This window comes from Nicotiana tabacum, chromosome 16 (genome assembly GCF_000715075.1).
Source record: "Nicotiana tabacum cultivar K326 chromosome 16, ASM71507v2, whole genome shotgun sequence".
Lineage (NCBI taxonomy): Eukaryota > Viridiplantae > Streptophyta > Magnoliopsida > Solanales > Solanaceae > Nicotiana > Nicotiana tabacum.
In genome coordinates, this window is record NC_134095.1 from 167,073,157 (window position 1) to 167,145,245 (window position 72,089).

At 37.0% G+C, this 72,089-nt stretch overlaps 3 protein-coding genes across 3 annotated transcripts in view; 1 reads left to right on the forward strand and 2 right to left on the reverse strand.

Annotated features, from left to right (window-relative positions):
- LOC107811143 (ATP-dependent 6-phosphofructokinase 2-like) overlaps positions 1 to 641 on the reverse strand; it is a 3,280-nt gene extending 2,639 nt beyond the window's left edge. Inside the window, exon 1 of the mRNA XM_016636022.2 lies at positions 29 to 641. Coding sequence (XP_016491508.2) covers positions 29 to 574 — 546 coding nt within the window. The 5' untranslated portion in view covers positions 575 to 641. The remainder of the gene's footprint in view (positions 1 to 28) is intronic.
- An 8,897-nt stretch (positions 642 to 9,538) lies between these two features.
- Positions 9,539 to 14,857, forward strand: LOC107811142 (subtilisin-like protease SBT5.4). Its single transcript, XM_016636021.2, has 10 exons — positions 9,539 to 9,718; positions 10,185 to 10,294; positions 10,410 to 10,507; positions 10,828 to 10,992; positions 11,443 to 11,554; positions 11,810 to 12,442; positions 12,866 to 13,111; positions 13,214 to 13,328; positions 13,533 to 13,746; positions 14,123 to 14,857. Exons 1-10 carry the CDS (start codon positions 9,590 to 9,592, stop codon positions 14,701 to 14,703), a joined length of 2,403 nt encoding a protein of 800 aa, XP_016491507.2. The 5' UTR covers positions 9,539 to 9,589; the 3' UTR covers positions 14,704 to 14,857.
- A 5,748-nt stretch (positions 14,858 to 20,605) lies between these two features.
- LOC107804888 (putative late blight resistance protein homolog R1C-3) lies at positions 20,606 to 50,800 on the reverse strand. Its single transcript, XM_075233585.1, has 3 exons — positions 50,218 to 50,800; positions 43,219 to 45,460; positions 20,606 to 20,846 (listed from the first exon to the last, which is right to left on the reverse strand). The coding sequence occupies exons 1-2, from the start codon at positions 50,704 to 50,706 to the stop codon at positions 43,232 to 43,234; spliced, it is 2,718 nt and encodes a 905-aa protein (XP_075089686.1). The 5' UTR covers positions 50,707 to 50,800; the 3' UTR covers positions 20,606 to 20,846; positions 43,219 to 43,231.
- Between the last annotated feature and the right edge of the window lie 21,289 nt (positions 50,801 to 72,089).

Genomic DNA, 72,089 nt, shown 5'->3' on the forward strand with positions numbered 1-72,089 from the left:
CACATTATAGCAAGAATAAAAATTAAACCTGATTAAAGCCATGATCTTGAATAGCATTGACAATCTTATTCAAATCGAAACCACCCCTAGATGTCTCAAGCACAGTGCCACCTCTCTTATGCCAATCATCAACCATTTTAGGGTTCAGTAAAACAGGATCATAACTATAAAATCCACGATAACCCGCTTTGATACCAAAAATCTCTCTAACTCCATACATTTCCCACAACCCAACAACTAATTCCCTAATAACAGTATTCAAACCAGGACACAAACCACCACACGTTACAATAGCGACTTTTACAGTGCTAGGGTTGAACAAGATTTGCTTGCGGGGCCCAGCTCTGTGGTAAGCTAAAGATGGTGTAGGAGATTGGAAAGTTCCAGAAAGATCGATGATGTTGTTGCGTAGGACGATATCAGCTGGGGTTAGGTAAAACCCAGGGACTATATGGTAAAATGGGTTTTTGTCAAGGGGGTTAGTGTAATTTTGGAGAGTATTCAAATAATCTGTGATGTGAGTTAAGTGCTGGAGTTGAATATTTGAGATGGAAATGGAGGATGTGTTAGCCATAATCAGAGAGCTGGAATTAGCAAGATAATGGGCAGTAGAATAAAGAAGAAAGTTAGAGGAGAGGGAGATGAACGTGGCGGGATGTATAGGGAAAGAGAGAGTAGTAGAGTTACGTACGTGGTGCTTTTTGGAAGCTCTTTGCATGACACGTTTCAATAGTTGAATTTGACGTTCAAGGAGGGTTCGTTCATTTTTAAACATGTTGTTTAAAATATATCCAAGCTGGAAGCCACAAACGAGAGGATCGGGTCGAATATAACTCGGGTTGAAAATGAACGGATAAATTATCCGACCCGACTCATATTTAATACGGATAAAAAATGGGTTAACCGATGAATAATATAGGTAACCATATTATCCATACTTCTTGCATATGATCACCTTTGGGAGAATTCTTAGTCTCTCTAACTTGAGTAACTCCCAATTAAGGTTTTACAAATGTAAAAGTTAGACCCATTAGTTATCCATTGGTTATCTATTTTCTAAATGGATAATATACAGGTTCTTATCCATATTTGACCCGTTTTCAAAAAGTTTATTATCCAAGCCATTTGTAGTGAAAAATATGGTTGGTTAACTATTTTCTTTTAACCATCTTGCCACCCCTATCAATAGCTTACAATGTATTTAAAGATTAGCTAATTTCGCTCAAACTTTAGAACACAACGTCCTAGACTTTAAACCTCAAAGTTGAAACTTCAGGACATCGTGTCCTAAAATTCAAAAATTGTGTGCAGAGGTTCGAATCTTATGTCCTGAATTCTAAATTAGTAGTTCAGAAATTCAAGACACTTAGTCCTGAGTTTCAAATTAGCAGCTCAAAAGTTCAAGATACTAAGTCCTGAATTTTTAAATTCAGGATACTTAGTCCTGAAGTTTGGATGAATTGGCTAATCTTTAAATACATCATAAATTGTTGATATATTTTAAATAACGGGTTTGAAAGTGGTTATTGTTGCACTTCTCCCTGCCCTTACTTTAGGGAAATGTTCTTAATGGTTCCTATGCGTAATTAAGAGCTCTTTTATTTAATTTTTGTTAAGACTAAGATATTTAAGTTTGAATAAACATATGATGATTGAATGATTAAGACGAATTATTTCTAAGCATTTGAATGTGTATGTGATTATAGGCGATAGTAATTGTTTAATGGTGGCTGGTGGTTATGCAGTGATGGCCAGAAGTAATGGTTATACAATGATGGTTTGATTGTGAAATATCTGTTGGCAGAGGCGGTTCAGGATTTGAAACTTATGCGTTCTGCATTTGTCATAGAATACATAACTCTTGTTAGTTACTGGGTTCGTAATTATATATTAAGATATATTTAATAAATTTTCTAGGACAAATATAATGTTTAAGAAAAAAATATCGAACCGTTCCTAATAAACTAGCTCCACCTTTGGTTGTTGGTGGTGTTCAAGGGTGAAGGTGGATGGTATTGTAAGGTGGCTACTAATGGTGGAGGCTAGCAACAAGAGGTAATTGGTGATAAAAATGGCGGATGATGGTTTAGTTGATTGTGGTAATACTTAAAAGGCGTAATGTTTGCTAGTTGTCTCTTTTTTATCAGTTATTTAGTAAATTACTTTATTTTTATTTTTCTTGTAACTAGTCTTATGGTACACGCGTTGCGCGTATATCCTATCTAAGTGGATTATTTTGTTAAAAATAACTTAATCATCATGCCAAGTAAACCAAATAGTTCAAAAATATTTTATTTGGGGGGGTGATAATTCCTATATATTTTTGATTTTTTAAATATTCCCATATAGTTTTCAATTCCTGTGAAAATACTCATTTATATATGCTGCCTATTCAATTGATTTCGGTTTCTAGAAACAATTCTTCATTTTGTATTTAAAGAAATACCACCTTAATAAAATTTTAATAAGCAATCAGTGAGTAAAGACTTAATTGCATATGCTATAATTGATTTTATTGGGGAATAAATATTAGTTGATAAGTAATTCTCACCAACTATAGGTTCTCATATGATACAAACTTTTAGGAAAGTTGTTAATTAACCAAAATTCAAGGAAAAGGAATGCCAAGATTTAGCTAATATACCAAAACATAGAGTAGCAATTTTTAGTTGACTTAAAAAAAAAGTTGATCAATACTTTTATAGGAATTTGTGCTTTTAAAATAATATAGTTTAGATAGATATAAAAAATTAATAAATATAGAAAGTTTTTTGTTGATTAATTTATTTTTTAAAATACATAATTGAATTTCTAAAGAATTAATTTATTGTACATCTATAAATTTATAAAGTCTAATCATTGTTTACTTATTTATCCTCCTTTATATATCTATATTTTTTTTTTAAAAAAAGGGGTAAAAATTATCACTCATGGACATGCTCTCTCGATCTATGCAAGATAATGTACTATTTTTTCATGGATTACAATTGACCAACACCTAATATTTAATAATTCTTTTATGAAAATAAAGGACTCCTAAACCTAAAAGAAATTAAAAGTGAGAAAATTTTAATGTAATTTTCATGTGTTATTTTTTTTAAATTTTTACAAATATATTTATATTATATAGTTCAAATAAGAAAGAATTTAATCCACAAAGTTTAGTTGATATTAAGTCCAAAATATTAAAATATAATTAGATGTCTATTCCTAAATATTAGAAAAATAATTAAAAGACTATTTTGTTCGATGTGGAATCGATATTACAAGAGACAATCTAATTTATAATTTGTTTATGACGGGCAATTTGGCTGGAATTTATCAATTATACAACATAGGAAAAAAATAATATTATTTAATAAGGTTTAGATCAAATATCTAACTAATTTTCTGTTATGAACCGTAGTTGTCCAAATAACCTATATATAATTTATAAATAAATCAGATATGAAATCAACTAAATCCAAAATATGAAACAAAAATTATATGAAAATTAACATAAGTTTGTCAGATATCAAATATAAAATAAGCCAAGCTAAATCAAAAATATGAAACGAAGAATTATATAAAAATTTAAAAAGGTTTGTAAGATAAAGAACACATAAATTTAATTACATTTCAGACCAAAACCATTATCGAAAAGAAAGCTTTTCAGATGATGGCTTACAACACACTAATCTTGTAACAGATGCCTACAAACACCATATACAAATTAAAGACAGTGTATTATATTCAAGTTCTAATAAAATACGTGAATACACAATTCAACTATTAATATAATATTTACAAATGCGTAAATACAAAATTCAACTACTAATACAAATAAGTGCATGCAAAATTCAACTACTAATACAAAGTTTTCAAGTTGAATGTAAAATTTAACTATTAATATAAATACGTAATACAAAGCTTCTTGCTCTAAGAAAGAGAAAGCAAAACCATTAGTTTTGTGCTGCTCGAACAAGAATTATTTTAAGGATGAAACCTAAAAGGAGACTAAATATAGTTGGAGTTGAACAAAAATCTTTTCTAGTGTGTAATTGATTTGAACGAAAAGTTTACCTATTATGTGGTGTACGATTTTTTTTAGATTGTTAATATTAGGAAAATAATTAATTATGGAAATAATTTATGGAAATAATTAGATGACTATTCCTTAATAGTAGAGAATTAATTAAATGACTATTTTTAAATATTAAAAAAATAATAAAATGACTATTTTGTCCAGTATAAACTTATTTTTGAAGGGTAAAAAAGACGAACGACATTTCGTTAAGGGCCTTCGTGTTTTTAATATAATATAGATATAGATTGATGGACCTTTTAAAATTAAGTATGATTTAATTTTTTTTTGAGCAAACTAAAAATTTAAAAAGGGCAATTCGGTGCACTAAGCTCCCGTTATACACGGGGTTCGGAGAAAGCTTGAACCACAAAAAAGTCTATTGTATACAGTCTTACCCTGTTTTTTTTATAATAGGCTATTTGCACGGCTCGAACACGTAACCAGGGGCGAAAGTACATATCCCTAAGGGTGGTCAACTGACCACCCTTCGTCGAAAAATTACATTATATATAGGTAAAATATTAGATTTTAATAGTATATAACATATATTGAACACCCTTTATCTGAGATTTTTTTTACTTATTTCAAGTTTGAACACCCTAAATAAAATTTCTGGCTTCGCCAATGCACGTAATCTTCTGTTCACCCGACAACAACTTTACTAATTACGCCAAGGTTCTCCTTCGGCAAATTGAAAATCTAATGAAAAATTATTAGACTGCAGTCTAAAATTATGTAAGTTGTCATTTTTTGAGCAAACTAAAATATATAAGTAAACATTAGAGTCGAGTCTAAAGTTGTCCGGAAAGGATAATTTTCCAATGACTATATTTGCACAACTTTATAAATTAAGGACAAAATTTCAACGGTAGCCTAAAACAAGGGAAAATTTCAAAAATAATCAGATTTATAAGTGGTAATTGAAAAATAGTCATATTTTTAAAAATAATCGAAATATAGCCACTTTTTATGTAAAGATAAATTTGAAGAAAAACACTGTTCAAAATTCGAAAAATATCCTAGCATAATATACTAGAGTTCGAATTTTTCACATGTGAACTTTCAACTTAATATACTGGAGTTCCAACATAATATACTGGAATTCCAGCATAGTATATAATGCCGGAACTTTTCGTGTGCTGGAGTTCCAGCATAATATGTTGGAAGTTCATATACAAGTGCACCAATCTCCAGTATATTATGCTGGAACTTTCCGTGTTGTAGCAAAATAGTGGCTATTTTTCAATGACTTTGCAAACGCTGACTATTTTTCAATTACAAATCTGAAAACTGACTAGCCCGTGCTGTTTTCACCAAAAAAATATTAAAAAAAAGAACATTTGCTTAAATCGGTTAACATTAAGATGGGGGAGGTTATTTTCATAGTAGAATCTATATCTATATTTATATATTATATTAAAAGCACGAAGGCCCTTAACAAAATGTCGTTCGCCTTTTTTATCCTTAAAAGACAGAATTCGCATTAGACAAAATAATCATTTAATTATTACCCTAATATTTAGTACTTTGAAATCGACTAAAATTTTGATTATTAAATATTTACTTATTTGAACTAGGCAAGAAGTCCTAAAATTTAGGAATTAAATTAGAGTAAGATCACATTTATGTAAAAGTATCCTTACACTGTGTTTGGATGGTTGTTTCCGGTTGTATTGTATTGTATTGTTACCTCACATACAATGTTTGTTTTGATTGTTTATATAAAACTGATTGTATCGTATTGTTTAATCCATTGTTCCAAAACAATAAAAAACCCCATTTTATGAAACAACCAAATCCGTGTGGTGGGATTGTTTCGTATTTTCGTCTCCAATTATGCCCACACTTATTATTCTATATTTCAATTTTACCCTTGACCCTATTATTTATATTATATTCATCATAATAAGTACTTTGTCTCATCTTGTTTCTGTCGTGCAAGTCAACAAACGGTATCGCCTCTTTCCAGTTTCCAACCAACTTTGTACAGGTTAGGTCTCTTTCCAACGATGGTATCCTCTCTTTCATCTATTTTCGTTGAGTGGAGTCGTTGTAGTCAATTCACTTTTGTAAACATATGAAATATAAATATCAACGGCTATGAATTATAGTATTATTTCTGTTGCATCATTGCTCTTATTACGTCACTTTCCTTACATTGAACTACTTTATGTATTTGTCTGCTTGTTATCACTTTCATATCATTATGTATTTGTATAATTTACATCACTTTCATATCGTTTTATGTTGAACTACTTCAGATTGCTAATGGGGTGTATTTGTCTGCTTGTTTTTTCATGAAAGAAGCGTTAAATAGACAAGACCCGCTAAACTTCCAGAAGGTAAATATTTTATATATTTATATAGGGAAAGTTAGATGTGATGAATAAATAATTAAAGCTTTGTAATAATTTGAGAAGGGGTGCTTGTAATAATTTGAGAAAATCACGTGATAGTCCATTGATTATTGATGAGGTAGATGAACTAATTTCCATGAATGCTGCCTCTTTGGAAAATATCGAGGAACATGGACAACATGAGCAATATCAATCAACTCAGGAAGCACGTAAATCTAATGCATATTCAGAGGTACCGACTTCTAGCAGGAATAAAAAATCTAAACATGATCATCTTGAAGGCATGACTGATATGTTGAGAGGTGAGATGAATAATTTGGCTAATGCAATTGATCGTCTTTCAACTATGCCACCTATTCCTGAGAGTGAGATATGGCAAATGGTACAAGTGTTGGATTTAGAGCCTAGTATGCACATGAAAGCTTATATATTTCTTTGTAAACATGTAGACTTGTGCCGCACACTGATTGGGTGTCCATTGGAAGACCGCAAATTTCTTTTACTAACCTTGATGTCGTCACCTGGCAATTGAGTTAGACTAAATATTTTTTGTGCTTTAGCTATTGAGGATTTTATAGACTTTGACTAGATCGATATGAATTTTATATGTCATGTTGCTAGAAATTTTTATTATATTATGCACTTTAAGTTTGGAATTATTTGAGATATGGAACAATATCATTCCACTTCATGTGTTTTCTCTATATTGTGGTTGTTTAGTTATCTTCTACTTGTGTCCGTATTAGATCTGATATATCATTTTTCAAAGAATAGCATTTAGTACTACATATTTTGACAAGTACATGCCATTTAACATGTAAATAGCAAAAAATAATCATAGATATAGATGCTTCGACCCTACCATTAGTCTCAAGTGTTATACCTCTTTACAACCTTTAATAAAATAATTGAGGGTATTTTAGTAAACTTAACAGTACAGTACAGTACAATACAGTCAAGCCAAACAATAAAGATGTTATTTAACAACAGCAAACAATACAGTCTATCCAAACGTTGTATCCATCAAAACGATATAATACAGTACAATACAATACAATACGATACATTATAAAACGATGGGGAACAATGATCCAAACACAGTGTTAGTTGAATCATGTATAATAAATATAATTTTCTTCCTTAATATACAGAGTTAATATTTGAAATTTTCACTATAAAATCCGACATGAGGCAAATTGATTTTTCCTTTGAAAGAGAAATAAGAAGAAACCAGAACAGATAAATGAAAGAATAGACGAGATGGCAAGAAAACGAAAAGAAAAAAGAGATGTGCTAAACAAGTATAGCCGTTAATAAATAATAAAAGAATGAAATTATATTTGTAAAAAATATTTTGAATTTTGATATTTATTTTTTGCTTCATATTTTGAATTCAAATAACCACTTCACATTTAAAACAAGAAAAACATTTAAAAAATACAATGTCGCTCATTATACATTGTTTATCTTAATTTTTTCCATCACACATTATTGTCTTAATTTCTTTCAGTATTACGAGTATTTCATTTTCGATGTTTGGTTATAAGTAGGAGTTGGGTAAGATATTGCAGTTATTTTAAAATTTTAATGAACTAAACATTTATTAAAAACAACTTTGAATTTAACTACAAAATTATTACTTTTATTGTTATGGAATTTTGACCATCTTAATTACTATTAAAAAACTATTTCTTTATATGAGGAGGCTATATTTTTATATACTCCAGTCGAAAAACATGAATAAACTCATAGTAATAACAAATAATATAGTACTGAGTTTGCATTGAAATAGGAGATCTTGAACTTTGAGTTATTCCAATTAAATTTAAACATATTAAGCCTTCATCGGAATATGTAAAATTAGGATAGATTTCAAGTTTATTACTTATTTTAGAATACATCAAAATAAAAAAATTTACCAGTTAACAATTCTTAATTTTTTTTAATAAAAGAAGTAGCATTATGTTTGAGTAGAAATAAAAAAAAATGAACTTTGAGGTCACCTTTTTTAGTGATTGCCATTGGCTCACTTCAAAATATTGCTATAGTGAAAACAATAATTTATGATAAAACTTGGAGTCCAAAAATTTCGTGTAGCCGGATTTAAATACATTATTCAACTACAGTAAAGAATGAATTATGATTAGATACACAATTCATATTAAATAAAATATTGTTTAAATGAGTAAAAGTATTTTCTAATTATATTTTTTTTTTAATTTTGTTGATCTTTGTTACTTGCAAAACTATAGGATATGAGAAATTATGGTTCTTTCTTAATTTAATATAAGTATTTAATTCTAAGTCTTTATATTTAGTTAGTTTTGGTGGAATATTGGTTCACCGTTAGTTAATCTTTAGACTATAAATTGTTAAAAATAATTTTCTTATTTCCCTTTAGTTACAAATTTTATCATCTTTTAGAAGTTATAAAAGAAAATGCAACCTATTTCGTGCTCTAACTGACCAAAAGTTTCAATTCCAATTTATTTTAATTACATTTTCAATTTATAACTCAAACACAATTTTTAATATTAATATTTAAGCAATTTTTAAAAATAATTTACTCACTTGAGCTAAAGTACACGCGCAACGCGCGTATCCTAAGACTAGTCTGAAAAAAATATGGCATGTTATCATAAAAACTTTGAACTGAACAAGTGGTATTGTAGAATTCATCAGTTAGATGAGAGGTAATTAGTAATTTAACGTTGACATTTTCATCAATTGTCATTAAGAAGAGACTTGACGTAACTGCTAAAGTTGTTGCCATGTGACCAGGATGTCACGGGTTCGAGCCGTGGAAACAGCCTCTTGCAGAAATACAAGGTAAGGCTGCGGTCAATAGACCCTTGTGGTCCGGGCCTTCCCCGCATAGCGACAGCTTAGTGCACCGGGCTGCCTTTTATTGTTATTAATAATTGTATAAGATGATATGATATAGTAATTATTATCCGTTAAGTACTTAGCTATCTATTACATAGGACGACTCTTGATTTGAATTGGTTTTACTTTGCCATTAACCGTCTCCTAATAACATAAAAATTCTAATCCTTTTAAGACTCCTTGTAGATTTAAGCCACTATTAAGTACAGTATATATTTATATATATATTCTCTTTAGAAGTTGCATAATTTTTCTTCTTCCTTTTTATCGTTTTTTTGCCATGATTACCAACGAAGATTTAATTTTGCATCGAAGAAGCAGAATGTTATCGTCCAAATTGTCAAATTATCTAACATTGTTCCTAATTCTTTTTTGTGTATCATTAACACCAGCTCTTGCAGTCAAGAATGTAAGTTATTTGCCTTTCGCCGAAATTTTTTACTGTGTATAAGTCATATTTTACTTTTGCTAAACAAAAATCCTGATTTCACCATTGGCTATTGGTTGAAAAACTGAAAAAAACTTGTAGCTTGCAGAGCCAAAAAACTCAGAAAACTTGTAGCATGCAATGAGCACCACTAGTCGACTTTTTATATATACAGTCAAATCTCTCTATAACATCTCTTTATATTCAGAACAAACGAGGTTATTATATAGAGGTTTGACTATATTTAGAGGAACATAAATATTAAGTGTTGAACTTATAATTTCAAACGTGTGACGTATTCAATAGTAAGTATTTAAAAGTTGAACCTATTATTACATCCTGGATTCGCCTCTGTATATAGCCATTAGCTTTAATTCTTTCCAATTAATTTTATCCCATTTATTTTTCTTATTTTTTGTGGGTTTTTTTTTTTGGATTATTAAAACAGTCGTACATAGTGTACTTGGGGGAGCACTCTCATGGTCCAGGAGTAACATCTGCTGATCTTCATAGTGTGGTAGATTCTCATCATGAGTTTCTTGGTTCGTTTTTGGGAAGGTATTTATCGTGCTACATATTGTCAATTATTTGTTTATCATCGTTTTTATTTTAATTCTATTCTTTCTTCAGTTTAAGTTATATGTACTGACAGTATAAAAAAAAAATATTGCAGTAAAGAGAAGGCTAAGGATGCCATCTTCTACTCATATAAAAGACACATAAATGGTTTTGCTGCTGTCCTTGAAGATGATCAAGTGGAGGAGATTCAACGTGTGTATTGTATTTTGAACTCTGAAACGTATCTAATCTAGTAATATTAATATATGATTAATGTTTTAGGCCGGATTTTATCTTCTGGTTATTGTTGTGCTTTCCGTCTATTTTCTTGTTCTTATGATGTTGTTATTTTTTTCTATGGTTTTTATCGATGATACTTATATATTGTTGTCTCTTTTCGTCTTCTTGAGTCGAGGGTCTTTCAGAAACAGCCTCTCTAACACTAACCTCCCAAATGTGATTGCACTGGATCGTTGTTATTGTTGTTATTGTTGTTTTAGGCATACTAAGTTTGTGAAAAAAATATAATGCAGGGCATCCGAGTGTGATCTCTATTTTCTTGAATAAAGCTAGAAAACTACACACAACTCATTCATGGGAATTCATGATGCTGGAAAAGAACGGCGTCGTTCATCCAAGTTCGTTGTGGAAGAAGGCTCGATTTGGCCAAGACATTATCATCGCGAATCTTGATACAGGTAATTATGCCCACCAAGACCTATTTTGATCGATCATGATTCCTAGTCTGAAGAGGAGTCTTGGTGTAACTGGTAAAGTTGCCTCCATGTGACCAGAAGGTCATGGGTTCGAGCCGTGGAAACAGCCTCTTGCAAAAATGTATAGACCCTGGTCCGGCTCTTCCCCGGAACCAGCTTAGTGCACGGGTCTGCCATTTTTTATGATTCCTAGTCTGTTTGTTGTGCTGCACCATTGATATTTGGATTTAACTTATATACAACGTCAGTTTATTAACCTGTCTTATTTTTCGCGTTACTAGTACCAATTTTTATGGACTGCTAATTAATCTTTTAGCTGACCTGATAGTGTTACTATCCTGCATTGAAGTTAAACTTGTTAATTTGTCTCAGTAAACAATATCATCATTTTACTGCAGTACATTGTTTTAAATAATTGCGCTCTTTCAACAGGTGTTTGGCCTGAATCAGAGAGCTTTAGTGATGAAGGGTTTGGACCAATTCCTTCAAGATGGAAAGGGATTTGTCAAAATGACAACACCACTGCTGGTTTTTCTTGCAATAAGTATGCTTTATTTGTTATCCCTCTTTCACCCCTAGTGAAGGGGAGCCCTGGTGTAACTCGTAAAGTTGCCTCCATGTGACCAGGAGGTCACGGGTTCAAGCAGGGGAGACAGCCTCTTGCAGAACATTGTGGTCTGGTACTTCTCGGACCCCGCGCATAGCCGTAGCTTAGTGCACCGGGTTGCCCTTTTCTTTTTCTTTCACCACTAGTATGATCTAAAGAAATATGCTAACAAGAATTTTAATATATTTATAGAAAGCTTATTGGAGCAAGGTACTTCAATAAAGGCTACATCGCGAGCGGAGGAAATGTAAGCGCTTCAATGAGCACAGTACGCGACAATGATGGTCATGGCTCTCACACTTTATCAACTGCTGCTGGAAACATAGTCCACGGAGCGAGAGTACTTGGCGTGGCGAATGGGACAGCAAAGGGAGGTTCTCCTCATGCCCGAGTGGCTGCATACAAAGTCTGTTGGCCTCCTGTGGATGGTGCAGGATGTATGGATGCCGACATTCTCAAAGCCTTCGATACAGCCATACACGACGGGGTTGATGTGATATCTGTGTCGCTTGGTGGAACGCCTTCTGATTACTTGGAGGACGGGCTCGCCATTGGTTCGTTCCACGCTGTCAAGAATGGTATAGTTGTGGTTGCATCAGCTGGTAATGATGGACCTGATTCTGGAACTGTTACAAATGTTGCTCCCTGGATTATAACAGTAGCAGCAAGCACCCTGGATCGCAATATACAAAACAGTGTTCAATTGCAGAATGGATTGCTCTTAAAGGGAACAAGCCTTTCGAAACCAACCACGCCCGAAGAAAATTTCTATCCACTAATCAGTGCTGCACAAGCTAAAGCTGCCAATGCCTCGACCAATGATGCGTAAGGATGAAATTAGTTACTACTCCCTCTATTTCAGTTTATGTGACACTATTTCCTTATTAGTCTATCCCGAGTAGAATGATAGCTTTCTAATTTAACTTCAAAATTCCTATTTTACCCTAGTGAGAATCTTTTTATAGTCACACAATGTCATGACATATGCAGAGATGCAAGGTAAGGCTGCGTACAATAGACCCTTGTTGTCTGGCCTTTCCCCGGACCCTGCGCATAGCGGAGCTCACTGCACCTGGATGCCCTCACACTAGTTTGTCTTTCTTTATTAAATTTCATGTCCAGTCAAATAGGTTCACATAAACTAAAATGGAGGGAGTACTACTGTAATATGCTATGTATTATTCGCTTATTAACGTTATACTAGTTTTTCTTTGTGATCATGACATGTATTATAATTTGCTGATGCAGGATAAGGTGTAAGAAAGGAACATTGGATCCAAAGAAAGTGAAAGGCAAGATATTAGCCTGCCTCAGAGGAGAAACCGCGTTAATTGATAAAGGACATCAGGCAGCTCTAGCTGGTGCTGTTGGAATGATCCTTTGTAACAATAAGACTACTGGAAGCGAAATTTTCGCCATCCCTCACGTCCTTCCAGCGATACATGTCAATTATACAGATGGCGTTCAAGTCTTTGAATACATCGCTTCTTCTAAGTCTGTCTATATATCTCTTTTTCTTTTCCTTCTTTTCTTTTCAGTGATATATATATATATCCTCAAGTACTTGTAATTCTAATTGCGACGTTATTGTTACAGAGATCCTCGTGCGTATATCACAACTCCTGAGACAGTGTTGCGCACAAAGCCGGCTCCATTCATGGCTTCATTCTCTTCTACTGGTCCTAATTCTGTAACTCCTCAGATTCTCAAGGTTAGCAACTTCATTCTCAATGTCCTAATCAATTCTGTGAACAAACATCCCTTTTGATCTGAGGGCCGATGCAGCCTTAACTGCATCATGGAACATAAATATATGTGTAGACTTAGTATAGTCTCAACGATTCTGAACTCATAATTTCAAAAGTATTAGCCGTCAAATCTAAAATTCTGGATCCGTCTCTGTCTATTCCTGCAGCCTGATGTTACTGCACCAGGAGTGGATATCATAGCTGCGTACAGTGAAGCAGCAAATCCTACAGAGGAAGACTACGATAAACGTAAGACTAGCTTCAACATGATTTCTGGAACCTCAATGTCTTGCCCCCATGTCGCTGGTGTAGTTGGCCTTCTCAAGAGCCTCCATCCTGATTGGAGTCCCGCCGCCATTAGATCCGCTATTATGAGTACAGGTACGTTGAACTAATGCCACTTGATCTCCTATGCCCAAATTGATCCGCCAATGAATATATGTCCAGCTCAACTCGTCCAAACTTGAGCGAGTTATAATTTCATGAGCTAAATCTGACACCTGATCAGTAGCGAATCCAGGATTTTCATTAAGAGGTGTCAAAATATAAAGAAGTAAATACACAATAACTCAAGGTGACTCAATACATAGTGTGTGTGTATATATATACACACACCTTAAAAATTACCTATCTAAATAGTGTAATTTTCCAGCTATTTGGCTCCACCATTACTGATGATCGTCGTGGTTATTAGGTACTCTACTAGTTAGCAATTGTCCAACATTCTTTCACTAACTTAAAATGTACCTTTTTACAGCCAGAACAAGAGACAACACTGGTAATCCAATGCGTGATGAAACGGAGAAAGACAAAGCAACACAATTTAATTATGGTGCTGGACACATGCGCCCGAATCGCGCCATGAATCCTGGCTTGGTCTATGACTTGACTGTGAATGACTACTTGGACTTTCTCTGTTCACTTGGTTACAACCAAAAGAACATTACAAAATTTTCAGGAACAAGATCAACTTATCAGTGTCACAAGAAACATGGTCTTAATCTCTTGGATTTCAACAATCCTGCAATAACAATTCCTAATATCTCTCCCTCAGCTCCTGTCACCATCACTCGCACACTCAAAAACGTTGGTAGCCCTGGCGTATACGCTGCCAACGTTCGTCTGCCACGACGAATGTTTTCAGTTTCTGTAGAGCCGAGCGTCTTGATGTTCGATCACATTGGACAAGAGAAGAGCTTCAAGTTGACAATTGAAGTTAAGGATGCTAAGGCAGTAAAAGATGGGTATGTGCCCGGGGAGTTGCTATGGACTGATCGCCTTCATTATGTGAGAAGTCCAATTGCAGTGGCTTCTTTGAGTGACATTAAGAAGCCTTAGAAATTAGCTAAAATGTGAATAATTTTTTCTGCTTTTCCTAAAATCATTTCTAGTGGATTATTGATCTCTATTTAATTGTTTGTCAGTTTTAAAGTTCACATAAATATGAGTATTAATTCCCTGCAGATTTATCTTCTAAAGTTGACATTCTCAAGAAAATATTAGACGGAGTGAATCTTTCATTTTACTGAGTATGAGACATTTCCAATATAAATATTCCAAAAAAAAAAAGGTGTTGTATTAGCAAAAAGATTCTCTTTTTAACAAATCTTTAATGCTTCATTGATATTCAGGCAATATCAATGACGCTACAGTGAAATGTTGCCTTGAAGAACATGTGGTATATGTTGAATTATGTCAAATTTCCATCCCACATCGGTGGGTTAAGGAGTTGGTGGGAAACTTTTCCCCTATAAAAGAAGGCTTAATGTTTAGGATTTAAACACACCTTTCATTTGCCTTCTCATCTGTTTAAGGCATTTGTATCTTCTCTCTTTAGTATTATTTCACTTGTATTTTTGGAGTGAAATAAAATATTGGTTGTGTCCGAGGAGTAGGCAAAATTAGCCGAACCTCGTAAATTCTGGTGTTCCCTTTATTGTTGTTTTATTGTCTTATTTATTATTTGGTGGCTGTCATAATTTTTGGTATAGTAGTTGTGACTTATTCACACTATATACATTTGGCTTCCGCAACAATTGGTATTAGAGCCAAGGTACTGTCTAAGTATGCTCTGTGGTTGCAGCATAGTCTGATCGTCCACATCAGAAAAGATTTATCTTGGTAATTGAGTCAAGGTTCTGTCTGAGTATGCTCTGTAGTTGCAGCTTAGTCTGATCTTCTACATCAGAAAAGAAATAATCTTGATTTGTGTCGTCAGCTATTAAATAATATTTGTGTCAAATATGGGAGACAATAAACAAGAAGAATCTACATCAAGTGTCAACAATACGTCATCATTGGCATCTTCGCTTATGACAAGAATTGTGTCAAATGCGAAATTTGCGGTAGAAATTTTTGACGGGTCCGGACATTTTGGGATGTGGCAAGGCGAGGTTCTAGATGTCCTTTTTCAACAAGGGCTAGATCTGGCCATTGAAGAAAAGAAACCAGATGTTATTGGAGAAGAAGATTGGAGAATTATCAACCGTGTTGCTTGCGGTACCATTCGATCCTACCTTGCTAGAGAGCAGAAATATCCATACACAAAGGAAACTTCTGCAAGTAAATTATGGAAAGCACTGGAGGATAAATTTTTGAAGAAAAATAGTCAAAATAAATTGTACATGAAGAAGAGACTGTTTCACTTCACCTATGTTCCTGGTACCACGATGAATGAACATATCACCAGTTTCAATAAGTTGGTCACAGATTTGCAAAATATGGATACAACTTATGATGATGGTGACTTGGCCTTAATGTTGTTGGCGTCACTTCCTGATGAGTACGAGCACCTTGAAACTACTCTACTCCATGGAAATGACGAAATTTCTCTCAGAGAAGTTTGTTCGGCTTTGTACAGCTATGAACAAAGAAAGCGAGAAAAACAGAAGGGCGGAGAAGGAGAAGCACTGTTTGTGAGGGGTCGTCCTCAAAATCAAACGAGGACAAAGAAGGGAAGATCCAAGTCAAGATCCAGACCCAGCAAAGATGAATGTGCCTTTTGTCGAGAAAAAGGGCACTGGAAGAAAGACTGTCCGAAGTTGAAGAATAAGGCCAAACATAACAATGGAAAGGCTATTATGGATTCAAATGTAGCTGATTGTGATGATTCAGACTTCTTATTAGTTAAAACAGAGTCATCAACATCATCAGACATATGGTTGATGGACTCGGCTTGTAGCTATCATATGTGTCCCAACAGGGACTGGTTCGTGGAATTTCAAGAAGGAGAATATGGAGTCGTCCACACAGCGGATAACAGCCCTCTTACCTCATATGGCATTGGTTCAATACGATTAAGGAACCATGATGGAATGATCAGAACATTAATAGATGTTCGATATGTACCGGATTTGAAGAAGAATCTCATCTCTGTGGGAGCCCTGGAATCAAAAGGGTTTAAAATCATTGCAGAAAATGGAGTGATGAGAGTATGTTCCGGTGCACTAGTGGTAATGAAGGCTAATCGGAAGAATAATAATATGTACCGCTATTGTGGCAGTACAGCTATTGGGACAGCGACAGTGACATCCAGTGACGACAAAGAGGCAAAAGCAACCAAGCTATGGCACATGCGCTTGGGACATGCTGGAGGAAAATCCTTGAAAACTCTATCAGATCAAGGATTATTAAAAGGAGTCAAGGCTTGCAACTTGGAGTTTTGTGAGCATTGTGTTAAAGGGAAACAGACAAGGGTTAAATTTGGTACAGCGATCCATAATACTAAAGGCATTTTGGATTATGTACACTCTGATGTTTGGGGTCCTTCCAAAACACCTTCATTAGGTGGGAAGCACTATTTTGTAACCTTTGTTGATGATTTTTCCCGAAGAGTATGGGTGTATACAATGAAGAGCAAAGATGAAGTGTTGGGAATTTTTCTCAAATGGAAGACGATGGTGGAGAATCAAACAGGCAAGAGGATCAAGTGTATTCGCACAGACAATGGAGGTGAATACAAAAGTGATCATTTCAATAAGGTCTGTGAAAATGATGGCATCGTCCGACACTTCACTGTTAGACATACACCACAACAGAATGGAGTGGCAGAACGTATGAACCGGACCTTGCTGGAGAAGGTACGGTGTATGTTGTCCAATGCTGGCTTGGGCAAAGAATTTTGGGCTGAGGCAATTACATATGCATGTCACCTCATTAATCGTCTACCATCTGCTGCTATTGATGGCAAGACACCATTTGAAAAATGGTATGGAAAACCTGCTGTAGATTATAACTCTTTGCACGTGTTTGGCTCAACTGCATATTATCATGTGACGGAGTCAAAATTGGATCCAAGGGCAAAGAAGGCTATTTTTATGGGAATTACTTCTGGAGTCAAAGGATATCGCTTATGGTGTCCTATGACAAAGAAAGTAATATTTAGAAGGGATGTTACCTTTGATGAATCTGCTATGGTAAATAAGGTAACAGAAGATACCAAACAAAATAAAGGTGCTTTTAAGCAGGTGGAGTTTGAGGGAAAATTTATTTTTCCTACACAAGAAGCAGAGGAGGAAACAAATGAAGATTACCCTATGGAAGGAGAGCCAGTAGAGGAGATTCCAACTCAGGAACCTCAACAACAACTTGAATCAATAGCAACCAGCAGGCCAAAAAGAACAATAACGAAACCTGTTCGTCTCATAGAGACGGTTGCTTGTGCAACCTCAATTATAGCTGATGATCTTCCTACTACTTATAAAGACGTTGTCCAAAGTTCAGAAGAAGATAAGTGGAGGATTGCCATGAATGATGAAATACAGTCCCTTCATCAGAATCATACATGGAGATTGGCCAATCTCCCGAAGGGAAAGAAAGCAATTGGGTGCAAATGGGTATTTGCAAAGAAAGAAGGATTTCTTAACCAATTAGATGTTCGCTACAAAGCAAGATTGGTGGCCAAAGGATATGCTCAAAAGGAGGGAATTGATTACAATGAAGTGTTTTCTCCAGTTGTAAAACATTCCTTCATTAGAATTATGTTGGCTTTGGTAGCACAATTGGATTTGGAACTAGTTCAGATGGATGTAAAACTGCGTTTTTACATGGAAACTTGGAGGAGGAAATCTACATGACTCAGCCAGAAGGATTCAAAGTTGCTGGAAAAGAAAATATGGTGTGCAAACTTGAAAAATCGTTGTACGGATTGAAACAATCTTCTAGACAATGGTACAAGCGATTTGACGAGTTTATGTTGCGGCAAGGGTACAAGAGAAGCAAATATGATCATTGTGTGTATTTGCACAAGCTTAAAGATGGTTCCTTTGTATATCTTCTCCTATATGTTGATGATATGTTGATAGCTTCCAAGAATTTGGAAGAAATTGCTAAGTTGAAGATTCAACTGAAGAAGGAGTTCGAGATGAAGGATTTGGGTGAGGCAAAGAAAATTCTTGGCATGGAGATAATTAGAGATAGACGTTCAAAGAAACTCTGTTTATCTCAAAAGGAATATTTGAAGAGAGTACTTCAACGTTTTGGCATAGATGACAAGACTAAGCCAGTTAGTACTCCACTTGCTTCCCATTTTAAGCTAAGTACTACTATGTCGCCAATGGATGAAGCTGAACGAAAGTATATGTCAAAGGTACCATACGCAAATGCTGTTGGTAGCTTGATGTATGCAATGGTTTGCACAAGGCCTGACATTTCACAAGCTGTTGGAGTTATTAGCAGATATATGCACAATCCAGGGAAGGAGCATTGGCAAGCTGTGAAGTGGATTCTACGGTATATTCATAATACTGTAGATGTCGGGTTAGTTTTTGAGCAGGAAGACAATCAGTCTGTAATTGGATATTGTGACTCAGATTTTGCGGGTGATCTGGACAAACGAAGATCAACTACTGGTTATGTGTTTACTTTTGCAAAGGCACCAGTTAGTTGGAAGTCTACTTTGCAGTCAACAGTTGCTTTGTCTACAACAGAGGCAGAGTACATGGCTATTACAGAGGCTGTGAAGGAGGCAATTTGGCTTCAAGGATTGCTAAAGGAGCTTGGTGTTGAACAAAAAGGTATCACAATTTTTTGTGATAGTCAAAGTGCTATTCAATTAGCGAAGAACCAAGTTTATCATGCAAGGACGAAGCACATTGATGTTCGGTATCATTTTGTACGAGAAATCATAGAAGAAGGTGGAGTCACGGTGAAGAAAATTCATACTACGGAGAATCCTGCTGATATGCTGACAAAGGTGGTGACTGCGGTCAAGTTTCAACATTGTTTGGATCTGATCAACATTGTTGAACACTGAAGATTGAAGATGAAGACACAACCAAAATTTGTTACCGAGAGAAAATTGAAGATGTGGAATTTTTCCAAGGTGGAGATTTGTTGAATTATGTCAAATTTCCATCCCACATCGGTGGGTTAAGGAGTTGGTGGGAAACTTTTCCCCTATAAAAGAAGGCTTAATGTTTAGGATTTAAACACACCTCTCATTTGCCTTCTCATCTGTTTAAGGCATTTGTATCTTCTCTCTTTAGTATTATTTCACTTGTATTTTTGGAGTGAAATAAAATATTGGTTGTGTCCGAGGAGTAGACAAAATTAGCCGAACCTCGTAAATTCTGGTGTTCCCTTTATTGTTGTTTTATTGTCTTATTTATTATTTGGTGGCTGTCATAATTTTTGATATAGTAGTTGTGACTTATTCACACTATATACATTTGGCTTCCGCAACAGTATAATGGTATATGTAATATCAATAGTCAATCAGCTGCAGCAGAAAAATAATCTTTAATCACATCCCATTATTCCTATGTCTAATCCTAATACTATATATCTATCTACCCCTAGTCGATCAAAATTTATAGGAAATTATCCGAACAGGATAAGGGAAGTTATAATTAGTAGTACATTGTAAAAGCTACTAAAAGTTAGTCTGCATTTGGAGCGAGTTGCGACAAGAGCGGGTTGCTCTAGTGGTGAGCAAGCTCCACTTCCAACTAAGTGGGGAGTTCTTGAAGGGAGGGATGCCGAGGGTTTATCGGAAGCAGCCTCTCTACCCCAGGGTAGGGGTAAATTCTGCGTACACACTACCCTCCTCAGACCCCATTGGTGAGATTATACTGGGTTGTTGTTGTGTATTTGGAGCCAGTTGCTGCAGAAATATATGCATATATATATATATATTCACATTGGTATCCAATCTTAAGCGCGCACAAAAAAAAAATGAAACTGAATTGAAGCAATGCAACGCGCAGCAAAAGTCAAAACATGAAAACTGGAAGAGTTCTACAAGAAATAAACGCTCCACGTGATATGAAACTCAAAAACCATGCAAGAAGGGTAGTTCAAGCCCATAGTGGAGCATTTATTCAACATCTCTAAAACCACGCAGAAACTTAATTTCAACTTCACAATGCTTGAATAAATAAAAGACAAAAGGTTTGTTTTATTGGAACAAGTTTATCAGAGGAAAGGATTGCAGAAAGGAAGAAACTCCAGATCAATGAGCAACATCATGCCTTAATTCTGTCCTGCAAAAATGAGGAAAAAGAAAAATATGATAGGGCCAGTGAAGTTTTGATAGTTTTCTTTGGTAAGAGACCATTTTATGGTTTGGAAAGAAATCACTAAATTATTCACAATACTCTATATAGTACCATATAAGTCGATATTAGTTAGAATAAAGTAAGGTGCTTCCAGATGGATCCACTTCGTATGTGAGAGGTGTTGCGGAAGCCAAATGTATATAGTGTGAATAAGTCACAACTACTATACCAAAATTATGACAGCCACCAAATAATAAATAAGACAATAAAGCAACAATAAAGGGAACACCACAATTTACGAGGTTCGGCTAATTTTGCCTACTCCTCGGACACAACCAATATTTTATTTCACTCCAAAAATACAAGTGAAATAATACTAAAGAGAGAAGATACAAATGCCTTAAACAGATGAGAAGGCAAATGAGAGGTGTGTTTCAATCCTAAACATTAGGCCTTCTTTTATAGGGGAAAAATCCCCCCAAACTTAACTCCCAACCAATGTGGGACTTTGGCATTTTGCCAAACTTCAACAAATCTCCACCTTGGCAAAATTCCACATTTTCAATTCTCTCTCAATAACAAATTTTGGTTGTGTCTTCATCTTCAATCTTCAGTGTTCAACAATGTTGATCAAATCCAAACAATGTTGAAACTTGAACGCAGTCACCACCTTTGTCAGCATATCAGCAGGATTCTCTGTAGTATGTGTAAGCACGTGATTTTTGACCCTCCCCGAGAATTTTCACATTTTTAGTGTGAATATGTGAAATTGGGTCTAGTATAGCTATTTTAACTATTTTTACTTTATTTTATTGCAAAAAGAAAAATTACAAAAAAAAGTATATATATAAATTTTAGTTTATGTATCCCTCATAAACTTGAAAAAAAAATCAAAAATTGCACTTTATTTTGGTACTTTATATAAATTCGAAAATTAACAAAAAATATATATATAATTCTATTAATGTTTTGAAGTCATTTTAATACAAAAATATTATTTCATATTTTTGTCTTTATTAAAAAAAACGAAAATTACAAAAATAGTTTTATTAATATGTTATAGTTATTTTAACTTTGAAAAATACAAAAAAAACATTACTTCATATTTTATCTTAATATTTACGAAAATTACAAAAAATGGTTTTAACTTTGAAAAAAATACAAAAATAGTACTTCATATTTTATCTTAATATTTACGAAAATTACAAAAAATAGTTTTATTAATATTTTTGTAGCTATTTTAAAATCTTGAAAAATATTTAAAAATATATAGTTTCGTTTAAATACTAGTCTTATTTTTGGTAGTTATTTTGCTTACATAGGACTAGTTAAGCAGCGTATTCCTATTTCTCGGGTCCGGGCAAAAGAATAATATTCGGGTTCAAACTACCCGGTTTTAGGCCTAATTTTCGGACCTAGCCCATAATAAACCGTGTCCAGGACACGTGGGGAACCCCACCACGCGTGGGGGACATATGCCTTGAACCCCACCACGCGTGGGCTCATTTTTCGGGGCAAACCATGTCAAATACACGGACTACACATTTGACAAAGGGGGGGATTTTTGGGAATTTTGGAATTTAAAAAAAAAAAGAAAAAAAAAAAGAAAAAGAAAACAAGTACTGTTGACGCTTCTTCTTCATAAAAGAAGAAGAAGCAAAAACCTACGAAAGGGAGGAACGGACGAAAGCCAACAGGAAAGGGATTTTTTTTGGAAAAATTGGAAAAGCAAAAAGAATACTGTTCCGCTTTCTTCTTCAAACGAAGAAAGAAAGGAAACCTACGGAGGAAACACAAAAAAACCAGTGATCACCTTCCCCACGTCCAAACGCTCCAAACACCACCACCACACGGACCCTCCTCCTCCCAGCTCCACCATCGTCACTACCCAGTCCGACGAGTAGCAGCAGCGTCGTCACCTCCACTGTCCGAACACCACCCCGTCACCTTCCCCCAGCCCGCGAGCTCCAGCTCCATCTCCGCCTCGCCTGCGTCGACCAAACGACACCACCAAACGACCACTCCGTCCCGACCAGCTCCCCCATCACCATCGACCGAACATCATCAACAAACCATCTGTTCCTCCATCTTTTTTTTTTTTAAAAAAAAAAAAACAAAAAAAAACTACTAGAAAAGCCCTCGTCGACCACCTGCGTGCACTACCAAGCACCAGACGAGCCCGCCTCCTCGCCACCGTCCTCACCTTCCCAGAAACCCTAAAACCAGTCGAAACCACCGTCGTCAACCTCCAGAACCAGTCCGCCATTTTCAGTCCAACGTCGTCAACCTCCAAGCAGTCGTAGCTGCGTTTCCGAGCAACGGTAGGTTGCTTCAATCCTTCTTGACCGAGTTTTCTGTTTTCCGTAGAGGTCGACTTTGGTTCGTCGAGGTCCAGTACGTCGAGGTGCTGTCCGAGGTTCCGTCGTTGTTCTTCGGTCAGAGAGGTCCGGCTTGAGTTCCGTCGGAATCGTGTTTGTCGTTCTGAGTTTGTCGAGGTGCAAAGGTTAGTAAACCTCGATGTATTAGATAAATAAACTTTATGTTGAATGTTTGAGATGCAAATATAAGAATTGGTATGGAAATTTTTTGCCTATGTTTCATTGTATGCATTTTTGCTCATTTTGCGTTATGGGATTCTCGTTTGTTTGATGTCGTTTAATTAAGTTTGGCTAGTTGTTCTATGACACAAGTTTGACGTTAATTTGTTCGTCCTTTACTTCGCTTAGTTCATTCAAAAAAAAAAAAATTATTATTAGTACATGTTATTACTAATCCCGAAATACTCATTCGCTAAAACTCTTTTATTAAACCTCTAACAAGTTATGAGATTTTAGTTGTAAAGAAGCTGTAAGGTTTAGTATGGTTAAAAGCGTAAAAATGGCATCCCTTTAAAAATATAAAAAAAATAAAATAAAAATAAAAATAAATAATAATGAAAAAGGAATAAAATGAGACGAGCCTCGCCAAATAAAAGGGACAAATTGCGGGGCCCTCACAAAGTATATGTATTAAATACTTAGATTCCGGGATGGGTCGTTTAGCAAATTTCACGGCCCTACCCCAAAATAATAATGCGCTAGTTGTTTTAGGCGCGCCTTTAATAATGTTATCTCCCTAAGCTCGGGTGCACATTTATGTGACCCAAATCCAAATCTCAACGGAGTCGAAATATGTCTCTAGTCACGGGCACACTGATTGTGGCGTGGCCCGAGATGCATTTCTATGACGTTGCAAATTCTTTTAAAAAATAAGAATGAGATGAGCCTCGCCGAATAAAAAATACAAATTGCGGGGCCCTCAGTAAATACTTGTTTAAAATTACTTAGAATTCAGGAGGGTCGTTTAGCGAATTTCGCGGCCTCCGCAAAATAATAACGCGATAGTCTCTTTAGGCGCGTGTTTAATAATTTACTTTCTTAAGCTCGGGTGCGCATTTCATGCGACCCAAATCCAAATCCTAAAACATCAAATAAAATATGTTTCGGATTGTGGGTGCATTTCATGTGACACAGTCCAAAGATATATTTTAAGCGATGTTCACATTCTTATAAAACAATAATAATAAAGCGGTTAAAAGATAAATTTGCACATAAGTTCATATTGTATTAAAAATCAGATAAATAAGCCAAATATAACAGTTGAGCGACCGTGCTAGAACCACGGAACTCGGGAATGCCTAACACCTTCTCCCGGGTTAACAGAATTCCTTATCTAGATTTCTGGTACGCAGACTGTAATATAGAGTCATTCTTTCCTCGATTCGGGATTAAAATTGGTGACTTGGGACACCCTAAATCTCCCAAGTGGCGACTCTGAAATAATTAAATAAATCCCGTTTCGATTGTCCTTTAATTGGAAAAAACTCCCCCCTGCGCCCCCCCGGGCGCGGAAAAAGGAGGTGTGACAGCTCTGGCGACTCTGCTGGGGACTACGACCCAGAACCACTGGTTCAGGGTTAGAAATTCGAGCTTAGATAAATTGTTATATTTGGCTTTATCTGATTTTTACATGTTTGAGCCTAATGTGCTAAATGTTGCTTTTACCGCTTTGATATTATGTGAACTGTATATAAATTGTGCCGAAACCCATCTTCTCTCTGAGTCTTCTGAATCATGAAGAAGGGTGTACTTCGTACGACTTCTTTTCTGTATAGTGTCCAATCCCAATTTAGAACGAGGTTCGGACAAGTTGCTAAGCCGGTGAAGCTTCTGTATTCCCGGTACGCTGCCCCCTCGGCTCGAGCTGTCCGCTCGGGTAAGCCAGGTCTAGAACAAACACCCAGGTTCTGAACCTAGTATAACAAAGCCACATGCCAGATCCCTAGTAGGAACGTTTATTTGCATCATGTGCATTTGACTTAGGGGACTCAACACAGGGGTTGGGTCCGTCTAGGACAAGCAACCTGAAAATAATAGACCATCTTATGGCATCCTATGTGCTACATGTTGTATTCAGTCAAGGGCGAATGGGTCATTTGGTCATTTCCAGCATGATGTTATTTTAATCAAAGCATGAGGAACATTTGTGGAATCCAAGAAGCCTTGGAATTCCCTATGTCCCCCACGCTTGCTTTTCGGGAAAACACATGGGGAACATTTGTGGAATCCAAGAAGTCTTGGAATTCCCATATGTCCCCCACGCTTCATATGTTGGGAAAAGCGCATGGGGAGCATTTGCGGAATCCAACAAGTCTTGGAAATAATTATGTCTCCCATGCCACATTTTTGAAAGAAATAATAAATATAAAAAAATAAAATTACAAATAAAACAAAGCATGAAAATTCAAAAAGATTTTGTATGTTTTCATTATTTTCCACAGATTAAAAAAAAACATCGTGGAAAAGAGGAGAAAAAATGACAGTGTAGAGATGTAACTACTTAGAGAAAAATCAATGTCCGAGTAGTATCGAAACTCTGCTGAAATTTTGAGAAAATGAAAAATGTCTTGTTAGTTTGTTATATTAAAAGCAAAGGAAAAACAAAAATCATCATTGTTCTGTCTTGTTTTTAAAAAATATAGAAAAGAAAATAGTTTGTTTAGCCGTAAAAATGAAAAAAAAAGGTTTTGTTTTTAAATGGGTTTTTTATTTATTTATCTGTTTATGAAAATGTCAAAATAAAAATAAAAATAATAAAATAAAAAGAGTTGGGCGTTGAAAGTAGTTTTATTATTTGTTGCAAATATATATATATATATATATATATATAAATATATATAAAAAAAAATCCAAAAAGTTTTTCTTTATTTCCAAAATATGTATATATATCTTTATCTGTTGCAAGAACATTTGTCTTACCAAGAGTTTTTAGAATCCCAATTTTCAAAACAAATAATCCAAAAATATTTTCCATTATTTACTTCTTTAGAAAGTCTTTCTAGTTGTTTCTTTAAAAAATAAAATAGAAAAAATAAAAAATATTTTGATTCTTCTTTTAAAAATTGAAAAGAAAATTCAAAATTCAAAAAAAAAACATTTTAGAAGCATTTCTTATATTAAAGGTAAAATTCCGAAAAATATTTTCTTCTTTTCTTTAGAATAAAAAAAAACGAAAATTCAAAAAATATTAGTCTTTCTTTTAAAAAGAAAATCAATCAAAAAATAATATTTCCTTGCTTCTTTTAAAGTAGTTCTTTTAAACGAAAATTCAAAAAGAGGGTTAGTTCATCTTCTTATTATTATTTGCCTACTTATTCTTATTCGACCGAACTACGCGGGTTTGATTCTCACCGGATGTGAGATACGTAGGCAACCCTCATCGGGTCCAACCCCACCTTCTCAAAAAAGAAGGAATGTTTTATGTTTTTCGTTAATTCGTTTGTTTGTTATAAATGAAAATAATAGAATAATAGTCTATTTGATTGTTGTGAAAATAATAATAAAATATAAAAAAATAAATATAGAAAATGGAAAAGGGTCCTCTCAAAAACAGTTTATTTACCCGAACTACGCGGGTTTGATTCTCACCGGATGTGAGATACGTAGGCAACCCTCATCGGGTCCAACCCCACCTTTGCTAAAATAGCCAAAAACAAAAAAAATAATAAAAGAATAACATGTCAAATTTTAATTTTGTCATAAAGAAGTCGGGTGATGTTGTTTTATCAAGACATAGCCGAATGTTCCCGAGAGGGACGCCGGAAGGCTGACTTTGCATAAACAGCCACCTTTGGGTCATATTTAAGATTTGGTCCAGTTGACTCACACAGCCTTAAAAATCTTCGTCCCCGAGACGTTGAAAGGCCGTGTTCGCAATATTGACTTTTCTAATTTTGAAAAACGATAAAAAGAGTTATAAATAAGTCAGGTGATGTTGTTTTGTCATAAATAGCCGAATGTTCCCAAAAGGGACGCCGGAAGGCTGACTTTGCATAAACAGCCACCTTTGGGTCATGTTTAGGATTTTGGTCCAGTTGACCCACACAGCCTTAAAAAGCTTCGTCCCCGAGACGTCGAAAGGCCGTGTTTGCAATACAAGGTTTTTATCATAATTTGAAAAAAAACAAAGAGTCAACGGTCGGGTGAATGCCGTTTGGATGTTTAGTCAAAAAAATATGAAAAAAATAAAATAAGCCGAGCCAGTTTCGGCCGCGTCTTAAACCGTTCTTGCCGAAATAGCCTTAGAGTATCTTTCAGTTGTCGAAAGGTTATTTTCGTAAAAGAATGGACAAGTTTGTAAAAGAATGGACAAGTTTGAAATTTGGAAGGGGCCACATTTGCAAAAAATAACCATTTGGTTGCATTTGTCGAACAGAGAAAGGGAGCTGGAATTTTGTTTTTTGAGTTTATAAATCTTTTGATTAAAATAGGCGGGTTGTTTGATTTTCAAGTTGGTAGGTCATCTTTAAACCTTTGAAACCCAGTTTGTTTTAATATGAAAAGTGAATAGAAAAAATGTTCATTATTTTTTATCTTTTATTGGTCCGAACTACGCAAGGTCTGATTCATGCAGGGACATGATACGTAGGCAATCTCCATAAGATTCGACCACCACTAAAATAAAAAATAAAAAAAAAATATATAATAATAAATAAATAAAAGAGAGTGTGGAAGATTTTCAGGGGGCACAATTGTCTAACTGCTTAGGTACATTGTATCTCTGATATATGATTGTCTGTCCAATGCCCTAACACTAACGTGATGACTTCCCTTTGATGTGTCCATATAAAGAGAGTGGTTGGTTGTGGTAACTCCTCCTTGCAAAGCAAAATCAAAGGACAATGGCTCAGAACCGCAGAACCGAGTGGGTCAGTACTGATGACCGACAACAATTGGTCGAACTGAACAACGGGTTGGTAGAAGAAGTGAAAATGCTGAGACAGCATGTGGCAGACATGTATCAGGCATGGATAACAGGAAAAGCACCACCCCCTCCACCGCCAAGTCTCTTGAACTCGGTCAATTCCCAAGCACCCAACACCATAATGGAAGATCCCCCATACTCTCCATCCCAACCCACTTATGGCAGCCTTCCCAGCTACCCGAGTAGCTCCATCGCTCCCCAATGCTTCTCCGCTCCCCAACACCACTTCTTTCCCCGCCATACTTCACTTTCCAGGCACCCGGCTCCACAAAATGCCTACCCACCTACACAAGCCTACCAAAAGCCACCTGGATCAGGTTTCCGGCCCTGTCAACATGCAAGAATGAAGAGGTTGCTGAAACGAGGAAATGCTCTCGCCCCCATCGGGGTATCTTATGCCAGTCTGTTTGAAAGGCTGAGGCATGCTGGTTCGATTGAGCCACTCCCCGCATGTACTATAAATCCGCTTGCAAGGAGCTTTGATCCGGCAGCACGATGCGCCTACCACTCCAATGTCGTAGGGCACAACATTGAGAGCTGTCATAGCTGGAGAAAGGAAGTAGAGAAAATGATCCAAGAAGGGCGGGTTGCAATTAATAACAGTGACATGGGGCACTCGAACCTCCTCGAGAATTTGCCGACGGAGGTTGATAAGGTTGAAGCTGGTAATGGTCTCGGCAGTATTGATGCAAAGCTCAGTGGCTAAAATGCCAATTTTGATAAAGTGGAAGGACGTTTTGTTCCTTAGTCAGCAAGAGAGAAGCTTGTGGTGGCTCATTTTGTTGTCATTTCTGTTGTTCGGATTATTAGGGTTATGAGTCGGATGTTGTCTTGTCCAGTTTGTTTTTAGGATTTTGTTCTGGATTATTTTGTTTGTTTTGTTATTTGAACCATTTCACCGGTAGTCTAATACAAAGTCCGGTCTTTTATTATTTCCAGTCATCTTTTTGTTTAGTCCTTTTACCATTTCTTGTTCGATGCCGATTCTAGGGACATGACATGCGCACCCAGTTTGGGCCTAATCTTAAAAGTTAATCCAAACCCTGGAGAGGTGATCAGAATAGTTAAAGGAAAATAAGAACGGTTGAGATCATACAGAGCTCGAGTCATGTGGAACTGGGGCAAGTTAAACGCAAAGAAATCCATTAAAGAAAGATTCGCCTAAATTGGCATGAGGGTCGTTCACAATAATGAGAATGAGAGTGGCGCCCAACGGTGTCTTAGAAGTGACAAATGAACAAACAGAGGTTAAATATAATTGTCAAGTCCGGCACCATCGGAAAAGACTATAAATCTATTGTTTAATTGTGTTGTTTGCATTTGGCATATTTTGAAGACTGGAATGACGAAGGCATTTTGTTCTGCTACCCAAACACTTTATCCTTCGTTACCCCTTTGGAGCCTTATTTATTTTTCTTTCATACCCCTCGTTCGGAATCAGTAACAACGAAAAAAAAGAGAAAGAAAGAAAACAACAAAACGAAAAAAGAGAGAAAAAAAAAGAGAAAAAGAAAAGAAAAGAAATTGATAACAAAGAAAAAAAAAGAAAATCAAATGAAAAGAGGAATTGGGAACTACGTTTGACCTGATTCCTCAAAGAGGATACGTAGGCGCTTCACGGCTCGGTCATAGTTTTGAAAAATGAAAAAATCATCGATTAAAATATCCCCAAGCAAGAAACTGGGGCAAAAGTTGTGTTTGTTGTAAATAAATCTAATTCCGAAGGTTGTAACTAACAAAAAAAAATTGTATTTTTGAGCCTTTTAATACCCTTTCTTTCTAGCCAATCCAAAAACCCACATTACGGTCCAAAGAAAGACCTTCTGATCAGTCTTCAAAAGATACCAAGTCAGACAAATGAAGAATCTTACCGGCGAACATAACATTCTGTTCCACAGCAGAAAGGACTCTAATCTCCAGCAGAAAGAGTCGTACCGGCGACACTCCAAATCCTCAGCTGGAAAGTGATACAAATGAGAGAGTCTTATCGGTGAAAACCTTCACAGGCACCATAAGGCGATGAAAGCTGAGAGAAAAGCCAAAAATGAGAGAGACTTGATAGTGAAAACCCTTCGGGCACTACAAGTCGAATAAGATTGAGAATCAGAGGGGGAATCGCCAATGGAAGATCTTAAAAGATGATTGACGGCAGAGGATAGGCCACATACGCATGTCATGGCCATTAGAGTCGGTATCTGCGTTTGATATATTTTTAGTTATAGTTTCTTTTGTAAAAGAGTCATCGTTTCCTTTGTCTTTTATTTTGTTTATGTTATCTTTCTCCTTTCATAAAAATTTCCCCAATAGAGTCTGTCCGGTCAGAACGAGTATGAAAGGACTTCAAAATATGCCATCAGCTTTCCAAGATGAGATCTGACTAGTATATCCAAATGGTATAGTCAGCGAGGAACAAGCGCGATGCCAGTGTCAATACAGATATCCCCAGCAAAAGGGAATTGACAGAAAGATTGACAAGCGTTATAAACCTCAAGGCCAAGGCCCATGAACAGAGCAAGGAGAGCAGTGAGCATGATTGGGCGAAATCCATACTAGACTAAAAGGTCGGGAAAATGCCAGTTTCCGAGCTATGCCACAAAAGAAGAGGGATACCCCCAGCAGGAAGGGATTATCCCCAGCACACGATATCATCCCCAACAAGTTGTGGAGCACAGAGAAAGGAAGGAGAAAGGGAAAGCCATCCCAGTAGGAGTATCACAGCCAACCACCATGTTTTAAACTAACAAATTTTGTTTGATTTGAAACAGGTAAAGGAAATGGCATTGATGCAGAAACGCATGCCACAAGGGATATTATCAAACTGGGGCAGAAAATTTTCCTTTCATTTAGAAAATTTTCTGGAAGTCAGGTACCCTTAGCTGATAACATTTTACCCCCAACAGGTAAGTAAATCAAGGGAGGTAGTCTTCGAAGGAAGAAGCTATGCAAAAACAAAAAAAAGAAAAAGAAAAAAAGAGAATAAAAAAAAAAAGAATAAAAAAGATAATAATGAAAAAAAAAAGGGGAAAATTCATCCCAATCCCCAACAAGTATTCGAGGTAAGACATTTCAAGTCTTAAGGATATTTTCGGGTTCATCCGCCCTCAAATAGGATCTGTTGGGTTCATCCGCCCTCAAATAGGATCTGTTGGGTTAATCCGCCCTCAAATAGGATCTGTCGGGTTCATCCGCCCTCAAATAGGATATGTCGGGTTCATCCGCCCTCAAATAGGATATGTTGGGTTCATCCGCCCTCAAATAGGATCTGTCGGGTTCATCCGCCCTCAAATAGGATCTGTCGGGTTCATCCGCCCTCAAATAGGATCTGTTGGGTTAATCCGCCCTCAAATAGGATCTGTCGGGTTCATCCGCCCTCAAATAGGATCTGTCGGGTTCATCCGCCCTCAAATAGGATCTGTTGGGTTAATCCGCCCTCAAATAGGATCTGTTGGGTTAATCCGCCCTCAAATAGGATCTGTCGGGTTAATCCGCCCTCAAATAGGATCTGTCGGGTTCATCCGCCCTCAAATAGGATCTGTTGGGTTAATCCGCCCTCAAATAGGATCTGTCGGGTTCATCCGCCCTCAAATAGGATATGTTGGGTTCATCCGCCCTCAAATAGGATCTGTCGGGTTCATCCGCCCTCAAATAGGATCTGTCGGGTTAATCCGCCCTCAAATAGGATCTGTCGGGTTAATCCGCCCTCAAATAGGATCTGTCGGGTTCATCCGCCCTCAAATAGGATCTGTTGGGTTCATCCGCCCTCAAATAGGATCTGTCGGGTTAATCCGCCCTCAAATAGGATATGTCGGGTTAATCCGCCCTCAAATAGGATAAGTTGGGTTCATCCGCCCTCAAATAGGATATGTTGGGTTCATCCGCCCTCAAATAGGATATGTTGGGTTAATCCGCCCTCAAATAGGATATGTTGGGTTAATCCGCCCTCAAATAGGATCTGTCGGGTTCATCCGCCCTCAAATAGGATCTGTCGGGTTCATCCGCCCTCAAATAGGATCTGTTGGGTTAATCCGCCCTCAAATAGGATCTGTTGGGTTAATCCGCCCTCAAATAGGATCTGTCGGGTTCATCCGCCCTCAAATAGGATCTGTCGGGTTCATCCGCCCTCAAATAGGATCTGTTGGGTTAATCCGCCCTCAAATAGGATCTGTCGGGTTCATCCGCCCTCAAATAGGATATGTTGGGTTCATCCGCCCTCAAATAGGATCTGTCGGGTTCATCCGCCCTCAAATAGGATCTGTCGGGTTAATCCGCCCTCAAATAGGATCTGTCGGGTTAATCCGCCCTCAAATAGGATCTGTCGGGTTCATCCGCCCTCAAATAGGATCTGTTGGGTTCATCCGCCCTCAAATAGGATCTGTCGGGTTAATCCGCCCTCAAATAGGATATGTCGGGTTAATCCGCCCTCAAATAGGATAAGTTGGGTTCATCCGCCCTCAAATAGGATATGTTGGGTTCATCCGCCCTCAAATAGGATATGTTGGGTTAATCCGCCCTCAAATAGGATATGTTGGGTTAATCCGCCCTCAAATAGGATCTGTCGGGTTCATCCGCCCTCAAATAGGATCTGTCGGGTTCATCCGCCCTCAAATAGGATTTGTCGGGTTCATCCGCCCTCAAATAGGATATGTTGGTTTCAGTCTTTACTTTTAAGTGTTGAAATTGGGAGCCCGCCCAGATAATAGAGGCATACATTCAGTCTTTTATTTTAAGTGTTGAAATTGGGAGCCCGCCCAGATAACAGAGGCATACATTCAGTCTTTTTTATTTCAAGTGTTGAAATTGGGAGCCCGCCCAGATAATAGAGGCATACATTCCACGTCTTACCCATAGGAGATGCATTTCCTCCTAAGTTTTAGTTTTACCCATAGGAGATGCATTTCCTCCTAGGTTTGTTTCAGTTTCACCCATAGGAGATGCATTTCCTCCTAAGTTCAGTTTTACCATAGGAGACGCACTTCCTAAGTTCAGTTCTACCCATAGGAGACGCACTTCCTAAAGCAAGTTTCACCAATAGGAGACGCACTTCCTAAGTCAGTTTCACCATAGGAGACGCACTTCCTAAAGTTCAGTTTCACCATAGGAGACGCACTTCCTAAAATTTATATGTTTCACCATAGGAGACACACTTCCTAAAGTTTATATGTTTCACCATAGGAGACGCACTTCCTAAGTTTCAGTTTTACCAATAGGAGACGCACTTCCTAAGTCAGTTTCACCATAGGAGACGCACTTCCTATAGTTCAGTTTCACCATAGGAGACGCACTTCCTAAAGCAAGTTTCACCAATAGGAGACGCACTTCCTAAGTTTCAGTTTTACCAATAGGAGACGCACTTCCTAAGTCAGTTTCACCATAGGAGACGCACGTCCTAAAGCAAGTTTCACCAATAGGAGACGCACTTCCTAAGCGAGTTTCACCATAGGAGACGCACTTCCTAAAGTTTAGTTTCACCCAGTAGGAGACGCACTTCCTAAGAACAGTTATCCCCAATAGGAGACGCACTTCCTAAGTTTATTGTACCCACAGGAGACGCACTTCCTCAAAGTTAAGTTTACCCATAGGAGATGCATTTCCTCCCAAGTTTTTCTCCTAAGATAGAGACCTAGTCTGACGAACCTTCTCCTAGGATCAAAATCTTAGTCTGATGAATCTTTCTCCTAAGATAACCAAAAAAAATGACCTAGTCTGATGAACCTTCTCCTAGGATCAAAATCTTAGTCCGATGAATTTTTCTCCTAAGATAGAGACCTAGTCTGACGAACCTTCTCCTAGGATCAAAATCTTAGTCTGATGAATCTTTCTCCTAAGATAACCAAAAAAAATGACCTAGTCTGATGAACCTTCTCCTAGGATCAAAATCTTAGTCCGATGAATTTTTCTCCTAAGATAGAGACCTAGTCTGACGAACCTTCTCCTAGGATCAAAATCTTAGTCTGATGAATCTTTCTCCTAAGATACCAAAAACAAAAATGACCTAGTCTGGTGAACCTTCTCCTAGGATCAAAATCTTAGTCTGATGAATCTTTCTCCTAAGATAACCAAAAAACAAAAAATGACCTAGTCTGATGAACCTTCTCCTAGGATCAAAATCTTAGTCCGATGAATCTTTCTCCTAAGATGCTAAAAAAAAAAAACAACATTTTGAAAAAAAGAGTCATTTTCCTAAATCCAGGCACCCACCTGTATAACGGAGGAATACATTTCAGTCCTTACATTTCAAGCATTGAAGTTAGGCGCCCACCTGCATAACAAGGGAATACATCCTAATCTAGTGTTTAGTTCACTCTCAGCACTGCATCAGTAGTATCAGTGGGCTACGATTTTGCTAACGACTCACAAACCTTCCCAGTACAAACTGGGTTAGGAAATTTTGTTTGTTTTGATTGTCAGGGGCCTGCCTGTAGAGCAGAAGATGGTTATATTTCAAAGATTGAAGAAGTTAGGGGTCCGCCTGTAGAACAGCGGGATCGTTCAAAGTCAAGCCGTAACCCATTGGAAGGTAGAAGGCTACAACAAAAATCCCCAGCACTCAATCCAAGATAGAAGCAACAAAAAGCTCGCCCCAAGAATGCGAGTCAACAGTCTGAGAGGGTCAACAAAAGCTAGTCACAAAAACAAAAAGAAAAAAAAGAAGAAAGAAAAAGAGAAAAATGAATGAATCCGAAGCACGGATGTGGAGAACAAGTGTGATCTGCTCAAGAACTAGCGCCTACAACTAGCAAGTATCAAGGTTCAAATCCAAAGTCTGTATGAAGCACCATTCAAGACTCAAGACCAAGTTTCAGAAGACTTAAAGATAGGAATCCTTGTAACTAGTAGCTGATAGGTTTAGTTAGTCTTTTTCAGTTTTCATTTTTGTTGTAATGACAGGACCGCGGACCGGAACCCCAACGGAACGGAACCTCGATCGGCTCTTCACCTCGGTACACTTCACTATCTCTCTCATTTCCGAACTACACGTGGCATGATTCCTGTATAACCAAGGATATGTAGGCAGCTCAGATACCAGGGCTCGGTCACATTCCCTCCCTTTCCTTAAGTGTAGTCCGTCCAAGTAATGGTCGGGTCAAAAACACGTCTAGTCGTTCTTTGTCGGAAAACTCTTCGTGTTTCCAGTCAAAGAGGGGCAGCTGTAAGCACGTGATTTTTGACCCTCCCCGAGAATTTTCACATTTTTAGTGTGAATATGTGAAATTGGGTCTAGTATAGCTATTTTAACTATTTTTACTTTATTTTATTGCAAAAAGAAAAATTACAAAAAAAAGTATATATATAAATTTTAGTTTATGTATCCCTCATAAACTTGAAAAAAAAATCAAAAATTGCACTTTATTTTGGTACTTTATATAAATTCGAAAATTAACAAAAAATATATATATAATTCTATTAATGTTTTGAAGTCATTTTAATACAAAAATATTATTTCATATTTTTGTCTTTATTAAAAAAAAACGAAAATTACAAAAATAGTTTTATTAATATGTTATAGTTATTTTAACTTTGAAAAATACAAAAAAAACATTACTTCATATTTTATCTTAATATTTACGAAAATTACAAAAAATGGTTTTAACTTTGAAAAAAATACAAAAATAGTACTTCATATTTTATCTTAATATTTACGAAAATTACAAAAAATAGTTTTATTAATATTTTTGTAGCTATTTTAAAATCTTGAAAAATATTTAAAAATATATAGTTTCGTTTAAATACTAGTCTTATTTTTGGTAGTTATTTTGCTTACATAGGACTAGTTAAGCAGCGTATTCCTATTTCTCGGGTCCGGGCAAAAGAATAATATTCGGGTTCAAACTACCCGGTTTTAGGCCTAATTTTCGGACCTAGCCCATAATAAACCGTGTCCAGGACACGTGGGGAACCCCACCACGCGTGGGGGACATATGCCTTGAACCCCACCACGCGTGGGCTCATTTTTCGGGGTAAACCATGTCAAATACACGGACTACACATTTGACAAAGGGGGGGATTTTTGGGAATTTTGGAATTTAAAAAAAAAAGAAAAAAAAAAGAAAAAGAAAACAAGTACTGTTGACGCTTCTTCTTCATAAAAGAAGAAGAAGCAAAAACCTACGAAAGGGAGGAACGGACGAAAGCCAACAGGAAAGGGATTTTTTTTGGAAAAATTGGAAAAGCAAAAAGAATACTGTTCCGCTTTCTTCTTCAAACGAAGAAAGAAAGGAAACCTACGGAGGAAACACGAAAAAACCAGTGATCACCTTCCCCACGTCCAAACGCTCCAAACACCACCACCACACGGACCCTCCTCCTCCCAGCTCCACCATCGTCACTACCCAGTCCGACGAGTAGCAGCAGCGTCGTCACCTCCACTGTCCGAACACCACCCCGTCACCTTCCCCCAGCCCGCGAGCTCCAGCTCCATCTCCGCCTCGCCTGCGTCGACCAAACGACACCACCAAACGACCACTCCGTCCCGACCAGCTCCCCCATCACCATCGACCGAACATCATCAACAAACCATCTGTTCCTCCATCTTTTTTTTTTTTAAAAAAAAAAAAACAAAAAAAAACTACTAGAAAAGCCCTCGTCGACCACCTGCGTGCACTACCAAGCACCAGACGAGCCCGCCTCCTCGCCACCGTCCTCACCTTCCCAGAAACCCTAAAACCAGTCGAAACCACCGTCGTCAACCTCCAGAACCAGTCCGCCATTTTCAGTCCAACGTCGTCAACCTCCAAGCAGTCGTAGCTGCGTTTCCGAGCAACGGTAGGTTGCTTCAATCCTTCTTGACCGAGTTTTCTGTTTTCCGTAGAGGTCGACTTTGGTTCGTCGAGGTCCAGTACGTCGAGGTGCTGTCCGAGGTTCCGTCGTTGTTCTTCGGTCAGAGAGGTCCGGCTTGAGTTCCGTCGGAATCGTGTTTGTCGTTCTGAGTTTGTCGAGGTGCAAAGGTTAGTAAACCTCGATGTATTAGATAAATAAACTTTATGTTGAATGTTTGAGATGCAAATATAAGAATTGGTATGGAAATTTTTTGCCTATGTTTCATTGTATGCATTTTTGCTCATTTTGCGTTATGGGATTCTCGTTTGTTTGATGTCGTTTAATTAAGTTTGGCTAGTTGTTCTATGACACAAGTTTGACGTTAATTTGTTCGTCCTTTACTTCGCTTAGTTCATTCAAAAAAAAAAAATTATTATTAGTACATGTTATTACTAATCCCGAAATACTCATTCGCTAAAACTCTTTTATTAAACCTCTAACAAGTTATGAGATTTTAGTTGTAAAGAAGCTGTAAGGTTTAGTATGGTTAAAAGCGTAAAAATGGCATCCCTTTAAAAATATAAAAAAAATAAAAATAAAAATAAAAATAAATAATAATGAAAAAGGAATAAAATGAGACGAGCCTCGCCAAATAAAAGGGACAAATTGCGGGGCCCTCACAAAGTATATGTATTAAATACTTAGATTCCGGGATGGGTCGTTTAGCAAATTTCACGGCCCTACCCCAAAATAATAATGCGCTAGTTGTTTTAGGCGCGCCTTTAATAATGTTATCTCCCTAAGCTCGGGTGCACATTTATGTGACCCAAATCCAAATCTCAACGGAGTCGAAATATGTCTCTAGTCACGGGCACACTGATTGTGGCGTGGCCCGAGATGCATTTCTATGACGTTGCAAATTCTTTTAAAAAAATAAGAATGAGATGAGCCTCGCCGAATAAAAAATACAAATTGCGGGGCCCTCAGTAAATACTTGTTTAAAATTACTTAGAATTCAGGAGGGTCGTTTAGCGAATTTCGCGGCCTCCGCAAAATAATAACGCGATAGTCTCTTTAGGCGCGTGTTTAATAATTTACTTTCTTAAGCTCGGGTGCGCATTTCATGCGACCCAAATCCAAATCCTAAAACATCAAATAAAATATGTTTCGGATTGTGGGTGCATTTCATGTGACACAGTCCAAAGATATATTTTAAGCGATGTTCACATTCTTATAAAACAATAATAATAAAGCGGTTAAAAGATAAATTTGCACATAAGTTCATATTGTATTAAAAATCAGATAAATAAGCCAAATATAACAGTTGAGCGACCGTGCTAGAACCACGGAACTCGGGAATGCCTAACACCTTCTCCCGGGTTAACAGAATTCCTTATCTAGATTTCTGGTACGCAGACTGTAATATAGAGTCATTCTTTCCTCGATTCGGGATTAAAATTGGTGACTTGGGACACCCTAAATCTCCCAAGTGGCGACTCTGAAATAATTAAATAAATCCCGTTTCGATTGTCCTTTAATTGGAAAAAACTCCCCCCTGCGCCCCCCCGGGCGCGGAAAAAGGAGGTGTGACAGTATGAATTTTCTTCACCGTGACTCCACCTTCTTCTATGATTTCGCGTACGAAATGATACCGAACATCAATGTGCTTCGTCCTTGCATGATAAACTTGGTTCTTCGCTAATTGAATAGCACTTTGACTATCACAAAAAATTGTGATACCTTTTTGTTCAACACCAAGCTCCTTTAGCAATCCTTGAAGCCAAATTGCCTCTTTCACATCATCTGTAATAGCCATGTATTCTGCCTCTGTTGTAGACAAAGCAACTGTTGACTGCAAAGTAGACTTCCAACTAACTGGTGCCTTTGCAAAAGTAAACACATAACCAGTAGTTGATCTTCGTTTGTCCATATCACCCGCAAAATCTGAGTCACAATATCCAACTACAGACTGATTGTCTTCCTGCTCAAAAACTAACCCGACATCTACAATATTATGAATATACCGTAGAATCCACTTCACAGCTTGCCAATGCTCCTTCCCTGGATTGTGCATATATCTGCTAATAACTCCAACAGCTTGTGAAATGTCAGGCCTTGTGCAAACCATTGCATACATCAAGCTACCAACAACATTTGCGTATGGTACCTTTGACATATACTCTCGTTCAGCTTCATCCATTGGCGACATAGTAGTACTTAGCTTAAAATGGGAAGCAAGTGGAGTACTAACTGGCTTAGTCTTGTCATCTATGCCAAAACGTTGAAGTACTCTCTTCAAATATTCCTTTTGAGATAAACAGAGTTTCTTTGAACGTCTATCTCTAATTATCTCCATGCCAAGAATTTTCTTTGCCTCACCCAAATCCTTCATCTCGAACTCCTTCTTCAGTTGAATCTTCAACTTATCAATTTCTTCCAAATTCTTGGAAGCTATCAACATATCATCAACATATAGGAGAAGATATACAAAGTAACCATCTTTAAGCTTGTGCAAATACACACAATGATCGTATTTGCTTCTCTTGTACCCTTGCCGCAACATAAACTCGTCAAATCGCTTGTACCATTGTCTAGAAGATTGTTTCAATCCGTACAACGATTTTTCAAGTTTGCACACCATATTTTCTTTTCCAGCAACTTTGAATCCTTCTGGCTGAGTCATGTAGATTTCCTCCTCCAAGTTTCCATGTAAAAACGCAGTTTTTACATCCATCTGAACTAGTTCCAAATCCAATTGTGCTACCAAAGCCAACATAATTCTAATGGAGGAATGTTTTACAACTGGAGAAAACACTTCATTGTAATCAATTCCCTCCTTTTGAGCATATCCTTTGGCCACCAATCTTGCTTTGTAGCGAACATCTAATTGGTTAGGAAATCCTTCTTTCTTTGCAAATACCCATTTGCACCCAATTGCTTTCTTTCCCTTCGGGAGATTGGCCAATCTCCATGTATGATTCTGATGAAGGGACTGTATTTCATCATTCATGGCAATCCTCCACTTATCTTCTTCTGAACTTTGGACAGCGTCTTTATAAGTAGTAGGAACATCATCAGCTACAATTGAGGTTGCACAAGCAACCGTCTCTATGAGACGAACAGGTTTCGTTATTGTTCTTTTTGGCCTGCTGGTTGCTATTGATTCAAGTTGTTGTTGAGATTCCTGAGTTGGAATCTCCTCTACTGGCTCTCCTTCCAGAGGGTAATCTTCATTTGTTTCCTCCTCTGCTTCTTGTGTAGGAAAAATAAATTTTCCCTCAAACTCCACCTGCTTAGAAGCACCTTCATTTTGTTTGGTATCTTCTGTTACCTTATTTACCATAGCAAATTCATCAAAGGTAACATCTCTGCTGAATATTACTTTCTTTGTCATAGGACACCATAAGCGATATCCTTTGACTCCAGAAGTAATTCCCATAAAAATAGCCTTCTTTGCCCTTGGATCCAATTTTGACTCTGTCACATGATAATATGCAGTTGAGCCAAACACGTGCAAAGAGTTATAATCTACAGCAGGTTTTCCGTACCATTTTTCAAATGGTGTTTTGCCATCAATAGCAGCAGATGGTAGACGATTAATGAGGTGGCATGCATATGTAATTGCCTCAGCCCAAAATTCTTTGCCCAAACCAGCATTGGACAACATACACCGTACCTTCTCCAGCAAGGTCCGGTTCATACGTTCTGCCACTCCATTCTGTTGTGGTGTATGTCTAACAGTGAAGTGTCGGATGATGCCATCATTTTCACAGACCTTATTGAAATGATCATTTTTGTATTCACCTCCATTGTCTGTGCGAATACACTTGATTCTCCTGCCTGTCTGATTCTCCACCATCATCTTCCATTTGAGAAAAATTCCCAACACTTCATCTTTGCTCTTCATTGTATACACCCATACTCTTCGGGAAAAATCATCAACAAAGGTTACAAAATAGTGCTTCCCACCCAATGAAGGTGTTTTGGAAGGACCCCAAACATCAGAGTGTACATAATCCAAAATGCCTTTAGTATTATGGATCGCTGTACCAAATTTAACCCTTGTCTGTTTCCCTTTGACACAATGCTCACAAAACTCCAAGTTGCAAGCCTTTACTCCTTTTAACAATCCTTGATCTGATAGAGTTTTCAAGGATTTTCCTCCAGCATGTCCCAAGCGCATGTGCCATAGCTTGGTTGCTTCTGCCTCTTTGTCGTCACTGGATGTCACTGTCGCTGTCCCAATAACTGTACTGCCACGATAGCGGTACATATTATTATTCTTCCGATTAGCCTTCATTACCACTAGTGCACCGGAGCATACTCTCATCACTCCATTTTCTGCAATGATTTTGAACCTTTTTGATTCTAGGGCTCCCACAGAGATGAGATTCTTCTTCAAATCCGGTACATATCGAACATCTATCAATGTTCTGATCATTCCATCATGGTTCCTTAATCGTATTGAACCAATGCCATATGAGGTAAGAGGGCTGTTATCCGCTGTGTGGATGACTCCATATTCTCCTTCTTGAAATTCCATGAACCAGTCCCTGTTGGGACACATATGATAGCTACAAGCCGAGTCCATCAACCATATGTCTGATGATGTTGATGACTCTGTTGTAACTAATGAGAAGTCTGAATCATCACAATCAGCTACATTTGAATCCATAATAGCCTTTCCATTGTTATGTTTGGCCTTATTCTTCAACTTCGGACAGTCTTTCTTCCAGTGCCCTTTTTCTCGACAAAAGGCACATTCATCTTTACTGGGTCTGGATCTTGACTTGGATCTTCCCTTCTTTGTCCTCGTTTGATTTTGAGGACGACCCCTCACAAACAGTGCTTCTCCTTCTCCGCCCTTCTGTTTTTCTCGCTTTCTTTGTTCATAGCTGTACAAAGCTGAACAAACTTCTCTGAGAGAAATTTCGTCATTTCCATGGAGTAGAGTAGTTTCAAGGTGCTCGTACTCATCAGGAAGTGACGCCAACAACATTAAGGCCAAGTCACCATCATCATAAGTTGTATCCATATTTTGCAAATCTGTGACCAACTTATTGAAACTGGTGATATGTTCATTCATCGTGGTACCAGGAACATAGGTGAAGTGAAACAGTCTCTTCTTCATGTACAATTTATTTTGACTGTTTTTCTTCAAAAATTTATCCTCCAGTGCTTTCCATAATTTACTTGCAGAAGTTTCCTTTGTGTATGGATATTTCTGCTCTCTAGCAAGGTAGGATCGAATGGTACCGCAAGCAACACGGTTGATAATTCTCCAATCTTCTTCTCCAATAACATCTGGTTTCTTTTCTTCAATGGCCAGATCTAGCCCTTGTTGAAAAAGGACATCTAGAACCTCGCCTTGCCACATCCCAAAATGTCCGGACCCGTCAAAAATTTCTACCGCAAATTTCGCATTTGACACAATTCTTGTCATAAGCGAAGATGCCAATGATGACGTATTGTTGACACTTGATGTAGATTCTTCTTGTTTATTGTCCCCCATATTTGACACAAATATTATTTAATAGCTGACGACACAAATCAAGATTATTTCCTTTCTGATGTAGAAGATCAGACTAAGCTGCAACTACAGAGCATACTCAGACAGAACCTTGACTCAGTTACCAAGATAAATCTTTTCTGATGTGGAAGATCAGACTATGCTGCAACCACAGAGCATACTTAGACAGTACCTTGGCTCTGATACCAATTGTTGCGGAAGCCAAATGTATATAGTGTGAATAAGTCACAACTACTATACCAAAATTATGACAGCCACCAAATAATAAATAAGACAATAAAGCAACAATAAAGGGAACACCACAATTTACGAGGTTCGGCTAATTTTGCCTACTCCTCGGACACAACCAATATTTTATTTCACTCCAAAAATACAAGTGAAATAATACTAAAGAGAGAAGATACAAATGCCTTAAACAGATGAGAAGGCAAATGAGAGGTGTATTTCAATCCTAAACATTAGACCTTCTTTTATAGGGGAAAAATCCCCCCCAAACTTAACTCCCAACCAATGTGGGACTTTGGCATTTTGCCAAACTTCAACATATGGACTAGTAGTAACAAGTTTTAAAAACTGGTTATCATGATGATGAAGTAGATGGCACCAAAATTATATACTACGGTGGAGTACTTATTGAATTCATGGATTGGCAAAAAAAGGCGACATTTGGTACAACCTAGAAAGTAACTTATTTTATGAAAACGGCCAACACAATTTATGATGAAGATGTAAAATCATTTCAAGACAAAATGAATGAATTTTACTGACCTTAATTTCAACTTCATTGTATGGCCTTGGCATCTCCTTGAGGGAATATAATGAGATTGAATTTGTAATTGCTTCCAGGAGCTTGCTTCCCTAGTTTCTCTCTTTTGATCTCTTTTGCAGAATTGACTGCTTCGAATGTGCGCTCCAGCCTCATTTCTTGAAGGTAAGGTAAATCAGCCAGCTCATGTGGCACAGCCTTAAGCTTATAACAGGAGAGAAGAACAAGGCGCTTAAGATTTTGGAAGGGATGATTTGATGCGTCCCAAGTTTCCCAGCTTTCTGCCCGGTCAATCCACAGGACTTGGATCTTGCTAAAACTTCCTTTCTTCGGCTTCCACGTCTCTCCTGTGAATGCATTGTCTTTCAACTTTAGGACCTTAAGACATTCCAATTGTCCCAACGTATCTGCCTCACTCCACTCAAAATATGTACTTGACAAAGTTAACTTCTTCAGTGTTTGTTGTAAACTGAAGAATTTTGGAGGAAGGTGAAGCTCTTCAATACAATCAATATCGTTCAACAATTTCAAATGTTCCAGGCATCTTAGCTTTTCGAAACTGTCGAATCCACCCTTGTTAGTTCCAAGAAGAGATGTCAATCTCCCTTCGATGCCCAATTTTTTGAGATGACAAGCCTTCGCAAGCATAGTTTCCTTGCAACTGTCTGGTGTAACCTTAGAAAGAGTTTGTAGGCAAGAACTTTTGCTTGTTTGGGTAGGAGGGGGCGGCAATTTTGCAGGAATGTTGGTGTGCAGATGTCTCAATCGTAGCATTTTCCAAATGTCATCTGCTATCTTAAGGGTGGAATGTGAGGTATGAATTATAAGGGTTTGTAAATTCCAAAAATTACCAATGAGTGGAGGAAGGACCGGGAATTCACCTGAGATAGCAATATACTTCAAGTGAAATAGCCGATAAAATATCTCAGAGAATTCAAATACGAGGGATTGAATGTCCAACACCCTGATGAGTGGAAATGCACTGGGGATGAGGTCGACCTCTAGATTAGTCAAGTCGATTTGCTTTTGTGTTGAGGAAAAGCATAAGAGAGACCTAACATGTTGTACAATTCTATCTTTAGGGATAAAATTATACGGAATAGATGATTGAATACATAATCGACGAGAAGTACTAGGATCTTCTATAGAAGGAAAAACTCGAACACCAGGTTTGAGATTTACTTGTTGAAAGAGACTTATTCTTTTAGCCTCAACATTGCAGAACTCATGCAACATGTCGTGAACACGACATGTTTTGATTTGAGTACTGTTAGATTTTTTCTGCATCACCATCACTAAATTCCTACTGGCAAAGTCGCTCAAGTAAGACTCTGCAATCTCCTCGATTTCACTGCCTTCAAAGTCGGACTCTATCAGTCCCTCAGCAATCCATAAGCGAATCAGCTTCCAAGCAGGGATATCAAAGCCTTGAGGAAAAACTCCCAAATACAAGAAAGCCGCCTTTTTCTCTGTAGGCAAATGATTATAACTCGTTTCAACAAATTTCAAGCAGCTTTTATGGTCGTTTTTGTTCATAAGATGTTTCCCCACATTTTTCTCAACTACTCGCCATTCGCTTTCGTCCATACAACCTCCCAAAGCTCCTGCAATCACCACTATTGCAAGTGGTACACCACCACAATGTTTTACAATTTTCTCCCCGTATTCTTTTAACTCAATAGGACACTTATTTGTTTTGCCAAAAACTCTGTTTTCTAACAACTCAAAACTTTCCACTGGAGACAAAGGTTCAAGAACGTGAGGAACTGCGCCTTTAGCGTTAGCCACACGGTCTAGGCGAGTGGTCACCATGATTCGGTCGCAGCGACCTTTCTTGTTCGGGAAAACTTTCTTGACAAAAGCCACAACTTCTGCTTCCCACACATCGTCCAAGACAATGAGATATTTACCTCCTTCAACCACAAAATTACGTATGACCTCAGTTAATTGGTCCTCATTCTTGTCTTTGAATTCTTCAGTGCGTGGCGCGAACTCTTTCAGAATATCAAGAAGAATATTCTTTAGCTTATATGACTGGCCGACATAAACCCAAATTCTTTTGTAAAAATGATCATCAATGTAATCATCATTATAGACTTTTCTTGCCAGTGTGGTTTTGCCAAGCCCCGGCATGCCCACAATAGGGACAACATCTAGATCCTCTGATCCTTCACGAAGTCGCTTCATCACTTCGTTTGCAGGCTCATCAAATCCAACCACTTCGATATCCTCCTCCGCAGGACCCTTTTGAAATGATCAAATAGATTGGATATCAAAACACGAGTATTTAAAAGTCTTCTTTCGTTGCGATTATAACTAAATAAAAGTCTATTCCATCTAAACATGTTGAGTAGTAACAACTTCGCAGTATATTTGTCTTGTGATATAAATTTCCAAACTAATTAAACGCTTCCAAGAAGTTATATTAACTTGATCGGAAAATATTGGTTATTTTGATTACAAAAAATAGGAATTCGTTCCCTTATGGTTTTAGATGTTATGCAAACCTTCCTTCTCTTGTATTTAGTATTACAAGACTCTATTGTACCTTAAAATAAACAAGCTGGACTAAAACAAGCTTCGTGTAATGTCGTATGTATGATAGAGGTAGTGTGGTGATTGAACTCAATGCTAATAGTGGTCCCTAAGGTTCAACGAATGAAGCTATGATCGTACCCGAATAGAGATGATGGTCTTCCTATGATGTCTCCAAGCCGGGGTAGTGCAGAAAATTTTGAAGACTAGAAGGTATGTAGAACAAGCAGGAATCGGGGAAGCTGAGTTTCAGGCAATGACAATATTTCTATCAAGAAAATGTATATCTCGATTAGAGGTGTTTTCCCTAAGGTGTCATGGGAGAAATTAGTGTGTAATAACCTAAGGTGAAGCTATGTTGACCCAAGGGTGGTTAACTGATCGCCCTTCGCCGAAAAATTATACTATGTATAAGGTAAAATATTACTTGTTATTGATTAAAAATAGACTTTGAATACCCTTGCATAGCCCACTGGCAAAGAGTGTTTATTGAATTTTTCGGCTTCGCCACTGATAATAACCTTGGAGCTCCTAAATGGATACTCTTAATGAGATTAATAGCACAAGCGAAGTTGAAGACTAGGATAGGTTGCTACAATAGGGGTTGAGTATTCCACAAAATTGTCCTCTATATATACTGAAAATGAAAATATATCACATCTATTTTCGATGAAACTCATCGGCACATATAGGAAGCTTGAGCTACTGAATTTTTATCCTTAGAACTGAGGTAGACGTAGTTGGATAGGGTGCAGATGAATATGTAAAAATAGCACGGTATAGCCAGTTTTCAGATTGGTCATTCAAAAATAGCCAGCGTTTACGAAGTCAATGAAAAATAGCCACTATTTTGCTGCAACAGAGACCGGTCCAGCATAATATACTGGAGTTCGGTGCACCTGTGTATGAACTCCAGCATATTATGCTGGACCGGTATACTTTGCTGACTCCAGTATAATATACTGGAGACTGGAGCACCGGTGCTCCAAACTCCAGCATATTATACTGGACAATTATACTTGCTGGAACTCTAGTATATTATGTTAGAGTTCTATTGTACTTATGCTGGTTCCAGCATACTTATCCTGAAACTCCAATATAATATGCTGGAGTTCAAGCATACTTATGCTGGAACTCCAGTATAATATAATATGCTGGAGTTCAAGCATACTTATGCTGGAACTCCAGTATAATATACTGGCGTATTTTTCGAGTTTTGAACAGTATTTTCGCTCAGATTTATCTTTACATGAAAAGTGGCTAAATTTCGATTACTTTTGAAACTGGACTATTTTTAAACGACCAGTTGTAAATCTGGCTATTTTCTAATTTTGTTCGATGAATATGTGGGGCTGGTCTATATTGCTCGGACCCTCAGAAAATATTGCTGGGTGCGTGGCGAATTCTCCAAAAGTAATATATTTTTGGAGGATCCGATACGAGTACGACAACATTTTGGAGAGTCCACAAAACATAGGTTTTAGCAAACTCACTTATTCTATTTTAATTTTTTCATTGGATTCTTACAATCAATTCATCTATATATGCCACTCGGTATGCTTAAATCATATTCAATTCTTATACCTAAGCAAATGAAGAAGAAAATACAATTTTAAAATATACATAAAAAAAGAGAGAGAGTTATTTGGATTATTTGTTTATACTCATTCTTTTAAGATCCGAAATTTATTTGAAGAAATTAAATTAAATTAATTGATGAAAGTCCAAAAGAACGGAAAAATATAGTTTTGCCACCATTTTTTAAAAAAAAAGTGAAGCTTAAATGATAAATTCGTTCACTAATTAAATTATAGTTTTCTTATACATATCATACTGGGTAGCAAGATTAGATTAAATGTTGTGCATCCATTGATGAGAACTTGAAAATAATAAATTAGTTTTGTTATCCAAAATAGAAGTAAATATAAAAATATCATATAAGGGGTAAATTTGTCCATTTAAGGTTGCAATAAAGTTTTTTCTATCTATCTATCAATATCTATCTATACTATATTAAAAGCACGAAGACCTTAGCGAAATATCGTTCGTCTTTTTTACTCTTATAAAAGTTTGTTTCGCACTAGACAAAATAGTCATTTAGTTATTTTTCCTAATATTTAGGAGGTTGAAATATACTAAAATTTTAGTTCAAATTTTCCTTATTTAAATATGTAAAAAGTTTTAATATTATTTAAATTGATTAAAACCAAAATCAAATCATTCAATTTAAAGACGATTTTGGAATAGCGTTCTCCGAACAACACTCCAATACATGTTGATTTATAGTTATTTATATAATTATACATATAGTTATTTTATGTATTGGAGCATAAACTAATTATGAGAAAGCTTCATCTATATGAATGTTAGATTGGAAGACATTCAACTCCATGAAAAGGGAGGCTAGACAAAGTTTCAAAGGCGTTTATTTATATCTATACCTATCTATACTATGTTTAAAGCACGAAACCCCTTAACGAAATATTGTTCACCTTTTTTACCCTTCATATAAAAATTCTACATTAGATGAAATTGTAAATAGATATTAAGTGTTTGTTTTCTTACAGAAAAAAAAAAAAACAAAATTTCCATAAGATTTAAAAAAGGAAATGGAAGAAGAGAATGACTAGGTTTCAAAGTTCAAACTCATTAAGGTCAGTTCATATTCCCGCAATGTCACTTTAGGAGTTTTGTTCTCTTCTTCTAAATTATCTTTGTTATGAGTTTTTCATTCACAAGTTCTTTTTGAATAAATTTGAGTGGGAAATTTTTATTGCATTGTACTGTCAATATGTATGATGAGTATGTATATTCCCGACATTTTGCCGTAGGTACTACTAGAAAATATTGTTATCCGAAAGATGAATTCTCAATTTTTGAATTTTCATTTCTATGTAAAAAAGAGTTAGATCAAAGACCTTATCTTTGTACCATTCCGTAGAGGATGGTCCTTCAAGCGTACAAGTGTTAAAGAAAAATTGGATATTGCTTAGTCGCTTATTTTTCCTTTGAATTTGCTATTAAGATTGGGTGCTCAGTTAATAAATTTATATAAATTACTAATTTTTCAATCTAAATATTAGTGTTTGATTCCAAAGTTAATGGGTGCTTGAGCAACCATATCCTTATGTATATATACACTGTGTGTGTTGTTTTATATAGTATTCATAGATTGCTATCAAAATAAATAAACTCTAATTTAATTTTTTTTTCATTGGTTTAGTGGGAGATTAAAAGAAAATGAGTATGATCTCTGAGTGATATTTTTTCATGTATCCTTCACATGAAGAAAAGAACGCTTGAACCCAAACAAGGAGAATGAAAGAGAGATCAAAGTTATCATATAGTATTAAATATGATTAGGAATGAAAATATATAAATCAGAAAAAAGTAATGAAAAAAATTACAAACTTTAGAAATACATGCTTGACATTCAAGATTTATTTTCAAGGGTAACGACAGGACCAAGCACCTTGATTAATATTAACATATTTTTATCAATTGTGAGACAATTCTTATAGCATGAGAGTTTAGGAAGCTCCAACATTTTTTTTTTCCAAATTACAATTTTATTTTAAATGAGAATCAATTTGTTCTGCTACAACATTTATTATTTAGTTCATAATTTTAACTATCTATATATTTTTGATTAAATTCTACCTCATTTACTGTTTTAATTTTATTAATAATTATAAGTAAAATATTACGTTTTAGAGGTATATAATACATATTGAACACCTTTTGTTGAAAAAAAATTCACTTCTTTTAAATTTGAACACCCTTGAAAAAATTTCTAGCTTCGTCACTGCTATTACCTTTGAATAGGTTGTCAATTTAGGAAACGCAAGTGAGCACATAGTGAAAATCTTCTCTCAGTAGCATATGCTCAGTGCGTCAAAAGAACTTTTTAATTAAGAATAAAGAGAAATTTTCTTTCACTAATTTCATTGCAGGTTGAATATTTCCCCAGTAATTGTAAATTAGGCAAATGATACATAAATGAAAGTTTCCAAATTAACCATCATAATATCAAAAGGATATGTAGTAAGATAAGAATTTAGGGATCAATCAAATTAGAGCTACTAGATCCTGGTAAAGGCATATATTTGCTTTTATCATGATTACCACTATATAGAAAGGACTTGCAAAACTATTCAAACATAAAGTGGTTGATAATAGGTAGAAGTTTTACTAGTAAATATTATTCATATTATTGATGCAATATTCACGTACAAGGCACGTACCCGTTTATTAACCTAATCCATTTTGATCCGTCCAAATTCAACTTAATCCGCTCATTTGACACCCCTATCTATAACAACGTTTCTTTATAATATCCAAAAATATTTGGAATAAACGAGACTTTTATACTAAGGTTTGACTTTTATATCTAATTTATTTGAAAAAGAAGATGAAAAAAGCTTCTATTTAGAGAAGTTTTCAAGATTGTTGGGTTTCAGGCATACCTGCGTTTCCTGGGCATCACTGGCACTTTTGTCAGGGTGCTGAGTAGTTTGTGTGCTTTTCTGAAAAGCTTGTTGACTGAGTTGGCGAATTTCCCCCATTTCTTCAAGAATTTCTTTGAACTCCGGTGCCATTTTCCAATTATTGATCCATTTGTAGAATGGAAGGAATTTAGCGATTGTCTTGTCCTGGTCAATCATTTTCTGAACCAGGAATTTGTCAATGGCATCCTCAGCTTTATACGCTGTGCGTTGGATGTTCTGGAAAAACTTATCCGAGTTGATCATGCTATTGCTTTTCACCTCTGCATAATCTGCAGCTAGTAACTCATTTAGGGGTTCGATCTCACGCAACAAACGCTTGAAATCCCCCTCTGCACCTTCTATCAGCTTACAATTTTCAATCAGCAGTTTCGAAACGCTGTCCACCAGAAAGTTTACTGCTTTAGTAGCGGCTGGACTCACCGCTGCAACCAATATTTTTTCCGCCATCTGTCTTTAGTTTCTTTGGTAAACAAGAAGAACGTAAATAGAAAGGATTAAGGATATATACTTGCTTTCACCATAGCTGTTTATATAGATATGAACCTACATGTTTAGATCTGGATTGTATGCATTTTCTTAAGTTGACTCTTAGACCTCACTTGTATTAGCGGATTTTAAATAGTTGATAAGCTTGCGGGTAGAAGCCTAGCTGATTGTAAATAGTTGATAAGTTTTCAGTTAAAGGCCGATCTAGGATTTTAAGGTGGCAAGTGCCATAATTTACTTTAAATACCTTGTAATGACTAATATGAAATTTGTTAGGAATGTTTATTCGATTTTTCTGAGTTATTCAGGTCAACCTAATAGGTATTTTTTATTTACAAATATAAAAATTACATCTCAAAAATTAAAAAACAAACGTTATTAGTATTTTAACTAAAGAATAACACATTTATTATAACAATACAAGTAAAACCAACATTTTACTAGGAAATTACATCTTTTTCTGTATATTAAAAATAAATTTACACAAGTAAGATAACATCTTCATAAAGGAATTACATCAATTAGAATAAGAAATTTTTTAAAAAATATCTTCTATAAATAAATTATACCCATAAGTACAAAAGTAAATAAAGTACAAGTTCCTAATAATCAAAATCATAAATCTCATTTTTTAAGCAATGCTTACTAAATTTTTATTATAATTTAATAGTAAAGAAATTAAGTTATATTAAATAACCATACAATAACACAAATATTTATGATATAATTAAAAAAAGATGATTTTTTTTCTCAATCAAAAATTCCCATTAAGACCCAACTTTTTCGGATTTGAAAGAAGAAAACTCATAAATTTAAGATTAAGAGTAATGCTTATTTTATATAATTTTAAAGTTTTGGAGTCTCTTTTTTGAGCGTTCATGCTAGATACTACATATAAAATTAGTAAAATTAAGAAAAAGGGCAAATGACCGGGACAAAAGGAAATAAAAAGCACAAAAAATGGGGAAGTCAAATAAGGTTCAAGATAAATTCCAAGAAAATGAATTTTACACTAGAAAAAAACTTTTTAAAAGATCTACCAGCCATGGTACCTTTGTCTAGTTGACGACTGCGGGTGACAAAATCAAATATTTAATATAGTTTTAAATTTTTTTAGCATCGATATGTAAAAGAATTATTATCTTAGCGGGTGCCATGCCACCTCTTCCTAAAGGGGTGGATCCGCCTATGCTTGCAGTGCTGAAACTGATTTGTTAAATATGTTTTTACGTATTTGAAAAGAAGTGTTGAGATTGATAATAAGCAGTTGATGTGTTTGGTAAAAAAAATGTTTATAAGCTGTTCTTTTCTTAAAATAACTAAAATACCTTATAAAACTTTATAAAAGATTATAATAACATATTTTTTTGTAAAGAAAAGGGTAAATAACGAATATGGAATGGAGAGAGTTTTTTTTGGTAATAAATATAAAATATTACCATTAACAAACCACATTAGTACATCTCTTAAGCTCAGATAGCTCCAGTTCACTCATCTCTACATTTAAACCTCCAAATACAAAAAAAAAAAAAAAAATAGAAACAAAAATGCTGCTAACTACACAAACTAACCTCTAATCTTTCCTCTAATTACATAACATGTTCAGTAATTGTCTCCATTGCTGTGTTTTCCTACCTATTAGTATATCCTCTAATCTGTATTTGAGCTCCTTTTTTAGCTGTGCATTTGCTATATCTGTATTCACAATTGTGTTCCTGAATATCTTCCAATTCTGTGTCTGTCATGTGTGGTATGTTGCTGCCCTTATATGGATTCTACTACTTCTTTCTTCAGTTGTTTCCATTTCCTGCTTATCAACCAATGTAGGCTCTGTGTAACTCCCCTGACTATCAATTGAATACATGTCCATTGACTTATCACACTTCTCATCTTTTCTATCCACTCACAATTCACAGATAGGTGTTGCACTGTTTTCACTGCTCCATTCCCATATTAGCTGCATGTATTGTATGTCACTGTTATGTGTATGTACTGCAATCTCTCCTTTAAGAGCAATTTCTTTTGATTAGCCAACCAAACTATGAACATGTGCTTTGGCTGTATTACTTGTGGGATCCATCCCATAAATCAAGGAAGAAATTCTTCCTTGATTAGCAGCCCACGTTTCTTTCTTTTTTTGTGTCAAATTCGGTAGGCGTGCAGAAGGAAATGTCAAATGTAGTAGGCGAGGCTCTGCCTATAAAAAGGAGAGCTTCGGCTCTCATTTTACACACCAATCTCAGAGAAAAAATATATGTAACGACACGACCGGTCATTTTGAGCTTTTGTACTTTGATCGCCAGTTCTCGGGCATGACTTGCCTCGTGTAACATATTATGACTGATGTAGATCATTGGTTTTGGTTTTCAGGAAAAAATCAGAATGAATTTGAAGAAACAGTCTCAGTTGAAAGCTTTGAATTTGAAAGGTTGACTAAGAGTTGACTTTTTTGTTTATAAGCTCGGATCGGAAATTTTATGATTTGGATAGTTTCGTTGGGTGATTTATGACTTAGAAGCGTGATCGGAATGCATTTTGGAAGTCCGTGGAAGGATTTGGTTTGAATTGGCAAAGTTAGTATTTTGGCGAATTCCGGTTGATAGGTGAGATTTTGATCCGAGGGTCGGAATGGAATTCCAATAGTTGTTGTAGCTTCGTTATGTCATTTGTGATGTGTGTGCAAAATTTCAGGTTATTCGGACATCGTTTGGTAGGGTTTTTGATCGAAAGTATATTTCGAAAGTTTTTGGAAACTCAGGCTTGAATTCGATGAGTTTTGGGTAATTTGATATTGTTTGAGGTGTTTTGATGATTGGAATAGGTTTGAATGATGTTATGAATTATGTTGGCATGTTTGGTCGGGGTCCCATGAGGCTAGGATAAGTTTTGGAAGATTTTTGCCGTTTTGAGCATAAGCATGTAATGATCCAAAGGTCCATTTTTAGTTCTAGAGATCAAAATTTGATTTTGAGACTTCCGGAATTTTGATAATGAATTATAGGACTGATCTAAAAAGTTTTGTCTAATTTCATCAAGTCGCGATTGGGTTTTTGACACGAAATATGAGTTAATTATTTAACGAGCGAAATGGGTATTGAACTAAGCAAATGAGCTCCGAATTGAGTTTCGACTGAAGGGCTATGTTCGTATTATTATTTGTGACTCATAGGAATAAGAATCATCGAATTCCGAGTTCGTATGATGGAGTTAGAGCCTTTTTAGTGAAAAGAAAAACTGTTGTAATTTTCTGGGCAGTTTCTGCATTTTTCGCACGTGTGAACAGTAACCGCACCTGCGTGAACAGTATCTGTGTACAATAACATGAACAGTATCCGTGTACAGTACCCGTGTATAGTACATATGAACAGTACCCCCGTATACAGTACCCGTGAACAGTAAATGCGTGAACAGTAACCGCGAAATTTTTTGGACAGTGTATGATTCGGGCAGTCCGAGAGTTTTCTTATTTTTGGAGCTATGAAGCTCGGATTGAAGCGATTTTTACCATATGGATTGGGGTAAGTGTTTTATATTCAAAAGTGATTATATTTAATGATTCCATGGTTATTTTCATCAAGAATTAGTGAATCAAATGGAAGAAATTGGAGAAAATTTGTAAACTTTTCAAAAACGAAAAATTCTAGATTTGGAGGCCGAATTGTTATCGAAATTTAGTAATTTTGGTATGGTTGGACTCGTGGTTTAATGGGTTGTCGGATTTTGTGAGTTTCGTCGAATTCCGAAGCGTGGGTCGGGTTTGAGCAATTTCGCGATTTTGATGTTAAATTGGATATTTTCGAGTGGGCTTCGCTCCCTTAGCATATTTTAATGATTATGTACTGATTGTGGCTAGATTTAGAGCATCCAGAGGTTGATTCATGCGGGCGAGGCATCGCGGGCTAGATTTTGGACCGGATCGAGGTAAGTAAGGATTGTAAATACTGTCCTGAGGGTTTGAAACCTCGGATTATACGTCATCGTGTTACTTTGAGGTGACTTGCACGCTGGATGACGAGCGTGGGGTAGAGCACCGCTGGGGATTGTGACCTAGTCCATCCCGAACGAATATTTTAATGCATATTTGATAGTTAATTGTTTGACATTATTATATTTTTGGGCTGTATGCCACGTTGGGGCCTTGTGCTGACTTGTTGAGACCCTTAGGGGCATTTTTACTATCTTTACTCACTCTATTTATTTGAAAGCATATTCTCAGTCATGTTTTACCTATTTACTGCTCAAATCTGGCTTTATCACTATGTTCTTAAAATGTGAAAATTGTTTTGGGTTGAGTTCCCTGTTTTACTGAGATAGACCGAGGGTCTGATTGTGAGATTGATGACTGAGATAGACTGAAAGTCTGATGGTGAGGTTAATGACTAAGAGAGGCCGAGGGCCTAGTTGTGAGGATTATATATCTATGGATCGGGCTGCACGCTCAGCAATGTGTATATATATATGGATCGGGTTGTGCGCCACAGCGATGCATGGATCGGGTTGCACGCCGCAGCGGTTACTTTGATTTCAGTTATTGTTAGAGATATACGGATCGGGCTGCACGCCGTAGCGGTTACTATATGGTACCAATTGAGCGTGAATGCTGAGTGCGAGTACTGATTGGTAAGATTTGAGTCACGAGTGACAGAGAGGCTAGCCCGAGGGGCGATAGATATATACATGCATATGAGTGATTTTTTGCATGAGAGGCCTGTTTATGGACTTATTGATTTCACTCCTCTTTAAAGTGAATTTCTATCGAATATGTTGATTTATCGTCTGTTTTCACTCATCTTTATATTGAGCCTCTATCGGAAAATTGAACAAATATTTTAAAACAACTTTTATTTAAACTGGGGTTTATGAGATGTTCAGAAATTAATCACTGATTTGGCATTGGTTATTTCCACTGAGATTTTTAAGTTATGAAGTGTTTATGATTACTGTTTTGCCCGAGGGGCTATTTTACAAACTATGTTTTGCCCGAGGGGTCGATTATGGCTTTAATCTCTATTATTATCTTAAATGGTATTGAACCCCTACCGAAACTGCTGGAAAGTATTTCAAAATGATTTTTACTAAAAGTTGGATTTTAAAAAGGAAGATTGACTCGTATTATGATTTGAAGGCCTGTTGTGTTTATTGAGCCTAACGTGAATGTGGATTCGTTGTTTCCTACTGCTCAGCCTTTATTTACTCTTATTACTTACTGAGTTGGGGTACTCACATTACTCCCTGCACCTCATGTGCAGATTCAGGAATATCGGAACCCGGTAGCGGGTGTTGATAGCTCAGTCGCGGAGTCATCAGAGTTAGCAAGGTGGGTGCATGACGTTCGCAGCACCGCTTCCTTCCCCTCATTGTTGTTACTGTATTTAGTACATTTTTAGACTTTTGTTGTATTCAGACCTTGATAGTTGCTCATGACTAGTGACACCCCGATGTCGGGCTGGTATTTTATTCCGCACTGTTATTCCAAGATTTTATTATGAAACATTGTTTAATTTAAAAACTTAAAAATGACTCTTAATGCTCAAAGGGTTAAGGTGAGTGTTGTGTCGGCTGGCCTTGTCTTCACGAGAGGTGCCATCACGACCGGGCCGGTTTGGGGTCGTGACAATATATCTGGGAGTTAGTGTCACGACCCTAACCTGGACCCGGTCGTGATGGAGTCTCTTGTGAAGATAAGGCCAGCCAATTAAACCCAATTTACTTTTTAAAACAGTTAAACAATATACAGTCTAAAACATGATTTAATAATACGAAGTAGACGATAATATCAATAAAATGCGGAAGTACAACCCGACACAGCCCTAACTGGGGTGTCACAAGTCATAAGCATCTATAAGTCATAATACAATTCTGCTAAATCCATAACTAGTACAATTGTCTGAAAGGAAATAGAAACGATAAAGGAGTAGAGACACGGGGCTGCAGACGTCAACAACTACCTCGTAATCTCCGAAAGCCTGCCTGAAGCTGGAGGAATCAACACTCGAGAGCGGAACCAGCTACGCCTGAATCTGCACACAGGGTACAAGGAGTAAAGTGAATACTCCAACTCAGTGAATAACAAATGTAACTAACGACTGAAAGTAAGAAAACACGTAAGGCACAAGACATTCTATAATGAAGCACTAAAACCATTTAAAAGCAGTAAACCAACGAAAAGTCAAGTAAAATCCTTTTCAACGAGTAAACAAGTAATTGACAGGTAATTAAGGTAAAGTAAACAAATAGAAGTTCGCCTCTCGGGCACAGTATCACCACATCCGCCCCTCGGGCAACATCTCAGAACAATAACAGCCCTTCGAGCTCAATCTCACATCACAATGGGTACCTGCACTCACTGGGGGTGTACAGACTCCTGGAGGGGCCCTTTACGGTCCAAGTGCAATAACAAGCCATCTCATGGCATCAAATCCAGGCCCTCGGCCTCATATCAATCAAGCCACCTCGTGGCGTACATATCTCAGGCCCTCGGCCTCAAATCAGTATCAGTGTTTCCTCATAATGTAGGCCCCCGACCTTACTCAGTCAAAATATCATCACAAGCCTCTCAGGCAATAGTAAAACAGTGTTTCTCAGCCCAAACATCATTTAAAATATCATTTAAGTCTTAAAAACTGAGTAAACATGGCCGAGTAGTAAAACAGTGGAAATTAACATGACTAAGTTCGAGTATAAAGTTAAAACAGTGAGAAAATATCAATAAAAAGCCCCGAAGGGTTCAAAGAGTTGGCACGAAGCCCAAATATGGCATTCAACCCAAATAATGATGATAACAAATAGTTTTCAATCAAATACGCGGTTGTGAGCACGTGATTTTTGCCTCACGAAAAATACTCTAAAATAAATCAAAAAATAAAACAAAATTCTCTTAGTATGCAATTTTTAGAATTTATGCGGCGTTTATTAATTGTTTGTGTTTGTCCGTAAATGTTTGCTTTGTTATAATTAAACGAAACTAAAATAAAAATACATGTTGCATGTATATCTAGGATTTAATTATGCATTTAAAAGATAATTGAAATAAAATCACAAAAATATGCATTTGTTCTAGTTTTAATATTTCACTGTGTGATTAACGCTTTGTCTATGTGTTAAATAGTTGTTAAAAAAGTAATTAATATTTTTGTAAGGTTAAAATTGTTTTATAATTTTTATTAGGATTTTTATACTTAGGATTAAAATTAGGAAATGTAAAATAAGTTTTAAAAAAAAAAACTAAAAAAATCGGACCTGGACTGAAATCCAGGCCCAAACAAATTTACCCCCCCAGCCCAATCCAAACAACCCAGGTCAGTCCAACTCAGGAATAAATCCAAACGACGACGTTTGGTCACATTTCATCAAGGACCGTTGGATCATATCCATCCAACGGCTGAGATCCCACATCCCTTACCCGTAATCCCTACCCGATCCATTACCCGGGCCGACCTATTCCCCAACTAAACCAAAACGACGTCGTTCATGTAAGTAGATAGATCATGGCCATCCATTCTGCCTGATCTAACGGTCAGTATCAATCCACCCCATCCCTATATAAATCCAAATCCCTACCCCAGCCCCCTAACTAAACACCCCCCCCTCTCCACTGTTCATCATCCTCTCCGAATCACACCCCTAACCCTAGCCGCCTTAACTCTCCATCGCCTGAAACCCGGCGGCAACAACGCCGCCGGTCACCACCTGAACACCCTCGACTCCTCACAACCCCCTCTTCACAGATCTAGTATTAGTTTCCTTCGAATCAGGCCCCAACTCTTCGAATCTTAAATCGAAGGTTGGTCTGAAAACTCGACCCTTTCCGATGACTTCCAAATTAACACCTTAGCTTTCCCTAACTACCCTAGCTATGGATCTGGTGTTTGTTTGGCTCGAATCACCTCAGAGTTCTTCGAATCTTCTTTTTGAAGGTTCGAACCAAACATGAACTCACTCAGATTCGTTCCAAACTAACACCAAATGACCCCTAGGCCTCCCTCACCCTTGTGTCATCTTTGGTTCCCTTCGAATCTGCCCAGAAGTGTTCGAATTTAAGATCCAAGAATCAGAAACCCTAAAAATTTCAAAACATGGAATTTGCCCGAATTAAATAAGGGATTGAGGTCTAAGAGACTTTAATCGAGGTATTCTCAATTGAGAATACTTCGAATAAAGTCTGTTCAGCCTCAAAAAGGTCCGAATTCAAAGTCAAGCTTGAGTCCGTGTAAATTTAAAGATTCAGAGGTATTTTTCTTATTTCTTTTTGTATCCTATGTGTATATTGTTGCCTGTTTCAGTAGCTTGTGTAATTTATTTTTCACATTTTTTGTTTATTTAAATTCTGTGATTCTGTCTCATACCCGTATATTTGATCAAATAAGTGAATTATTTCTGTTGGTTATGTTTGTTTACAATGTGTGTAATCGACTCGATTAAGTTCGTCGATTAGTTACATTATGAATTCCCGTTTATGATAATACATTGTAATAACCTGCTCACCTGTTTTGATTGACTATTATCATGTTGTTGTAATCAGTTAATTAGTTCTTGCTAATTAGTTGGTTCTTGTTTAATAAGTCAGAAAGTTTATCAAACATTTGTGTATTAATTTCTGAGCAGTTGGTTTCAGGCAGTGTCAACATACTGACAATGCCCCTGCATTCATACATATTTCAAATTCAGTTTAAATTGTTCTGTTGAATTCTGTGTGATGTTGTTGTGATGTTAGGTTTAAATTCAATTTCACAAATGTTGATTAGATACAATTGTGTTAGAAAATTGCATTCTCAGTTAAGATTCAGTCCAGAACTTAAGAGAATTGGTTATAGCTGTTTTAAATCAGGTTGATAATTAAGTTTGAACAGATTTTTAAATCTGTTTTGTACTAGATTCTGATTTTTGTATTAAGGGCAGTAATAACAGTAGGATTTCAGGGGTGTTTTGGGAATGAAACAGTGAAAGTCATATGATAATGTTAGTGTGCTGTTGGTGGATTGTTAATGGCTATAATCTAATAGGATAATGGGAAACAAAGGGTAATGGGAATGCTGAAAATCAGGAAAAGATCACTTAATGGGATTTAAAGTAGTAAAAGCAGATTTTAATGGGATTTTCTGATTTTTAAAAGAAGAAGGGGGTCCAGGCAGCACTGAAAGGAAAAGAGGCAGACCTGTATAAATACAGGGATCTGTTTATAAAGAAGGGGCAGTTTTTTTTGAGAGAGAGAAGGACTGAGATTTTAATACACACAGAAATACATATAAACAGAGAGAGACATAGAGAAAATCTGGACAGAAATTAAGAGAGGAAAAAACACACAGAAGCAGAAATAGAAATCTGATTCAAGAAAAAGAAAGAAAACAGAAATAAAGAAAGAAAAATCAGAAGCAGGAAAAAACATATTTCTACAATAGAAGTTAGTGTTAAGGTTGAATTTCTGAGATTGAAATTGTCAGTTTGCCTTCTCCTAAGTCTTGAAAAATCAGAAATACTGTGTTTTATCTGTCTGGATTTGTTCAAATCCCATTGTTGAGTTTAAAGTCTGAAATTTCTTAAAGAGTCATTCTACGTTGTGTCTGGGTTCTCGGGTTCTGTATTGTTGCTCAAATCTGTGGAAATACTGGCATTTTCTGCTGATTTTGTTACTGCTGTCACTGCTGAAATTTACTTCTTCTACCTTCATTTCCAGGTACATATCTGTAAACTCATGTCATGCAAAGCTTTCAACATGACAAATAAATGAAGCTCGAATTGTAATTCTGTCTTCTATACATTTATGTTCGTTAGTTTAAATTTCAGCTTTGTTTCATGTTGGTTAACTAGTAGTGAGTTCGACACGATGGCTATAAGTTAATTATCTTATTTTGAAATTCGTATAAAAGCTTTGTAATAATGTTATTCATTTCGAAATCTCATTAGTAGTTATATCTGAATTGTCAAGATAGGGAACATGGCATAAAGTTGGCCATTAATTAAGTCTTGTGACATTGTTAGTTAGGTATAGAATAGTATGGAAATGTCAAGAAAATACATTGTTAGCATATTTTGTTAATTATTTGGTTGTGGTTTAAGGCTAGATGATATTGGTTGCATTTTGTTCATATATGGCGTAATAATGGTTAGGTTTATAATCAATAGTCGAAAGATGCATTGATAAAATCCGTTAGGTTCACAATGTTGGAATATGGTGAATGGTGTAGGTGTATATTCATGTTATATATGATATCGTCTTATTAAAGACAACAGGTAGATTAGTTCTTTTCTTAATAACAAATGGCCTAGTTATTTGAATGCAATCACCTCATTTCTTTAAAAAATAATGTAAACAATAAGTCAACAATTTTTTTTACGTGTAAAGTTAGTGTTTGCTAATAGTTCGCATAGGTTGAGAATAAAATCGTTTCGATTAGGTATATCCCAAACTCAATCACAAGCAGAATTAACTAAAATAATCATGCATATCGGATTAAGAACAAGTGATGTGGAAGGAGATTAGGCTTATAAATTGTAACAATTTTAAGAATTTAATATAGCATTCGTTATAAATAAAATAATGAAAATTCTTCGAAAACATCTCTTCCTTTCATAAATCAATTTTTTAGTTTCATATGCAATTCACTTTTTGGGTATACATATATTGGATTTACGAGAAAAAATGGTAGTATTAATCACACTTTGTTTATTTTTACTCCTAAAATTTGAATGGCTCGGAAGAATATAATTCACACGTAAAAATATAATCAGCAGTCAACATTTAATAAATTATGAATTCTTTTCAAAGAATTTAAGGACATCTCAAATGGGGGTTTCTCATGATTTTCACATAAAAATAATATGGATGTAATAAACAATTTGTAAACAAATTTATACTACCATCAAGAATTTTGTGATTAGGGATATGTTCGCGTAACCTGATTATATTTCTATAAGCAATTCGGATTATGCGTTCGCGCAACTTCGAGCGAACATTTAACAAAAATGGGTTTCTTCAGAGAATATCAAGTTGATTTCATTAAACCCGAGAGGTGCAGTCCACTATTTTAAGCTAGGCGAACGTTCTTATTTTTATTTTTTCGAACATAATTATTTTTGATAATAAATAAATTATCTATATTATTGTGTACACGTACGCGTGACACGATTTCTCACGTTAAAAAATATATAATATATAAAACGAATACACGTACGCGTGATTCGATTCGAAGAAGGGTCTTTAATTATAAACAATCTAAACAGAAGCGGTAACAAAATCATGCAATAAAAATGTAAAATCGAGATAATTAAGCCAAGAATAAAAACAGTTAAGCGACCGTGCTAGAACCACGGAATTCGGAAATGCCTAACACCTTCTTCCGGATTAACAGAATTCCTTACTTAGGATTTCTGGTTCGCAGAGTAATAAACAGAGTCATATTCTCCTCGATTCAGGGATTAAAATTGGTGACTTGGGACGCCTTAAAATTCCCAAGTGGCGACTCTGAAACAAACAAACAAATCCCGTTTCGACTGTCCTTTAATTGGAGAAAACTCCCTGCGCCCCCGCGGGCGCGGTAAAAAGGAGGTGCGACAGCTCTGGCGACTCTGCTGGGGACAAAAAAGGGAAAACTATAACCAGAACCACTGGTTTAGGGTTCAAGAATTCGAGCTTAAAATAATTGTTATAGTTGGCTTTATTTATTATCTGATTTTTACAGGATATATGCCTAATTTGCTAAATGATGCTTTTACCGCTTTAATATTATCTGAATTGTGTATATAAAACTGCTACGAAACCCTTCTTCTTTCTGAGTCTTCTGAATTTATGGTGCACACATGCGCGTGGCCCACCTTTCTGTTAGAAGTCATACCAAATAAGACGAAGTTGGGACAAGTAACTAGGCCGGACAGACTTTCGTGCTCCCGGTACGTTGCCCCCACTTCGGCTCAAACTGTCCGTTTGGGTAAGCCAGGTTTAGAACAATCAGCCTCAGGTTTTTCACTTAGAATAACTAAGCCATGTACCGGATCCCTAGTAGGAACGTATATTTGCATCATGTGCATTTGGCCTTGGAGACTCAACACAGGGGTTGGATCTGTCTAGGACAGGTGAACCCGAAATGAAAAGACTATCCTGATGCATCCTACTTGCTACCTGTGCATTCATTTGCCTCGGATTTGCTTGTTGACCAGCTTAATTGAAATCATTGTGAGAGCCGAGGAATAAAATGGGTTGTTTTAGAAAATTCCCAAAAATAGTTTTAAATCTTGAAAAAAAGGTGTTAAATAAATAAAAAAATGATCTTTTTATTTATGAGTGTCATTTTTCAAAATGAGTCCTGATTATGTCTTTTGTTTGATTTGGGTTTATGTTGAGTTTTAAACCATTTTTATAATATTTTTCAAATGTAATGACTGTTCCATCTTTGTAAAATAAATAAAAGTATTGACAATTGCCTTACGTCCGAACTACGCAAGGTCTGATTCGTGCGGGTCATGATACGTAGGCAATCTCTATAAAATTCGACCACAATAAAAAATATATATAAGAAAATAAAATAAAATAAGAGTGAACAACAATAAAAGACCAAGAAAAGCTGGGATGACACAAGCAGCCAAGCAAATGCATAATAGAAATGGGTTATTTGTCTAGGAGCATTGCATCTCAACGTGTAATTATATATGTGTTAAAACTCTCAAAACTAACAAGTTTGCTCATTTCCAGAATTCAAGCAGTTAGTTTCTCTAAAGAGTATACTGCCATATTATCATTATCACACGAGATCAAAAGGACCAATACCCGAAAGTATGTCTATCCCAGATGTTGACACAGGTATTGAGCTAGAGGAGATGGATGTCGGGAAAATGAAAGAAGAGATGTTTAAACTCAAGCAGCAAATGGCGGAGATGTACCAGGCCTGGTCTACAGGGCAGTCACCCCCATCTTACCCAACTAACCCTGCTCCATCAATGGCCCAAACTCAGGATAATCTTACCGCTGAATTATCCCCAAATTTCCCCATCTACCAACACTACCGAGGCACCACCTCTCAGACACCGCAGTCTCCCCCTCCTAAACCAGTTCCATACTTTCCCCCACCTGTAACTCCTGTCTTTGTGACACCTCCCACAGCTACACTCCACAAATCTCCTATTGAGCCTACATTCCAGGCCCAGGACAACCAATATTACCCCCAGGAGCCCACCCTCAAAGCCTCCGAAATCCATTCAACTACTCCTCGTTTTGACCTTCCAACCGAAATTGACATGCCAGCCAAAAATGCTGAACAAGAAGAGATGTTCAGGAAGGTCAAAAGCCTAGAACAATCATTCCGAGACATGCGAGGGTTAGGTGGGCAAGTCAGTGTAGCATACAAGGATTTGTGCTTGTTCCCAAATGTACAATTACCAGTTGGCTTCAAGATGCCTAAATTTGACCTATACAATAGGCACGGCGACCCAGTAGCCCACTTAAGGGGTTTCTGCAGCAAGATGCGAGGAGCTAGGGGAAAGGACAAATTATTGATGGCTTACTTCAGTCAAAGTTTAAGCGGATCAGCTTTGGAGTGGTATACACGCCAGGACCATGAGAGATGGTACACCTGGGATGACCTGGCACAGGCATTTGCATACCATTTCCAATACAATCTGGAAATCATCCCAGATCGACTATCTTTGACAAAATTTGAGAAAAAACACAATGAAAGTTTCAGAGAGTATGGCTTCTGATGGAGAGAACAGGCAGCAAGAGTGGATCCTCCTATTAAGGAGAGTGAAATGGTAGACTACTTCCTTCAAGCCTTGGAACCAACTTACTATGCCCATTTGGTTTCAGCGGTAGGTAAATCATTCAACGAAGTAGTAAAGATGGGAGGTATGGTGGAAGAAGGCCTCAAGACAAATAAATCATGAGCTATTCGGCCATCAAAGCGACTACTCAAGCTATTCAAGGCGGGGTAGGAGGAATCGGAAGAAAGAAAAGGGAAGAAGCAGCGGTAGTTGATTCAGGAACTTGGTTGGGATCGAGAGGTTCACCTCCTTACTATAATCAACATCGACCTCACCAATCAACTCACCACCACAATTCACCTCAACACTACTATCACCCTTCAGAACCTCGTTTTTCCATCAACCATACACAAGCATACAATCATCCACCGGCACACGCTAACTGGCGTGCTCCTGTCATACCAGGTACTTACCCACGAGCCTATCCCGGATCAGGTTTCAGGCCTAGGCCAGCATTCAGGGGAGAAAGGGAACAGAAAAAGAAAACCTACACTTCATTGGGAGAGTCCTACACTAGTCTGTTCCACAGGCTGAGACAGCTGGACATGCTAAGACCAATACAATCCAAGCTACCCAATCCTCCTCCAAAAAATCTGGACTACACCATTAGCTGTGAGTATTGTTCCGGTACACCAGGCCATGATTCGGAAAAATGCTGGCATTTAAAAAATGCAATACAAGAGCTGATTGATACTGATAAAATCGAGGTTCAAACCCCCGAAGCTCCCAATATCAATAGAAATCCAATGTCAGCCCATCAGGAGGCTAATATGATAGAAATAGTACAGGTTGATGGGGAGACAAAGAAGCCGTCACAAACCGTCATGATGATCAGGTCTCATGAAGCCAAGCCGGATAAGCAGTTAACAGAGGAGAAGTCGGTACCTAAACAGAACAGAAATGGTGATGAACCATCTGTGGTAGTCAAGAAGGGATCTTCGAGCAAAGTTGCCACAAAGCAAGAAAGGTCGAAAGTGATAGTACCAGGGGTCGCCAGCAAATCCATTGTATTCGTGGAAGGAGCCCGTATAGATCGGGTTATTATCAAACCTGTAACCCAGCTACCAGTGATCAACAACAAGGCCATTCCATGGAACTATGAACGGGTGACTGTAATGTACAAGGGAAATGAAGTCAAGGAAGAAGTCTGTGAGGTGCAAGGCTTGACTCGTTCGGGAAGATGTTTTACTCCCGAAGAGTTAAGAAAAACTAAAAATAATCCAATACCAATAAAGAGAGCTGTGACGGAAGAAGAAGCGGAAGAGTTTTTAAGAAAAATGAAGCTCCATGACTATTCTGTTGTGGATCAACTGAAGAAGACGCCCACTCAAATTTCATTATTGTCATTACTGATCCATTCAGAGGAGCACCGTCTGGCTTTGATGAAAATCCTGAATGAGGATCACGTTCCCGATAAAATCTCTGTAAATCATTTGGGAAGAATAGCCAACAGAATCTTTGAGGCGAACAGAATTACATTTTCTGATGATGAATTGCCTGTGGAAGGGACTGAGCACAACAGAGCTCTTTACCTCACCGTGAAATGTGAAAACTCCGTAGTAACCCGGGTATTGGTTGACAACGGGTCAAGTGCAAACATCTGCCCTCTCTCCACTTTAAGCAAATTGAAAATCAAAGAGGAAAGGATCCAGAAGAATAACATTTGCGTACGGGGGTTTGACGGTGGAAGCAGAGATTCATTTGGCGACATAGTGTTGGAACTGACAATAGGGCCAGTTGAATTCACGATGGAGTTTCAAGTACTGGACATAACTGTTTCTTATAATCTGTTGTTGGGTCAACCATGGATCCATGCTGCTAAAGCAGTCCCGTCAACACTACACCAGGCGGTCAAGTTTGAATGGGATCATCAAGAAATAGTTGTGCATGGGGAAGAAAGTTTAAATGCTCACAGTAGTGCCATTGTACCGGTCGAGGGAATAGAAAATGACCAGGGATCATGGGTATACCAAGTATCCGACACAGTGTCGGTAGAGAAAATTCCAGAGGGGAAGTACCTTCCGAATCCGAAGATAACCTCTGCATCAGTCATGGTAGCCTATGAAATGTTAAAAAATGGTTTTATACCCGGCAAAGGTCTGGGCTCATCTTTGCAAGGAATTATACAACCAGTATCTCTCCCCGAGAACTGGGGAACATTTGGTTTGGGATTCATACCCACTGTCACCGACGTGAGAAAGGCCAGAAAGCTGAAACAAAAGGCATGGGTTCTTCCAAAACCAGTCCCACATCTATCAAAGTCTTTTGTCAAAACCGGTGCTAAAAATCGCCCGATAACAACAATTCCTAAATCCCTGGTCAATCCTGAGGAGGAATTAATTGAAAGATTCGAGAAATTGTTTGACGATGTGAATATGGTGGAAAGCGGGGAAGGTTGTAACAATGCAGAAGCTCAATTCGTTGGGCCAGAAACAAAGCTTAATAATTGGAAAGCCACTCCTCTCCCCATTCGAAAGGAGTCTTGGTAGTTTATTTTTGATTTTCCTTCAGTTTGTTTGGGTTACCTTATAGTTGTAATCCCAATACTTATCTTACAGTTTGTTTGAAGTGTGCAAAACTTTTTATCTTTCATCATCCAATAAAATACAGTTTCCTTTTTCATTATCATTCCTGATAGTTTTCTTTTCCTTTTCTTTTTCTGTACAGTTCTTTTTACGATGGCTCTAGTGATATGGCATGCATGAGGAATCCTCAGCCCAGTCTTAAAAATCAATCTGGTTCCGAAATAATAATTCAAGAAATATATTGTGATTATGAATCAGAATATGATGAAGATGAGGCTTTTGAAGAGATTAGTAAAGAGTTAATTCACTTTGAGGAAAAAACCAAACCTAACCTGAGTGATACCGAAAACATCAACATAGGGGACACGAATAATATCCGGGAAACGAAAATAAGTGTCCATCTCGAACCAAGGATCCGAGAAGAGTTAATTAAAGCACTCATAGAATTCAAAGATGTTTTTGCATGGTCATATGACGACATGCCGGGCTTGAGCACTAATTTAGTGGTTCACAAATTGCCCACCGATCCAATGGTGCCTCCTGTCAAGCAGAGGCTGAGAAAATTCAAGCCTGATATGAGTGTGAGAATTAAGGAAGAAATCACCAAACAATTGGAAGCAAAGGTCATTCGAGTCACTCGATATCCTGTTTGGTTAGCTAATATCGTTCCTGTACCAAAGAAAGACGGCAAAATTAGAGTATGCGTCGACTACCGCAACTCAACAAAGCAAGTCCAAAGGATAATTTCCCATTACCCAATATCCATATTTTGATCGATAATTGCGCCAAGCATGATATAGGATCTTTCGTGGATTGTTATGCCGGGTATCATCAAATTCTAATGGATGAAGAAGATGCAGAAAAGACGGCATTCATCACACCATGGGGAACTTATTGTTACCGGGTAATGCCATTCGATTTAAAAAATGCCGGGGCGACTTACATGAGAGCAATGACCACGATGTTTCATGATATGATACACAAGGAGATTGAGGTATACGTGGACGATGTGATCATAAAATCAAAGCATCAGGCCGACCACGTTGGGGATTTGAGGAAATTCTTCTTAAGACTTCGCAGGTACAACCTCAAGCTTAACCCTGCCAAATGCGCATTTGGAGTTCCATCTGGAAAATTGCTGGGATTCATAGTCAGTCGGCGAGGCATCGAGCTAGACCCATCAAAAATCAAAGCCATCCAAGAATTGCAACCTCCAAGGAACAAAACTGAAGTAATGAGTTTGTTGGGGAGGTTGAATTACATCAGCAGGTTCATTGCTCAGCTCACAACAACCTGTGAGCCTATTTTCAAATTGTTGAAAAAGGATGCTGCGGTCAAATGGACCGATGAGTGTCAAGAGGCGTTTGATAAGATAAAAGGATACCTGTCGAACCCACCCGTGTTGGTCCCGCCAGAGTCAGGAAGACCTCTGATTCTTTACTTGACGGTCTTGGAAAATTCATTTGGTTGTGTATTGGGGCAACATGACCTCACCGGTAGAAAAGAACAGGCCATCTACTACCTTAGCAAGAAATTCACAGCTTATGAGGTTAAGTATACTCATCTGGAGAAGACATGTTGCGCCCTAACGTGGGTAGCTCAGAAATTGAAACACTATTTGTCATCCTACACTACTTACCTCATTTCGCGTCTGGATCCGTTGAAATATATTTTTCAAAAGCCTATGCCAACGGGAAGACTTGCAAAGTGGCAAATATTGCTCACAGAATTTGACATCATCTATGTGACTCGAACTGCAATGAAGGCCCAAGCACTGGCCGATCATTTAGCCGAAAACCCGGTCGATGAGGAGTACGAGCCATTGAAAACCTATTTTCCCGATGAAGAAATAATGCATATCGATGAGATGGAGCAAATTGAAAAACCTGGCTGGAAACTTTTCTTTGATGGGGCCGCTAACATGAAAGGAGTCGGGATAGGAGCTGTAATCATTTCTGAAACAGGGCATCACTATCCTGTTACGGCTCAACTACGATTTTATTGCACCAATAATATGGCTGAATATGAAGCTTGTATTTTGGGGTTAAGGCTAGCCGCAGACATGGGTATCCAGGAAATCTTAGTCATGGGAGATTCGGATCTTCTGGTACATCAAATTCAAGGAGAATGGGAAACCCGAGACTTGAAGCTCATACCATACCGACAATGTCTACATGATCTTTGTCAGCGGTTTCAATCAGTGGAGTTCCGACATATTCCAAGGATCCACAATGAGGTTGCCGATGCATTGGCTACCCTGGCATCAATGTTGCACCATCCGGACAAAGCTTATGTAGATCCACTACATATTCAAGTCCACGATCAGCACGCTTATTGCAATATGGTTGAAGAGGAATTTGACGGTGAACCGTGGTTCCACGACATCAAGGAGTATATCAGGATGGGGATATATCCAGCACAAGCCACAGGGGATCAAAAGAGAACCATTAGGCGATTGGCAAATGGATTCTTCTTAAGAGGAGGAGTTTTGTATAGAAGAACATCAGACCTTGGATTATTAAGATGCATAGATGCCCGACAAGCTACGTCTGTCATGTCTGAAGTACATTCGGGAGTTTGCGGACCCCACATGAGCGGATATGTGTTGGCAAAGAAAATCCTCCGAGCTGGTTACTATTGGCTTACCATGGAGCGAGATTGTATCAGTTTTGTGCGCAAGTGTCATCAATGCCAGATACACGGAGATTTGATTCATTCTCCACCATCCGAGTTGCACACAATGTCGGTACCATGGCCCTTCGTCGCCTGGGGCATGGATGTGATTGGACCAATTGAGCCGGCAGCATCCAATGGGCACAGGTTCATTCTGGTAGCCATTGATTATTTTACCAAATGGGTTGAGGCCAAAACATTCAAATCAGTGACCAAGAAAGCTGTGGTCAATTTTGTCCACTCAAATATCATATGTCAATTCGGAATCCCAAAGGTGATCATCACAGATAATGGTGCTAATCTTAACAGTAACTTAATGAAGGAAGTATGTCAACAGCTTAAGATTACACATCGCAACTCTACCCCATATCGGCCCAAGGCGAATGGAGCAGTCGAGGCAACCAACAAAAACATAAAGAAAATACTTCGGAAAATGGTAGAAGGTTCAAAGCAATGGCACGAAAAATTACCATTTGCGTTGTTGGGATATCGCACTACTATTCGCACTTCAGTAGGAGCAACTCCTTATTTGTTGGTATATGGCACTGAGGCAGTAATTCCTGCAGAAGTTGAAATTCCTTCCCTTCGGATCATCGCCGAAGCTAAGATTGATGATGATGAATGAGTCAAAATCCGTCTGGAATAGATAAACTTGATTGATGAAAAATGATTGGCCGCAGTATGTCATGGCCAATTGTATCAAAGAAGAATAGCAAGAGCATACAACAAAAAGGTGCGTCCCCGAAAGTTTGAAGTGGGTCAACATGTGCTGAAACGTATTCTTCCACATCAGGTTGAGGCAAAAGGCAAATTTGCCCCGAATTGGCAAGGACCATTCATTGTGACCAGAGTATTATCGAATGGTGCACTATGTTTAACAGATATCAAAGGAAAATGCATAGACATGGCTATCAATTCTGATGCGGTAAAGAGATATTATGCATAACTTTTTGAATTTTTGTATTTGGCATTATTTCGAAGATTGGAATGACAAAGACAATTTGTTCTGCTATCCAAACACTATACCCTTTGCTTCGCCTTTGAGCCACATTTTTTTTTCCTACCCTCTCTTGGAATCAATGAAAATCAAATATGAAAAATAAAAGGGAGAAAAATAATAAATCACTATTATTGTAAAGAACTATGTTTGACCTGATTCCTCAAAGAAGGATACATAGGCGCCTCACGGCTCGGTCATAGGGTATACGATAAGCATAATGTGCACAAAAAGAAACATCAAAAGACCCCAATCAAGAAACTGGGGCAGGAATTGTATTGGAAATAAGAAAAAGATTCCAAGAGTTGTAATTTTAAACCCATATCAAAGCTGTTTAACTTTTGATACCTTTCCATTCCAACCCTATACCAAAAAGACCTTTCGACCAATCTTAGAAAAATGCCGAGTCGAGCAAATGAAGATGGTTCATAACACTCTGGTCCAAATAAGAAAAGAAAGTAAAAATGAGAGAGTCTTATAGGTGAAAACCCATGCGGGCACCATGAGACGACGAAAGTTGAGAGAAAGTAAAATGAGAGAGTCTTATTGGTGAAAACCTTCGCAGGCACCATAAGGCGAAAAGGAATTAAAAAAAAATGAACAAATGAGGAAGGTTTGCCGGTGAAAACTCTTTTAGATACAGCGACCCAAATAAGGTTAGTAAATTGGCAAAAGAAAATTGGGTTATGGAAAATTTGGGAAAAACAAAATGAAACAATTGAAAAGAGGTTGGTTAAAAAGACTGGGTCGATTAATCCAAAATGCATACCATGATCATTGGTGACTCCAATCAGATAAGTCCTTTATTCTTTTCCCAACAGTCATCCAAATTTGGATTTTTCTTTTCATTTTAGATTGTCGAAATCGTAATGTTTTCGTCACTAATAGTCTTACTCTTCTAAAGCTTTTGAGATGCGTTTTATTCCAAACAAATAAGGAGTAATGTCAAGGTATACTACCAAGATTCAAGATTGCATAGGACAGAAATACGGCCATGATGGGCAGGAGGTAATAGGATAAAAAATAAGATATGGGTGGAAGAAAAGTGGAATCAAAAGTGGATCAACAATGTCAGGAGAGACATGATTACGGTTAAAAGGGTTTGAAGGAAAACATACAGTTGGGGATCCTATAGTCAAGGATCAATTACAAGGACAAAACAGTCTTTTCAACCATTCCAAGGCAATAAAACAAGATGAAGAGAAGCCCCACCATAGGCAATAATGCCCCAGTTAACCACCCTACTTTAAACTAACGAAGTTTTCTTTGATTTGAAACAGGGGCAAAAACAACATTTGTGTCAGGAAACACCCGGTGAAGAATTAAAAAAGAAATCATGCGTCCACCTGGAGAATAAGGATGAAGAATAGAAGAAGAAATCAGGCGTCCACCTGGAGAAT

Coding starts and splice junctions, on each gene's coding strand:
- LOC107811142 (XM_016636021.2), top strand. CDS start 9,590: ATGATTACCAACGAAGATTTAATTTTGCATCGAAGAAGCAGAATGTTA. Junction 10,993..11,442: donor CATCGCGAATCTTGATACAG/GTAATTATGCCC, acceptor CTCTTTCAACAG/GTGTTTGGCCTGAATCAGAG. Junction 13,112..13,213: donor GAATACATCGCTTCTTCTAA/GTCTGTCTATAT, acceptor TTATTGTTACAG/AGATCCTCGTGCGTATATCA.
- LOC107804888 (XM_075233585.1), bottom strand. CDS start 50,706: ATGGCGGAAAAAATATTGGTTGCAGCGGTGAGTCCAGCCGCTACTAAA. Junction 45,461..50,217: donor GTGATGCCCAGGAAACGCAG/GTATGCCTGAAA, acceptor TCATTTCAAAAG/GGTCCTGCGGAGGAGGATAT.